Below are 72,089 nucleotides of genomic sequence, written 5' to 3'. Positions count from 1 at the left end.
AGTTTCTTTTTTGTGAAGAAGAAGGATGGAGGCTTACGCCCGTGCATTGATTATCGAGACCTTAATAAAATCACGGTAAAATATAGTTACCCGCTACCTTTGATCAATACAGTAATGGAGTCAATGCGCGGGGCCCGCTTATTCACAAAATTGGATCTCAGGAGTGCGTACAATCTGGTGCGTATTAGGAGGGGTGATGAGTGGAAGACGGCATTTAGCACCACCTCAGGTCATTATGAGTACCTGGTCATGCCATATGGGTTGATGAATGCTCCATCAGTCTTCCAATCGTTTGTAGATGAGATCTTCAGGGACCTGAACGGGCAGGGTGTAGTGGTGTATATCGATGATATTTTGATATACTCTGCTACACGCGCTGAGCATGTGTCCTTGGTGCGCAGGGTGCTTGGTCGCCTGTTGGAGCATGATTTATATGTCAAGGCTGATAAATGCTTGTTCTTCCAACAATCCATCTCCTTCCTAGGGCATCAGATTTCCACTTCAGGAGTGGAAATGGAGAGCGACCGCATTACAGCCGTGCGTAATTGGCCGACTCCAACCACGGTAAAGGAGGTGCAGCGTTTTTTAGGGTTTGCCAATTACTACCGGAGATTTATCCGGAGTTTTGGTCAGGTTGCAGCTCCCATTACCTCACTGCTAAAGGGGGGACCGGTGCGCTTGCAGTGGTCGGCCGAGGCGAATAGGGCTTTTGGAAAACTGAAGGCTCTGTTTACCTCGGCGCCTGTGTTGGCTCATCCGGATCCCTCTTTGCCATTCATAGTAGAGGTGGACGCATCCGAAGCTGGGATAGGAGCAGTGCTCTCTCAGCGTTCGGGTGTGCCACCGAAGCTTCGCCCCTGTGCTTTCTTTTCGAAGAAGCTCAGCCCGGCGGAGCGTAACTATGATGTGGGGGACCGAGAGCTGTTAGCTGTCGTAAAAGCCCTGAAGGTGTGGAGGCATTGGCTTGAGGGGGCTAATCACCCTTTTCTCATCTGGACTGACCACCGCAATCTGGAGTACATCCGGCAGGCGAAGAGACTAAATCCTCGCCAGGCAAGGTGGGCCATGTTTTTCACTCGTTTTGTGTTTACGCTTACTTACAGACCAGGCTCCCAGAACGTCAAGGCAGACGCATTGTCTCGGCTGTATGACACAGAGGAGCGACCCATGGATCCCACTCCCATACTCCCAGAGTCGTGTTTGGTGGCGCCAGTAGTGTGGGAGCTGGACGCGGACATAGAGCGGGCGTCACGTGCAGAGCCCTCTCCTCCTGAGTGTCCAGCTGGTCGTCTGTACGTTCCGTCTGCTGTCCGCGACCGATTGATTTATTGGGCTCACACATCACCCTCCTCTGGTCATCCTGGGATAGGTCGGACGATGCGCTGTCTTGATGGGAGGTACTGGTGGCCCACTTTAGCTAAGGATGTGAGGATTTATGTTTCCTCCTGTTCGGTGTGCGCCCAGTGCAAGGCTCCTAGACACCTGCCTAGAGGTAAGCTTCTACCTTTACCCGTTCCTCAACGGCCGTGGTCGCACCTGTCAGTGGATTTTTTGACTGATCTTCCACCTTCACAGGGTTACACCACGATCCTGGTCGTTGTGGATCGGTTCTCTAAGTCCTGTCGTCTTCTCCCTTTGCCCGGTCTCCCTACGGCCTTACAAACTGCGGAGGCTCTGTTTACACATGTTTTCCGGCATTATGGGGTGCCTGAGGATATAGTGTCTGATCGGGGTCCCCAGTTCACGTCAAGGGTCTGGAAGGCGATCATGGAACGTCTGGGGATCTCGGTTAGTCTTACCTCAGGTTTTCACCCCGAGAGTAATGGGCAGGTGGAGAGAGTTAACCAGGATGTGGGCAGGTTTCTGCGGTCCTATTGCCAGGACCGGCCGGGGGAGTGGGCGAAGTTCGTGCCCTGGGCAGAGATGGCCCAGAACTCGCTACGTCACTCCTCCACTAACCTTACCCCTTTTCAATGTGTATTAGGTTATCAGCCGGTTCTGGCTCCTTGGCATCAGAGTCAGACCGAAGCTCCTGCGGTGGACAATTGGTTTCGGCACGCTGAGGAAACTTGGGAGGCAGCCCACGTCCACCTTCAGCGTGCCATAAGGCGCCAGAAAATTGTCGCAGACCGTCGCCGCAGTGAGGCCCCGGTGTTCGTACCAGGGGACAGGGTCTGGCTCTCGACCCGAAACCTGCCCCTCCGCCTGCTCTGCCGGAAGCTGTGTCCGCGGTTTGTGGGGCCGTTTAAAGTCCTGAGGAGAGTGAACGAGGTATGTTATAGATTACAACTGCCCACTAATTACCGTATTAACCCCTCGTTCCATGTGTCTCTCCTCAGGCCGGTGGTGGCTGGCCCGCTCCAGGAGGCTGAAGTGCGTGAAGTTCCTCCGCCTCCTCTAGACATAGAGGGGGTCCCGGCGTACGCTATTCGATCCATTTTGGATTCGAGACGTCGGGCGAGGGGCCTTCAGTACCTCGTGGACTGGGAGGGGTACGGGCCGGAGGAGAGATGCTGGGTTCCGGTGGAGGACGTTTTAGATCCTTCCATGTTAAAAGAATTCCACCGCCTCCATCCGGATCGCCCTGCACCTCGCCCTCCGGGTCGTCCCCGAGGCCGGTGTCGACGCGCTGCTGGAGCCGCGCGTCAGGGGGGGGGGGGGTAATACCACGACTTCTGCCGAAGTCGTTGCCTCTCCTTATCCGGGCGGTGTTCGGCGGTCGACTTCACCGGTCTTCTAGCCATCATCGATCCATTTTTCATTTTCCATTGGTTTTGTCTTGTCTTCCCACACACCTGTTGTCAATCCCATTCATTACCTGTTGTGTATTTAACCCTCTGTTTCCCTTCATGTGTTTGTCAGAGATTGTTGTATGTCAAGTGTTGTTTTATTAGTGTATAGGTGTGCGACGGGTCCTCGTACCCATTTTATTTGATGTATGTATATTTTCTCGTGTTTGGAGCATGTCATGGACATTTATTAAAAGTCTCCATATACACTTCGTTTACTCTCCTGCGCCTGACTTCCCTGCCACCTATACACACGACGTTGACAGTTCCATAGGGTTGCTCACAATTTGCCCAGCGTCGTCCGGGTTGGGCCGGTGTAGGCCGTCATTGTAAATAAGAATTTGTTCTTAACTGAATTGCCTGGTTATAATAATTAACTTATCCGCTGCAGCAGAGGTAACCCCGGGTCTTCCTTTCCTGTGTGACGGTCCTCATGAGAGCCAGTTTCATCATAGCACTAGATGTTTTTTACCTCTGCACTTGAAGAAACTTTAAAAGTTATTGAAATTTTCCAGGTTGTCTGACCCTCATGTCTTAAAGTAATGATGGACTGTCATTTCTCTTTGCTTATTCGAGCTGTTCTTGTCATAATATGGACTTGGTCTTTTACCAAATGGGGCTGTCTTCTGTATACCACCCCTATCTTGTCACAACACAACTGATTGGCTCAAACGTATTAAGAAGGAAAGAAATTCCACGAATTAACTTTTAACAAGGCACACCTGTTAATTGAAATGCATTCCAGATGACTACCTCATGACGCTGATTGAGAGAATGTCAATAGTGTGCAAATCTGTAATCAAGGCAAATGGTGGCTACTGTGAAGAATCTCAAATATATAATATATTTTGATTTGTTTACACTTTTTTGGTTACTACATGATTCCATATGTGTTATTTCATAGTTTTGATGTAGTCACTATTATTCTACAATGTAGAATATAGTAAAATAAAGAAAGATTTTGGAATGTGTACAGTGGGTGTGTCCAAACCTTTACAGTGTGGAAAATAGTACAAATAAAGAAAAACCCTTGAAGGAGTAGGTGTGTCCAAACTTTTGACAGGTACTGTGTATCTTCAAGAAATCTATGCAAACTGGTATTGTTCCTAAAGATTTGAACAGTTCCAAAATTATCCAACTTCATAAATCTGGGAATCCAAGATCTTTTACAAATTATCGCCCAATTTCTTAAAATTCATGGAAAAGTTGGTTTATAAGAGAATGTTGAAATATATAAATAAACGCTGTATTCCATATGAGCAGAGCCAGTCTTGACCTCCCTGGGGCCCTAAGCATAATTCTGCTAAGGGGCCCTCCAACCTGATCCGTGAGCCATGTAAACCATTTGCCATTGCCACACAGTCACACCTGACACCCCAGGGCTCCCACTACAATCCTCCCTCCTTTAGAACAGTTTGCTTCATCTGTCGGTCTAAGAATAAGCTGACCTATACAGAACGAGGTATAAACAAACAATATTTATTAAATATAGTATTTTTTTATAGAATCGTTAGAATCATTCACTTAAAACTTCTTATGGCTGCAACGGGATCGATATGACAACAGCCAGTGAAAGTGCAGGGCGCCAAATTCAAACAACAGAAATCTCATAATTCAAATTCCTCAAACATACAAGTATTGTAAAGGTAATCTTGTTGTTAATCCCACCACAGTGTCCGATTTCAAAAAGGCTTTCCAGCGAAAGCACCACAAACGATTATGTTAGGTCACCGCCAAATCACAGAAAAACACAGCCATTTTTCCAGCCAAAGACAGGAGTCACAAAAAGCAGAAATAGAGATAGAATTAATCACTAACCTTTGATGATCTTCATCAGATGACACTCATAGGACTTCATGTTACACAATACATGTATGTTTTGTTCGGTAAAGTTCATATTTATATAAAAAAATCTCAGTATACACTGGCGCGTTATGTTCAGTAGTTCCAAAAACATCCGGTGATTTTGCAGAGCCACATCAATTTCCAGAAATACTCATAATAAACGTTGATCAAAGATACAAGTGTTATAGTTGGAATTTTAGATCCACTTCTCCTTAATACAACCGCTGTGTCAGATTTCAAAAAAGCTTTACGGAAAAAGCAAACCATGCAATAATCTGAGGTCGGCGCTCAGAGCCCAATCAAGACAAAAAGATATCCGCCATATTGTGCAGTCAACAGAAGTCAGAAATAACATTATAAATATTCACTCACCTTTGATGATCTTCATCAGAATGTACTCCCAGGAGTCCCAGTTCCACAATAAATGTCTGATTTGTTCGATAATGTCCATCATTTATGCCCAAATAGCTACTTTTGTTAGCGCGTTTGGTAAACAAATCAAAACTCACGAAGCGCGTTCACTAGTTGCAGACGAAATGTCAAAAAGTTCCGTTACAGTCCGTAGAAACATGTCAAACACATGTGAATGCGCGTGACCAGCTCGTGGCTGCTGGCAGACCTCTTACTCATTACCCTCTCATTCAGTCCCCCTTTAGAAGCCTCAAACAAGTTTCTAAAGACGGTTGACATCTAGTGGAAGCCTTAGGAAGTGCAACATGACCAATATCCCACTGTATCTTCAATAGGGGCTGAGTTGAAAATCGACCAACCTCAGATTTCTCACTTCCTGGTTGGATTTTTTCTCAGGTTTTTGTCTGCCATATGAGTTATGTTATACTCACAGACATCATTCAAACAGTTTTAGAAACTTCACAGTGTTTTCTATCCAAATATACTAATACTATGCATATATTAGCAACTGGGACTGAGGAGCAGGCAGCTTACTATGGGAACCTCTGGGCACCTTATTCATCCAAGCTACTCAATGCTGGCCCCAGCCATAAGAAGTTAACATTAACAAAAAAAAAATGAAAATCTAAAATGTAGAAAATAATAAAATAAAACACTGAGCTTTGGCTCTTCTGCCTGGTAATTAGTCCAGTCCTTACAATATTATACAATTAGCTTTGTCTATACTATTTAAACCTAAGCCTATAGACTATGGCTGCAGCTATATGTCTCAAAATAGTCAAATAAAACCTATACAGCTGTATGATTAACTTTGGTTCCCTCTACAGCCTGGGCATTGTCAGCATCAGCATGGACACCAGTCTGTCTGGACTGTCTGGAAGAAATTGAGAACGTATGTCACATAGTTAAGCAGTCATTTACACAAATGCACTTCTGCCTTACAATCTTAAATGTTACTAAGTGTGTAAACATTTGAATGTTTAAATTAAAATCTTACCATCAAAATATCCCTATTCTGCACTTTCTTGAGGCAAAATCATCAATGATGTCATCATACGACATGTGTATCCCCACGTCATGATTTATACTCATGATGGCCAGACCATTCAAACGTTCCTGTGACATGGAAGACCTCACGTAGCTTTTGATGAGCGTTCACTTTGAAAAGCTCCTCTCTGCCGATGCTACTCTTACTGGTTGGGTGACTGCAATTCTTAGGGCTATCCAAAGATTAGGATAGAGTTCCTCCAGGTTTTTCTCACAGAGAATGGAAAGCAGCTCAAAGGCAGTCATCTTATCTGATGGCAGATCAGGTAAATTCTGATTCTCGTGTACCAGATCCATTCCACTGATGTCACAGTCATCTCTGAAGGTCAGAGTGTTTAACTTCCATGCAGTGAGCCTTTAAAGATTCACTGGACATCTGAGAGGCAGTGCTGAAGTTCAGCAGCACTCCATATTTGGTTTTCACCTGGTTGAGTGTTTCAAATCTCTCATCCATGGATGTCACAGCAGAGTCGACCACAATGTTGAAGTAGTTGACTTCAAGGTTTTTCAGTGCGTCAGTCACGGGTTCATCAGGAACTTCATAGCTAAAATGCCTCTTGCTGTTTCTCAGTCTCTTCTCTTTCAGAACAGCCTCCACATACATTTTTTCTTCCGGACCAACAGATGGTATGTAGTGAGGGAGTGCTTGTGCCTCCACTTTGGCTACAGGATCGTTGATCGTCTGTCTGACTTCCAGTAATGCCTCCCGAACCTCAAGAGCTTGATACCTGATTGCATGAACACTTTGGAGCCTACTCTCCCATCTTGTGTCACTCCATGACTTCACGGTTATGTTCACGTGTTTCTTCAAAACACTCCATCTTTGTGTGCCAGCTGAAAAGAAGGTGAAGAGCTTTTGCACATGCCCAAAAAACCCAACTGCATCTTTTGAAGATTTGGCAGCATCTGCAATGACAAGGTTTGGACTATGTGCTCCATATGGGACGAACACGGCTCTGGGATTTCTTTTAGCAGTCTGGCTTGTACTCCTTGGTGCTTGCCCTTCATGTTGGCCCCATTATAAGCTTGCCTTCTGCAATCTTCAAATGGAATCTTCAGCTCGTTCAGCTTATCTAAGATGACAGTGGACAGATTCAGTTCTGTTATAATCTCCACCCGGCACAGCCAGAAGAGAACTGGCCACCCCTCATAGCCTGGTTCCTCTCTAGGTTTCTTCCTAGGTTTTGGCCTTTCTAGGGAGTTTTTCCAAGCCACGTGCTTCTTCACCTGCATTGCTTGCTGTTTGGGGTTTTAGGCTGGGTTTCTGTACAGCACTTTGAGATATCAGCTGATGTACCAAGGGCTACATAAATACATTTGATTTGATTCGGGCATGTTGTAACCTCAACATTCACAAAGCTGAGGAAGTGCTCCTTGATCTCTGGCTTTCCCTTTAAAGCCACGCTTCTCAGAATAATGGACATTTTCTCCTGGTGACTAATGTCAGGTGTACAGTCCAAGATAATGGAGAAGTACTTTGAGTCTCTTACTTGAGTCACTATTGCTTCCAGAATCTTGTCACTCACAATCTGTATCAGCTCATTCTGTGTGCGCTTCCCAAGGTAATGAGCATGTGTCTCTCCATCTTTAATTTTGCTGAGATGATTTTCCGTAACAGGGTCAAATTTTGCCAATAATTCAACCTCTTTTAGGAAGTTTCCATTATCTGGTTGCAAGAGTTTGTCTGATGAACACCTGCATGCTAGGGTTTATTTCAGCCAGAGACTGGGTGATACTTATTAAACGTCTTTAGGGTAAGAAAAATCCAGTCGTGGTTTGAATGGACCTCTGCGCACTAACTCAGTCGTCATAAAGTCTGTTAAGACTCGGGGCCAATCTGCTGGGTCATTTGGTGGAGCAGCAACTGTTCTACTAGGGTCTGAGCTGCTTGTATCTGATGCTGGTTGTACACCTCTGGTTGAGCTAGTACTGGCTGAGGCTGCCTGTACATCACCCGGGTCTGTATTAGTACTTGCTGAAGATGGCTGTACTGTGTCTGTGTTAGTATTTGCTGAAGCCAGCTGTACTGAGTCTGTGTTAGTATTGGCTCAGGATGGATGTGGATCAACTGAGTCTGTGCTTGTACTGACTGATGATCCAGCATCTCCTCTACTGACAACTTAAGCATAGCACCTGTAAATTATAGATAATAATAGTATTGTTCATTTGATCAGCTGCATCAGGCCGATTCAAACTGTCTCCCCCAGATTTAATTTCATACATTTTCAAATATAAAATACTATTTATACTATGGTGCATGATGTGATGATACAGATGTGATACTGATGTGCATCCATATTGCCCAGTATGCCCAGCTAAGCACCATTTTAAATTCAATATAAACATCAATAGTCAATTTCAATCCATTGCTTTCCATCCTGCATTAGTCCAGAGTTGTAACTAAACCTTGACTGACAGACTAGATGATCATTGTCTTGTTTTAAAATTATGTGCGCCTATGAGGAGTGCCATCACGCCCATATATTGTCTGGACTGGTCCCCACAGAGGTTGCTGCTGGAAAGTTTCATTTCGCGCACATGCATTTTGACGCATGGGCACAGGGTGAAACCCAGATGCAGACATGGGAGGCAGATGGTTCGAGTGTCTGATATTTATTATGATCCAAGGGGCAGACAAGAGACTGGTCGTGGACAGGCAAAGATCATAAACTAGGTCAGAGTCCAGGAGGTACAGAGTGGCAAGCAGGCTCGAGGTCAGGGCAGGCAGCGTTTGACACAGGTGATCATGAAATAAAACTTTCTAAATTGCATTATAGGGGGCAGTATTCGGAAGTTTGGATGACTGAGGTGCCCAAAGTAAACTGTCTCTTACTCAGGCCCAGAAGCTAGGATATGAATATAATTGGTAGATTTGGATAGAAAACACTCTGGAGTTTACAAAACTGTTCAAATAATGTCAGTGAATATAACAGAACTGATATGGCAGGAGAAAATCTGAGGGAAATCCATCAAGGAAGTGGGATATTTTTGATGTGTGTAGTTTTCAACTGCCTATACAGTATGTTATGGGTTAGGACCCAGATTGCAGTTCCTATGGCTTCCACTAGATGTCAACAGTCTTTAAACATTAGAATGTAGAATGAACCAGAGCTGGTTTGCGCCCATGACCGATTGTGCGTCGTTCGTTGTTTTTCCTTTCGATTGTCCAGTTGAAATATTATCGATTATTTAGAAAATAGACAACCTGAGGATTAATTATAAACATTGTTTGACATGTTTCAACGAACTTTACCGGTACTATTAGGATGTATTCGTCTGCCTGTTGTGACCGCCTTTGAGCCAGTGGATTACTGAACAAAACGCACCAACAAAACTGAGTTTTTGGGACATAAAGAGGAATTTATCGAACAAAACTAACATTTACCGTGTAACAGGGACTCTTGTGAGTGCAACCAGATGAAGATCATCAAAGGTAAGTGATTAATTTTATTGCTATTTCTGACTTTTGTGACTCTACTTGGCTTATATGTTTGTATACTTTTGTAAGCGGAGCGCTGTCCTCAGATAATCGCATGGTATGCTTTCGCCGTAAAGCCTTTTTGAAATCTAACACAGCGGCTGGATTAACAAGAAGTTAAGCTTTATGTTGATGTATGACACTTTGTATTTTCATGAATGTTAAATATGACTATTTCTGTAATTTTAATTTGGCTCTCTGCAATTTCACCGGATGTTGTCGAGGTGTGCCGCCAGTGGGACGCCTATTAACTTGGGGTCAAACGTTTTGGGCAGCCTTCCACAAGTTTCCTACAATAAGTTGGGTGAATTTTGACCCATTCCTCCTGACAGAGCTGGTGTAACTGAGTCAGGTTTGTAGTAGAGGTCGACCGATTAATCGGAATGGCCGATTAACCTGTTGGGGATGGGGGCGCTGTTTAGACTATTTATGCTAATTGGGTAATTTTTGAAACGGCTTCCCACAAAATCCTTGATCGTACAATATGCATATTATTATTATTATTGGATAGAAAACAGTCTATAGTTTCTATAGGAGTTGAAATTTTGTCTCTAAGTGGAACAGAGCCCATTCTACAGCAATTTCCCTGACATGGATTCAGATTTCAGAAATGTTGGCCACTGTTCTGAAGTCAGTTAAAAAGGCACTGATATTGCTATGACTGTACGGACACTTCTTACGTCTTCCCCTGGATGCCTTTACGTGATGACGATTCCAATGGGGTCGATTGCGCGTTCACAGGCCCTATAAATCAAAAAACCCTGTAGCTAGCAAGTCTTTTCTTGGTGCGTCACGCGCGTGGAGGACACCGACCCTCTCCTGTTCCAAGCGTTAGTTTAGCCTGTTATATTTCTCCGGTCATCTTTTCACTCGTTATAGGAGTTAAAAACATCATAAGGTAGTTAATTTAAAGCGTTTTATAGCAATTTATATCCGTTTAGTGCGATTTTAGTGCGCCATGTTTTTTGACGTAGCTTCGCTTGGCGCAAACTGTATTGAAAAGTAAGGATAAATTAAAAAATGTAATACCGCAATTGTATTAAGAATTAAATTGTCTATCAATCCCTGTCCACCCTATATTTTTTAGTCACGTTTATGAGTATTTATGTATAAGAGTAGATCACTGTCTAAGTGGCGCAAGGACATTTTCTGACCAGCTTGTCTACATTTCACATTGTCTAACCATGATTTTGGTGGCTAAATATAAACATTTTCGATCAAACTGTATATGCATGTTGTAATGTGATGTTACAGGAGTGTCATCGGAAGAATTCTGAGAAGGTTAGTGAAAAAATTAATATCTTTTGGCGATGTTGACTTTTATCGCTCACTTTGGCTAGAATCAATGCTGGGCTGCTATGTGCTATGTGCTATGCTAATATAACGATTTATTGTGTTTTCGCTGTAAGACACTTAGAAAATCTGAAATATTGTCTGTATTCACAGGATCTGTGTCTTTCGATTCGTGTATGCTGTGTATTTTTACGAAATGTTTGATGATTAGTAAGTAGGTAAACACGTTGCTCTAAGTAGTTTTTCTATTCCATTTGTGACGGTGGGTGCAATTGTAACCTATGCCATCTACCTGAAATATGCACTTTTTTCTAACAAAACCTATCCCATACCATAAATATGTTATCAGACTGTCATCTAATGAGTTTTTTTGTTGGTTAGGGGCTATAAATATCTTAGTTTAGCCGAATTGGTGATGGCTACTGGTGTTGGTGGACAAATAAAAGATGGTGGATTATGCTAATGTGTTTTTAGGTAATAGATGTACATCTTTACATATTGTGTCTTCCCTGTAAAACATTTTAAAAATCGGACATGTTGACTGGATTCACAAGATCTGTGTCTTTCATTAGCTGTATTGGACTTTAATGTGTGAAAGTTAAATATTAAAAAAAATATTTTTTTTGAATTTCGCGGCACTGGTTTTTCAGTGGGGGGGGGGGGGGGGGGGGGGGGGGGGGGGGCCGCTAGCGCCACGCTGATCCTAGACAGGTTAATTAGGGCCGATTTCAAGTTTTCATAACAATCGGTAATCGGTATTATTTTGTGTTTTTTTTGTGAAGTGCACCAGTCCCTCCTGCAGCAAAGCACCCCCACAACATGATGCTGCCACCCCCATGCTTCACGGTTGCGATGGTGTTCTTCGGCTTGCAAGCCTCCCCCTTTATCCTCCAAACATAACGATGGTCATTATGGCCAAACAGTTATATTTTTGTTTCATCAGGCCAGAGGACATTTCTCCAAAAAGTACGATCTTTGTCCCCATTTGCAGTTACAAACCGTAGTCCAGCTTTTTTATGGCGGTTTTGGAGCAGTGGCTTCTTCCTTGCTGAGCGGCCTTTCAGGTTATGTCGATATAGGACTCGATATAGATGTTGTTGTACCTGTTTCCTCCAGCATCTTCACAAGGTCCTTTGCTGTTGGTCTGGGATTGATTTGCACTTTTCGCAGCAAAGTACATTGATCTCTAGGAGGCAGAACGCATCTCCTTCCTGAGCCGTATGACAGCTGCGTGGTCCCATGGTGTTTATACTTGCATACTATTGTTTGTACAGATGAACGTGGTACCTTCAGGCGTTTGGAAATTGCTCCCAAGGATGAACCAGACTTGTGGAGGTCTACAATTTATTTTTTGAGGTCTTGGCTGATTTATTTTGATTTTCCCATGATGTCAAGCAAAGAGGCACTGAGTTTGAAGATAGACCTTAAAATACCTCCACAGGTACACCTCCAATTGACTCAAATTATGTCAATTAGCCTATCAGAAGCTTCTTAAGCCATGACATAATTTTCTTGAATTTTCCAAGCTGTTTAAAGGCACAGTCAACTTTGTGTATGTAAACTCCTGACCCACTGGAATTGTGATACAATGAATTATTAGTGAAAAAATCTGTAAACAATTGTTGTAAAAATTACTTGTGTCATGCACAAAGTAGATGTCCTAACCAACTTGCCAAAACTATAGTTTGTTAACAAGAAATTTGTGGTGTGGTTGAAAAACGAGTTTTAATGACTCCAACCTAAGTGTATGCAAACTTCCGACTTCAACTGTATATATACAGTGTGGAGAACAAGTATTTGATACACTGCCGATTTTGCAGGTTTTCCTACTTACAAAGCATGTAGTGGTCTGTAATTTTTATCATAGGTACACTTCAACTGTGAGAGACGGAATCTAAAACAAAAATCCAGAAAATCACATTGTATGATTTTTAAGTAATTAATTTGCATTTTATTGCATGACATAAGTATTTGATAACCTACCAACCAGTAAGAATTCCGGCTTTCACAGACCTGTTAGTTTTTCTTTAAGATCCCTCCTGTTCTCCACTCATTACCTGTATTAACTGCACCTGTTTGAACTCATTACCTGTATAAAAGACACCTGTCCACACACTCAATCAAACAGACTCCAACCTCTCCACAATGGCCAAGACCAGAGAGCTGTGTAAGGACATCAGGGATAAAATTGTAGACCTGCACAAGGCTGGGATGGGCTACAGGACAATAGGCAAGCAGCTTGGTGAGAAGGCAACAACTGTAGCTTGGTGAGAAGGCAACAAAAACTAACACGTCTGTGAGAGCCGGAATTCTTACTGGTTGGTAGGTGATCAAATACTTATCATACAATGTGATTTTCTGGATTTTTGTTTTAGATTCCGTCTAAAACGCTACTGTTGGAGCATGACCTGTACGTCAAGGCTGAGAAATGCCTGTTCTTTCAACAGTCCGTCTCCTTCCTAGGGTATCGCATTTCCACATCAGGGGTGGAGATGGAGAGTGACCGCATAGCAGCCGTGCATAATTGGTCGATTCCCACCACGGTAAAGGAGGTGCAGCGATTTTTAGGGTTTGCCAATTGCTACCGGAGATTTATCCGTGGTTTAGGCCAAGTGGCTGCTCCCATTACCTCACTGCTGAAGGGGGATCCTGTATGTCTGCAGTGGTCGGTTGAGGCGGATAGGGCTTTTGAGCAGCTGAGAGCTCTGTTTACCTCGGCTCCCGTGCAGGCCCATCCGGATCCCTCTTTGGCATTCATAGTGGAGGTGGACGCATCAGAGGCTGGGATCGGAGCCGTGTTCTCTCAGCGCTCGGGTATGCCACCGAAGCTCCGCCCCTGTGCTTTATTCTCGAAGAAGCTCAGCCCGGCGGAGCGGAACTATGATGTGGGGGACCGGGAGCTGTTTGGCTGTGGTTAAGGCTTTGAAGGCATGGAGACATTGGCTTGAGGGGGCTGAAGTCACCCTTTCCTCATCTGGACTGACCACCGCAACCTGAGGTACATCCGGGCAGCTAGGAGACTGAATCCTCGTCAGGCAAGGTGGGTCATGTTCTTTACCTGTTTTGTGTTTACCCTGTCCTACAGACCAGGTTTCCAGAATGTTAAGGCAGACGCACTGTCCCGGCTGTATGACACAGAGGAGCGGCCCATGGATCAGACTCCCATTCTCCCGGCCTCCTGCCTGGTAGCGCCGGTCGTGTGGGAGCTGGATGCGGACATTGAGTGGGCGTTGCGTACTGAACCCGCTCCACTCCAGTGTCCCGTCGGACTTCAGTACGTTCCGTCTGCTGTCCGTGACCAGTTGATCTATTGGGCCCACACATCACCCTCCTCTGGTCATCCGGGGATCAGTTGGACGGTGCGCTGTCTGTCTGGGATGTACTGGTGGCCCACCTTGACTCGGGACGTGAGGGTTTATGTTTCCTCCTGCTCGGTGTGCGCCCAGTGCAAGGCTCCTAGACACCTGCCCAGAGGTAAGCTACATCCCTTACCCGTTCCACAACGGCCTTGGTCACACCTGTCAGTTGATTTTCTAATGGATCTTCCTCCCTCACAGGGGAACACCACGATCTTGGTCTTTGTGTTCTGTCGTCTCCTCCCTCTGCCCGGTCTCCCTACGGCCCTACAAAATGCGGAGTTCCTGTTTACACACGTCTTCCGGCACTACGGGGTGCCTGAGGATATAGTGTCTGATCAGGGTTCACTTCGAGAGTCTGGAGGGCGTTCATGGAATGTTTGGGGTCTCGATCAGGGTTTCCACCCCGAGAGTAATGGGCAGGTGGAGAGAGTGAACCACCACTCCTCCACTAACCTCTCCCCCTTTCAGTGTGTATTGGGGTACCAGCCGGTCCTGGCACCGTGGCATCGGAGTCAGACCGAGGCTCCTGCGGTAGACGAGTGGTTCAGACGCGCGGAGGAGACCTGGGAAACCGCCATGGTCACCTCCAGCAGACCACGCTGCGCCAATAGACCAGCGCGGACCGTCACCGCAGTGAGGCCCCGGTGTTCGCACCAGGGGACAGGGTCTGGCTCTCGACCCAAAACCTGCCCCTCCACCTGCCCTGCCGGAAGCTGGGACCGTGGTTTGTGGGTCCATTCAAAGTCCTGAGGAGAGTGAACGAGATGTTACAGGTTACAGCTTCCCCCTGATTACCATATTAACCCCTCGTTCCATGTGTCTCTCCTCAGGTCGGTGGTGGCTGGTTCGCTCCAGGAGTCTGAGGTACGGGAGGTTTCTTCCTCCCCCTCTGGACATAGAGGAGGCCCCGGCGTACTCCGTCCGTTCCATCCTGGATTCAAGGCGGGGGGCCTTCATTATCTCTTGGAGTGGGAGGGGTACAGTCCGGAGGAGAGGTGCTGGGTTCCGGTGGCTGATGTATTAGACCCGGCCAGATCGCCCTGCGCCTCGCCCTCCGGGTTGTCCCTTTTTCATATTTCCATCGACTACACTAATCGACACTAATAGTGTAGTCGATGGAAATATGAAAAACCATTAAAAGAAAAACAGACCGGGTATTACGATCGTTGATGGAAGGATCGGACCAAGGTGCAGCGTGGTAGGCGTACATCTTTCTTTTATTGATGACACCCTAAAAAACAAATACAAAATGAAACGCACAGTTCTGTAGGGCTGGAAAGCAACAGTACAAAAACAAGATCCCACAAACTAAGGTGGAAAAAAGGCTGCCTAAGTATGATCCCCAATCAGAGACAACGATAGACAGCTGCCTCTGATTGGGAACCATACCAGGCCAACATAGAAATACAACATAGATTGCCCACCCTAGTCACACCCTGACCAAACCAAATAGAGAATTAAAAGGCTCTCTAAGGTCAGGGCGTGACACTGGGTACAATTGTAACACTTTTTAGATTTAATTTACTCTTGTTTAAAAACTCTAAGCACATTTTCAATTGACTGAGTGCGACAAACAAATTCACAAAGTCACTTGTTTACTGCACCAAATCACTCTTTCAATTTGGATACGTATTCAATCTAAGTATTTGCTTTTCAAAATGCAATATTCACTTTTGATTTTGATATGATTTTCTTGTCATTTGTCAACAATACAATTAACTATCACTAAAACAAACTGCTCAAAACTGATAACTACTGAATCAAAATTATGTAGTGCCTCGTTAACATATACAATTTTTTTGTATTGCTTTGGTGCAATTTTCTCAAGTATGTGGTAAAACAAAATTCAAAACAGGTCATCAAAAAGACAGTTGTTTCAAAACTCTAAGCACATTTTCAATTGACTAAGTACAACACACAATCATAGTCACTTTTTCACCAAAAATCAACGTTTCATTTAGATATACATGTTTCATTTTGCAGTTCATTTTCATATAAAGTAATGAAATGCTCACATTACTTTATATGATTCTTTTGTTAAAATAAATACATTGATTTTACTATTACTTAATCCGACTGCTCTTAATTGATGATCACTTAAACGTTAGGTAAACCTATTTTGAGAACTACAGTCCTTTCATACCTCTTGACTTATTCCACATTTTGTTGTGTTACAGCCTGAATTAAAAATGAATTAAATCTATTTGCTTCTCTCACATCTACCAAGACGACACACAATACTCCATAATGACAAAGTGAGAACATGTTTAAGACATTTTTGCACATTAATTGAAAATTAAATACAGACATAAGTATTCACACCCCTGAGTCAATACTTTGTAGAAGCAGCTTTGGCACCGATTACAGCTGTGAGTATTTTGGGGGTATCTCTAAGAGCTTTGCACCACCTGGATTGTACAATATTTGCCCATTTATTCTTTAAACATTTTTCAAGCTATGTCAAGTTGATCATTGCTCGACAGCCATTACTATAGATGTTCAAGATGATTTAAATCAAAACTGTAACGAGGCCACTCAGGAACATTCAATGTCGTCTTGGTAAGCAATTCCAGTGTAGAATTGGCCTTGTGTTTTAGGTTATTGTCCTGCTGAAAGGGGAATGTTGGAAAGCAGACTGAACCAGGTTTTCCTCTAGGATTTTGCCTGTGCATCTCCCACAGCTGTATTCCTTTTATTTTTATCTTAACGCCCCAGTCCTTGCCGACGACAAGCATACCCATAATGTGATGCAGCAACCATCTTGCTTGAAAATATGAAGAGTGTGTTACGATTGTCGTCTTCCTCCTCTTCGGACGAGGAGAGGAGAGAAGGATCGGTGGACCAATACGCAGCGAGGTATGTTGACATAATGAATTTATTGAAAAGACGAAGACTGACACGAACTATACTTGACTTATACAAAATAACAAACAAACAACGCAGACAGACCTGATCATGGAACTTACATAAACCACGCAGAACTCACGAACAGGCACCGACTACAATAAACGAACCGAACAACCAAAACAGTGCCGTGTGGTGCACAGACATGGAAAACACAGGAGACAATCACCCACCAACAAACAGTGAGAACAACCTACCTTAATATGACTCTCAATCAGAGGAAATGCCAAACACCTGCCTCTAATTGAGAGCCATACCAGGCAACCCTTTAACCCAACATAGAAACACAACACATATAAATGCCCACCCAGGTCACGCCCTGACCAATAAACACATACAAAACAAGAGGAAACAGGTCAGGAACGTGACATAACCCCCCACCCCTTAAGGTGCGAACGCCGGGCGCACCAGCACAAAGTCTAGGGGAGGGTCTGGGTGGGCATCTGACCACGGTGGTGGCTCAGGCTCCGGACGCTGTCCCCACACCACCATAGTCACTCCCCGCTTCTGTATCCCCCTCCCAATGACCACCCTCCAACTAAACCCACCTAAATGAAGGGGCAGCACCGGGATAAGGGCCAGCACCGGGATAAGGGATAAGGGATAAGCCAGGACCTGCCAGAGTCCCTCACCGGGATAAGGGGCGGCTCCGGGATAAGGGGCGGCTCCGGGATAAGGGGCGGCAGCTCCGGGCTGAGGGACTCTGGCAGGTCCTGGCTGAGGGACTCTGGCAGGTCCTGGCTGAGGGACTCTGGCAGGTCCTGGCTGGACGGACTCTGGCAGGTCCTGGCTGGACGGACTCTGGCAGGTCCTGGCTGGACGGACTCTGGCAGGTCCTGGCTGGACGGACTCTGGCAGGTCCTGGCTGAGGGACTCTGGCAGGTCCTGGCTGGACGGCTCTGGCAGGTCCTGGCTGGACGGCTCTGGCAGGTCCTGGCTGGACGGCTCTGGCAGGTCCTGGCTGAGGGGCTCTGGCAGGTCCTGGCTGAGGGGCTCTGGCAGGTCCTGGCTGAGGGGCGCTGGCAGGTCCTGGCTGGGGGACTCTGGCAGGTCCTGGCTGGGGGACTCTGGCAGGTCCTGGCTGGGGGACTCTGGCAGGTCCTGGCTGGGGGACTCTGGCAGGTCCTGGCTGGGGGACTCTGGCAGGTCCTGGCTGGGGGACTCTGGCAGGTCCTGGCTGGACGGCTCTGGCAGGTCCTGGCTGGACGGCTCTGGCAGGTCCTGGCTGGACGGCTCTGGCAGGTCCTGGCTTGACGGCTCTGGCTGGTCCTGGCTGGACGGCTCTGGCAGGTCCTGGCTGGACGGCTCTGGCAGGTCCTGGCTGGACGGCTCTGGCAGGTCCTGGCTGGACGGCTCTGGCCAGACGGGCAGCTCTGTAGGGAGGAGACGGAGAGACAGCCTGGTGCGTGGTATAGGCACTGGCTGCGCTGGAGAGGAGGAAAGCTCTGACAGCGCTGGACAGGTGGGAGCAGCTGGAGAGAGAACCCGGAGAGACAGCCTGGTACGGGGGGCTGCCACCGGAGGACTGGTACATGGAGGTGGCACCGGGTATACCGGACCGTGAAGGAGGACACGTGCTCTTGAGCACCGAGCCTGCCCAACCTTACCAGGTTGAATGGTGCCTGTAGCCCTGCCAGTGCGGCGAGGTGGAATAGCCCGCACTGGGCTATGCTGGCGAACCGGGGACACCATTCGTAAGGCTGGTGCCATGTATGCCGGCCCGAGGAGACGCACTGGTGGCCAGATGCGTTGGGCCGGCTTCATGACATCCGGCTCGATGCCCAACTTAGCCCTACCAGTGCGGCGAGGTGGAATAGCCCGCACTGGGCTAAGCACTCGTACTGGGGACACCGTGCGCTTTACCGCATAACACGGTGTCTGACCAGTACTACGCCCTCTCACTCCACGGTAAGCACGGGGAGTTGGCTCAGGTATCCTACCCGGCTTTGCCACACTCCTCGTGTGCTCCCCCCCCCAAGAAATTTTTGGGTCTGACTCTCGGGCTCCCAACCGCGTCGCCGCACTGCCTCCTCATACCAGCGCCTCTCTGCCTTCGCTGCTTCCAACTCCGCCTTGGGACGGCGATATTCCCCTGGCTGAACCCAGGGTCCTTTACCGTCCAGGATCTCCTCCCAAGTCCAGGAGTCCTGGGTTTTCTCCCACTGCTGTCGTTGCCCTTTTCCCTGCTGCTTGATCCTAGTTTGGTGGGTGATTCTGTTACGGCTGTCGTCTTCCTCCTCTTCGGACGAGGAGAGGAGAGAAGGATCGGTGGACCAATACGCAGCGAGGTATGTTGACATAATGAATTTATTGAAAAGACGAAGACTGACACGAACTATACTTGACTTATACAAAATAACAAACAAACAACGTAGACAGACCTGATCATGGAACTTACATAAACCACGCAGAACTCACGAACAGGCACCGACTACAATAAACGAACCGAACAACCAAAACAGTGCCGTGTGGTGCACAGACATGGAAAACACAGGAGACAATCACCCACCAACAAACAGTGAGAACAACCTACCTTAATATGACTCTCAATCAGAGGAAATGCCAAACACCTGCCTCTAATTGAGAGCCATACCAGGCAACCCTTTAACCCAACATAGAAACACAACACATAGAAATGCCCACCCAGCTCACGCCCTGACCAATAAACACATACAAAACAAGAGAAAACAGGTCAGGAACGTGACAGAGTGGTACTCAGTGGTGTGTTGAATTTGCCCCAAACATAATACTTTGTATTCAGGACAAAAGGTTAATTTCTTTGCCACATTTTTTGCATTTTTACTTAAGGGCCTTTATTATATTCTTATTCTGTACAAGCTCCCATCTTTTCACCTAGTTAATCATTGCTGTTTGAACTGTCTAATTGCTCAGTACTTGTGACTATCGTTGTGGACTTGGATTAGTTTCAGGCCAATTTGTGTAATAGCCCTTGGCAATTGTTGGGTGTTTTAAGAGGGAGTGGCCTGTCTTCCCTGACTGTATAAGGAGCCTTACTTGGCCCCAGTCTTAGTGCGTCATCTATAGTTAGGAAGGGGATCAACTCTTACAAGATCAGAAAGTATATTTTTTGATTCAATAAGTATCTGTTATTGTCTTGCGAGGGAAATTTAATTTAGGTGCATTATTATACCTAGTAGCCTAGTTAATCATTGCTGTTTGAATGTCTGATTGCTCAGCACGTGACTGTCGTTGTGGACTTGGATTCATTTCAGGCCATTTTGTGTAACAGTCTTACTACATTGTGGGTGTGTTGTATTGTAGGGAGCGTTGCCTTCACCTCTGCCAGGCAATCAACAATCAGTGCTGGGAGGTGTGTCTTTCACCTCTGCTAGGCATTTAGTGCTAGTACTTCAGTCTCCTCTATTTTTTTCAGTGGCAGTATTGTCACCAAAACGAAGACTGTCGCTGAAACAAAGACGTTCTGCAGAGTTGTTTGAGAACGGAAAGAGGAAGGCTCCTCTACTCTCTTACTTGCGTATCTTACTTAGTTATTTTCTGATCTCATTTAGCTCTTTTGAAGCTTTGGCAAGGAGGTGTGTTTCCCATCCCAGTTCGCTCCTCTCCCTGTACATTGTACAGACGCTCCCGAACCCGTGGCTGCAACCCTTCTAATTTAGTGTACCCTGCACGCACACACCCATGTTGAATTCCTATTCTTAGGCAGTGTTTGGAACTGCCGATCTTCAGTGAATAAGGCTGAGCTTATCTCAGCCTATGTTGCACTTCAGGCCATACACTTGTTGGCTCTGACTGAGACATGGATTTCCCCAAAGAACATTGCTACTCCAGCTGCTCTCTAGTCATCTGACTATATATGTTCTTAATTGTCCGAGAGCATCTGGTTGTCGCGGTGTTGGCACAGGGCTACTAATTTCTTCTAAATGGAGATTTTCTCTTCTCTTCCCTCACCTGTCTATCTCCTCATTTGAATTCCATGTGGTCACTGTAGTGGTCACTAGAGGCGTCCACTCAAGCTTAACGTTGTTGTCATCTATCGCCCACCATGTGTCCTTGGAGAGTTCCTCAATGAGATTGACACCTCGATAAGCTAATTTCTCAATGATGGCTCATCACGACTTTAACCTCCCGACGCCGGATTAATTTCTTTCCACCTCTTTCTTTCCACTCCCTTCCTCTTGTGACCTCATCCTTTCCCAGTCACCTCCCACTCACAAGGCAGGAAATACGCTTCACCTCAACTTTATTAGAGGCTGGTCGCCTACTAATCTCACTGCAACCCCCCTCCATGTCTTCGATCACTACTTTGTGTCCCTTTCCTCCAATCCTAGCCACTCAGCCCCTACCCAGATGGTCATTCACCGAGGAAATCTTCGCTTTGACACCATTGATCACCACATTCTTTTAGAGAGATAGGAAAACCTAATTGATCTACACAAACAAGTTCTTGCCTGGTTTAGATCTTATCTGTCAGAAAGATATAACTTTGACTCTGTGTGTGGTTTGTACTCTGACAAATCAATAGTAAGTTTCGGTGTTTCTCAAAGATCTGTTTTAGGACCACTATTGTTCTCACTATATATTCTACCTCTTGGTGATATTATAAGGAAACATAATGTCAACGTTCACTGGTATGTGGACGACACACAGCTGTACACTTTGATGAAACATGGTGAAGCCCCAAAATTGCCTATCCTGGAAGCCTCTGCTTCAGACATAAGGAAATGGATGGCGGCAAATGTTTTCCTTTAAAACTTAGAAAAAACAGAGATGCTAGTTCTAGGTCCCAAGAAAAAAAATGAGATCTGCGGTTTGACCTGACAATTAGTCTTGATGGTTGTACAGTCGTCTCAAATAAAACTGTGAAGGACCTCGGTGTTAATCTGGACCCTTATCTCTCTTTTGACTAACATATCAAAAATATTTCAAGGGCAGAGCTTTTCCATCTTCTTAACATTGCAAAAATCAGACACTTTTTGTCCAAAAATGATGCCGAAAAGCTAAGCCTTAATTTTGTCACTTCTAAATTAGACTGCTGCAATGCTATACTTTCCCGCTACCCGGATAAAGCACTAAATTAACTTCAGTTAGTGCTGAATACAATCTTGACTAGAACCTCCCAAAAAATATAATATTACTCCAGTGCTAGCCTCTCTGGCTTCCTGTTAAGGCTAGGGCTGATTTCAAGGTTTTACTGCTAACCTACAAAGCAATACATGGACTTGCTCCTACTTATTTCTCCGATTTGGTCCTGCTGTACATACCTACACGTGCGCTATGGTCACAAGACGCAGGCCTCCTTATTGTCCCTAGAATGTCTAATCAAACAGCTGGAGGCAGGGCTTTCTCCTATAGAGCTCAATTTTTATTGAATGGTCTGCCTATCCATGTGAGAGACGCAGCCACGGTCTTGACCTTTAAGTTTTTGCTGAAGACTCATCTCTTCAGTAGGTTCGATAATTGAGTGTAATCTGGCCGAGGGGTGAGAAGGTGAACGGCAAGGCAATGGAGTGACGAACGGCCCTTGCTTTCTCTGTCTGGCCGGCTCCCCTTTCTCCACTGCGATTCTTTGCCTCTGACCCTTTTATGGGGCCTAAGTCACTGGCTTACTAGCGCTCTACCATGCCGTCCCTAGGAGGGGTGTGTCACGTTGTGCCAGGCTTTTTTCGCTGTACTATGGGTTTAGTCACTGACATGATCTTCTGCCCCCCCCCCCCCCAGTCTGTCTGGCTGTCCCTGTACCTAGTCCACCTGGGTGTGCTGCTGATCCAGTTTCTGCTGTTTTGCCCTTGGCTATGGAAGCCTCACCTGTTCACCGGACGTGCTAATTTGTCCTGGACCTGCTGTTTTCGACCCTCCCGCTCTCTCCCTTTCTACCCCACCTGCTGTCTCAGCCTGGTCTCATAGACTAGACACAACACAGTGAACTTAAATCTGGGATACACAAATTTGTATTAAATGTTACGTTTGGTGTGTTTACATAAGACAGATGGTTACTTTAGGCAAAAAACTAAAGTAGGGTGGTTCCCATGGCCAAGCAGCGCACACACAAGCCTAAGATCTCCATGCGCAATGCCAAACATCGGCTGGAGTGGTGTAAAGCTCGCCGCCATTGGACTCTGGCGCAGTGGAAATGCATTCTCTGGAGTGATGAATCATGCTGCACCACCTGGCATTCAGATGGACGAATCTGGGTTTGGCGGATGACAGGAGAACGCTACCTGCACCAATGCATGGTGCTAACTGTAAAGTTTGGTGGAGGAGGAATAATTGTCTGGGGCTGTTTTTCATGGTTGGTGCTAGGCCCCTTAGTTCCAGTGAACGGAAATCTTAACGCTACAGCATACAACGACATTCTAGACAATTCTGTGCTTCCAACTTTGTGGCAACAGTTTGGGTAAGGCCCTTTCCTGTTTCAGCATGACAATTCCCCCATTGACAAAACGAGGTCCATACAGAAATAGTTTGTTGTGATCGGTTTGCAAGAACCTTGACTGGCCTGCACAGAGCCAGTCGAACACCATCGAACAACTTTGGGATGATTTGGAACGGCAACTGTGAGCCAGGCCTAACTGCTCAACATCAGTGCCCGACCTCACTAATGCTCTTGTGGCTGAATGGTCCCCCAGCAATGTTCCAACATCTAGTGGAAAGCCTTCCCAGAAGAATGGAGGCGGTTATAGCCGCAAAGGGGGGACCAACTCCATATTAATGCCCATTATTTTGGAATGAGATGTTCAACAAGCAGGTGTCCACATACTTTTGGTAATATAGTGTATCTTATCTTTACTTTTCACAATTAACACAAGAGCATGTACAGTTTGGTTGATACATTAAACACTATGACTTATATTCTCCATTGTACCAGTGAAGCTGTATCATGCATGATTGAGTGTTTTTTTATATTTTTTATTCAAGCTTTATTTTATCAGGGAGTCATACTGTGACCAAGGTCTATTTTACAAATAAGCCCTAAATTACAGAAAGACAAAACACGGTAGAAACAAAACACGGTCATAAAAGTAAAATAAATAAAGGTGAAATTAAAAACATTAATAAAAACAAACACATTCATCAGTAATAAGGTCCTCACTCAGGTTTCTCAGCTATCACAATTTCGACCAAATAAAGATATAAATAGCCACTAACCAAGAAACAACTTAACTGTACACTTACCATCCTTAGAACCAAAGCATTACTTTAGATGACTGATTCAGAAAATGTATTACAAATATTTTGCAGTTCCGACTTAACAGTTGTTTTGTGCGCGGTACAAATCATGCTTCATTGACAGCATGGCCAATGTTGAATATTTATCATTTTAAACTAGGAGAAGAGACCATTAATAGACTTGGGACCACACAGCCACTCCACTGAATATCAGGCTAATGATTGCTTTGCAATGCTTGCAGTTAGCCACTGATTCCTTCCAAACCACTCATTGTTGAATTAGCGATTTCCAACTTGTTGTGTAATGTTTATGTCCAATGGCAGATGAGCACCGATACATTTTATCTATAATTTCTCTTGATTATTTATCTTCAAATGATAAGGATTAAATAGGATTTGCCTGTAGATTGTTGATTTGAACAATGATGATGACTGTTAGCTAAGATTTTGGAAGTATGATGTTCAGTCCAATCAAAGCTACTGTAGGTATAATGTGATTTGTGTCATTTTATCTGTGGCCAATGACCTTGAGCCTTCTTGGATTGGCACTTCTCTATGGGGGCACCCAAGGGGCTTGAATTTTCGAGCTCTACCCTTAGACTTGGCGGTGAACTAGTGTCCCCATGAGTGACAGAACACTGAGCCAATCATGGCGCAACGCTCCGCATTTTCTGTTGGCATACCCCACCACAACAGAAAGCAAAACAGGCAACCCCCCCCCCCCCCCCCCAAAAAAGTAAATATATATTACTTTTGGTTGCTCCACCTGCCTTGAATGATGGGTCACACGTTTTCATATCCAATCAGTTTAACATTGAATCAATGTCATAACATTACATTTTTTTGTTGAAATGATGTGGAAAAAACGTTGATTCAAACAGTTTTTGCCCAGTGGGTTGTCCCTCTGGTTGTATCTGACAGGAATGCTGTCAGGCCAGTCTGGCTAAGTCATTCTGCACATGTCAATGTTGGTCATGGTGTTTGTAACTTAAAGGTCCAATGCAGCTTTTTTTATCCGAATATCAAATAATTTCTGGGTAAAAATTAAGTACCGCAGTGTGATTGTTTTTGATTACATTTGTAAAACATTCTGTGAAAAAATGTGTTCTTAGCAAAGAGCAATTTCTCGTGCAATAATTTAGCTAGGACTGTCTGGGAGTTTAGTTTATTAGGATCCCCATTAGCTACTGCAGATGCAGCAGCTACTCTTTCTGGGGTCCACATAAAATGTACAAATACATGACAAAGTACAGAACAGTAATAGACAAGAACAACATAAGATATTACATTAAATAAAAAAATAGAATATGAGTTATATATAGGAAAGACACCAAGACACAGCAAAAATACTATTTATACTCAGAGTGGTCTGAGTGGGGAGGGGAAAACTGAAAACAAACTGTTATTGGCTGAAAAATTACTGAAAACGACCTGTTATTGGCAGAGAGGTTTGGAACTCTCTTTTTTATTGGTCTATAAACTAATTTACTGCCTGGTCACCAGGCAGGCCAAAACTCCAAAACAGGCAGCAATTTCAGGCAGTCTTTTCAAACAGCTCTTACATTAAAAGGGCATTACCATAATTTTCACAATTTCACAGTATTATTCCAACCTCATAGTGTGAAAATATATATAAGTCATGTTTTTGACTGTACTGGGCATTTAAACGGTTCAAGAGCAGTGGTGAACCTAAAATGTACCATTATTGCCTATGGAGCATTTATGCAAATGCAAAATGGTTATAATTCAAAAAGTAATAATGAACTAGTAAAGAGCAACAAGAATCCAAACATTTATTTGTGACAAAGACTTGAAGCAGTATTTTTTTATTCAATAGAATTTTCACATTTCTAAAAAGTATGCTTTTCTGTGTTTGCTACTTTGTAGTTAGGTCTGCTTTACTGTTCTAAAATGCAACAAAATAACATTCCAATGCACCATATAATGCAGCAGAGCATTACTTTTTTTTGCGGCATTTGAGAACAAAAACACTGACTGAACTTGTTAGTAGAAAACAGCCTTGACTTTATATATAAGCCAAAGTACAGGTCATCTTCAACTGTACAAATCACATTGTAATTCATAAACATTTTAGGCCACAGGAAACTATTTTTAGGAATGTGATATACAATTACATATCAAATATCATGCGATGTGCAGGTTCCTTTTTTATTTAGAGTGTAATTCAATCCTGAAATCGAGTGATATTCAACAACATTTTTAAATACATTCTCTCTCCAGGTATGCAATTAGTATATGACATAGGCTGTAGGGGGTGGTTGGGAGTATGGCGGTATGATAGATGATTGCATGTACTGTATGTAATGGTGCGAGTAGCTATATGATATGGCAACATCAATAAATCCCACCTTCCTATCAATGCTGATGAGCTATACATGAGGGTACAGATATGTAAAAAAACTTTTACATTTCTAAGCTGTTGTGTGCACAGGAGACTGCAGATGGGAGGATGGCTCATAATAATGGCTGGAATGGAATTAATGGAATGGTAACAAAACACGTGTTTGATGTGCTCGATTCATTTCCATCTATTCCATTCCACCCATTACTATGAGCCCCCTACAGCACACACACAAACAAATACAACAATATTTGTTTCAGGCTACTCAATAACAAGATTACCAAAAGCAGCAGCTACTCTTCCTGGAGTCCAGCAAAATTTTATACAAATTTAAAAACATTACAATACATTCACAGATTTCACAACACACTGTGTGCTCTCAGGCCCCTACTCCACCAGTACCTCATATCTACTGTACTAAATCCAAGTGTATGTATAGTGCGCATGTTATTGTGTATGTGTGTTTGTATATGTCTGTGCCAATGTTTGTGTTGCTTCACAGTCCCTGCTGTTCCATAAGGTGTTTTTTAATCTGTTTTTTAAATCTAATTTTACTGCTTGTGTCAGTTACTTGATGTGGAATAGAGTCAAATGTAGTCATGGTAGTACTGTGTGCCTCCCATAGTCTGTTCTGCGCTTGGGGACCGTGAAGAGACCTCTTGTGGCATGTCTTGTGGGGTGCATGGGTGTCCGAGCTGTGTGCCAGTAGTATAGACAGACAGCTCGGTGCGTTCAACATGTCAAAACCTCTCATAAATAAAAGTAGTGATGAAGTCAATCTCTCCTCCACTTTCAGCCATGAGAGATTTGCATGCATATTACTAATATTAGCTCTCTGTGTACATCCAAGGGCCAGCCGTGCATGCCCTGTTCTGAGCCAATTGCAATTTTTCTAAGTCCTATTTTGTGGTCCTACCTGACCACACGACTGAACAGTAGTCAAGGTGCGACAAAATTAGGGCCTGTAGGACCTGCCTTGTTGATAGTGTTTACAATCTAGGGTTACTCCAAGCAGTTTAGTCATCTCATCTTGCTCAATTTCCACATTTATTTATTACAAGATTTAGTTGAGGTTTAGGGTCAAGTGAGTGTTTTGCTCCAAATACAATGCTTTTAGTTTTAGAAATATTTAGGGCTAACCTATTCCTTGCCACCCGCTCTGAAACTAACTGCAGCTCTTTGTTAAGTGTTGCAATCATTTCAGTCGCTGTAGTAGCTGACCTGTATAGTGTTGAGTCCACATACATAAACACTCTGGCTTTACTCAAAGTCAGTGGCATGTCGTTAGTAAACATTGGAGAGAAAAAAAGGTAAGGAAAGTAGAACTATCAGCAGGACCATTTTTAGGGATTGTTTTCCCATACATAGTGGAGTCAAACGTTTAGAGTCACATTTCCCTATGCCACATGCTAAATGTTTACTGTCCTCATTTTGATGTGTGTAAATAATCTTCTATTATCCAACGGTGAGGGGTAAAGTGCGGAGGGGCTTGTAGGTTCTGCTATTGGAATCAATTAAAGGTCATCTTGACATATATCTGTGTTCTCTATCCATTCCTAGACCTAGATGACATTCTCAAAGAGCTTTATGGAGGCCATGATATCTTCATCCTGGTGAGAGAAATTAAGAGTTAAGGAATTTGTTGTTTTGGACACAATGTCAATTGAATACTACTTATGGCAGTACTGTTCTTAGCTTTTCATATGTTTTGTGCTCCTCTGACATGTTGTACAGGTTCTGTAAGACAAAGCTGACAGAACTTGCTGTCTACCAACTACAGGAATACCTGAAATGTTAGCCAGGCAGGTTAAAACGATGCAATAGCCAGTGGCTTGTCCTGGCATTTTTAATATAAGGTACATATTTTCGCCAGTAAAGATTGTGGAGAATGTGTTTACCTTCTGACAGGTCTCTATGAACTCATCAATGGTCACCACCCCGTCTCTGTTCCGATCCATTTTCTGAAAAAGGTGGCCATAAAAAATCGTGGATGATTACATACCATACAGTCGTGGCCAAAAGTTTTGAGAATGACACAAATATACATTTTTAAAAAGTCTGCTGCCTCAGTTTGTATGATGGCAATTTGCATATACTCCAGAATGTTATGAAGAGTGATCAGATGAATGGCAATTAATTGCAAAGTCCCTATTTGCCATGCAAATTAACTGAATCCCCCCCAAAAAACATTTCCACTTTATTTCAGCCCTGCCACAAAAGGACCAGCTGACATCATGTCGGGGATTCTCTCGTTAACACAGGTGTGAGTGTTGACGAGGACAAGGCTGGAGATCACTCTGTCATGCTGATTGAGTTCGAATAACAAACTGGAAGCTTCAAAAGGAGGGTGGTGCTTGGAATCATTGTTCTTCCTTTGTCAACCATGGTTACCTGCAAGGAAACATGTGCCGTCATCATTGCTTCGCACAAAAAGGGCTTCACAGGCAAGGATATTGCTGCCAGTAAGATTGCACCTAAATCAACCATTTATCGGATCATCAAAAACTTCAAGGAGAGCAGTTCAATTGTTGTGAAGAAGGCTTCAGGGCGCCCAAGAAAGTCCAAAAAGAGCCAGGACCGTCTCCTAAAGTTGATTCAGCTGCGGGATCGGGGCACCACCAGTACAGAGCTTGCTCAGGAATGGCAACAGGCAGGTGTGAGTGCATCTGCATGCACAGTGAGGCGAAGACTTTTGGAGGATGGCCTGGTGTCAAGAAGGGCAGCAAAGAAGCCACTTCTCTCCAGGAAAAACATCAGGGACAGACCGATATTCTGCAAAAGGTACAGGGATTGGACTGCTGAGGACAGGGGTAAAGTCATTTTCTCTGATGAATCCCCTTTACAATTGTTTGGGGCATCCGGAAAAAAGCTTGTCCGGAGAAGACAAGGTGAGTGCTACCATCAGTCCTGTGTCATGCCAACAGTAAAGCATCCTGAGACCATTCATGTGTGGGGTTGCTTCTCAGCCAAGGGAGTGGGTTCACTCACAATTTTGCCTAAGAACACAGCCATGAATAAAGAATGGTACCAACACATCCTCCGAGAGCAACTTCTCCCAACCATCCAGGAACAGTTTTGTGACGAACAATGCCTTTTCCAGCATGATGGAGCACCTTGCCATAAGGTAAAAGTGATAACTAAGTGGCTCGAGGAACAAAACATCGATATTTTGGGTCCATGGCCAGGAAACTCCCCAGACCTTAATCCCATTGAGAACTTGTGGTCAATCCTCAAGAGGCCAGTGGACAAACAAAACCCCACAAATTCTGACAAACTCCAAGCCTTGATTATGCAAGAATGGGCTGCCATCAGTCAGGGTGTGGCCCAGAAGTTAATTGACAGCATGCCAGGGTGGATTGCAGAGGTCTTGAAAAAGAAGGGTCAACACTGCAAATATTGACTCTTTGCATCAACTTCATGTAATTGTCAATTAAAGCCTTTGACACTTATGAAATCCTTGTAACTATACTTCAGTATTCCATAGTAACATCTGACAAAAATATTTAAAGACACTGAAGCAGCAAACTTTGTGGAAATTAATATTTGTGTCATTCTCAACTTTTGGCCACGACTCTACTACTGACCTCCACAGTGACACAATGTGAAGCTTTAAGGTTGTGAAAATTAAATCCGACTAGAGTTCTCATCAAACAATAACCAACAATAAAGCCTTAGGACAGAAACAATACAAACAGAAGGACAGAAGGTGTTAAACAACATGTAAAATGTCAGACATGGGAGGGGGTTACACACTGGGGGGGTTTATGTACCTGAAAGAACTTGTCCACATGCTCAGATGGGTCATCATCTCGTACACTGGGAGAGGTATACCTGCCCATCATGTCATAGATGGACGTCATTATGGCCAACATCTCCTGTACACAGGTGCACACAATACACACACACACACATAACACACACATGCACACTTGCACGCACACACACACGCACACACACACACACACAAAAACACATGGACGCACAGTTGCACGCACACACACACAGTCATGAGTCAGTGCTATAACTTGCAGTGTTACGTCTAGCAGTAGAACTCTCACTATGCAACAGACAGCACCTCCTTGGTGATGCAGCCATCCTTGTTGATATCATACAGATTGAAGGCCCACAGGAGTTTCTCTGTTTCTGAACCTCTGAGCAGTACAGATAGTCCAATCACAAAGTCCTGGAGGGGAGGGGGAGGGGCGGGGGGTTGAGCAGGTTATTGGGATGGCTAAGATTGATTGTTCAGGAAGGTTTTATGCGAGAGAAGAAATTACCTTACTTTAAAGGAGCTTTGCTTACCTCAAAACGGATAGAGCCATTTCTGTCCATGTCAAAAGCGTTGAACAGGAAATGTGCATATGTGGTGGCATCTGAGAAGTGATACCAATAATGTAGTTAACATCAGGCAGGCGTACAGTGGATGACAGTTGGTTATTTATTCTCTTTTCACTTTCATCCATTTTGACGGTTGCTCAGAGTGAAATGGGTCAGTCTTTAAAGCATCTACAGTGCATTCGGAAAGAATTCAGAACCCTTGACTTTTTCCACATTTTGTTACGTTACAGCCTAATTCTAAAATTGATTTAATATTTTTTCTCATTAATCTACACACAATACCCCATAATGACAAAGCAAAAACTATTTTTTTTATTTTTTTCCTAAATTATTAAAAATAAAAAACAGAAATGCCTGGTGTACATACAGTAAGCATTCAGATTCCTTTGCTATGAGACTCAAAATTGAGCTCAGGTGCATCCTGTTTCCATTGATCATCCTTGAGATGTTTCTACAACTTGACCACAGTCCACCTGTGGTAAATTCAATTGATTGGACATGATTTGGAAAGGCACACCTGACTATATAAGGTCCCACAATTGACAGTGTATGTCAGAGTAAAAACCAAGCCATGAGGTCGAAGGAATTGTCCGTAGAGCTCGGAGACAGGAATGTGTCGAGGCACAGATCTGGGGAAGGGGACCAAAAAATGTCTGCAGCATTGAAGGTCCCCAAGACCACAGTGGCCTCCATCAGTCTTAAATGGAAGAATTTTGGGACCATCAAGACTCTTCCTAGAGCTGGCCGTCCGGCCAGACTGAGCAATCGGTGGACAAGGGCCTTGGTCAGGAAGGTAACTAAGAACCCGAACTCATCATTCTGACAGAGCTCCAGAGTTCCTTTGTGGAGATGGAAGAACTTTCCAGAAGGACAGCCATCTCTGCAGCACTCCACCAGGCCTTTATGGTAGAGTGGCCAAATGGAAACCACTCCTCAGTAAAAGGCACGACAGCCTGCTTGGAGTTTGCTAAAAGGCACCTAAAGGACTTTCAGACCATGAGAAACAAGATTCACTGGTCTAATGTAACCAAGATTGAACTCTTTAGCCTGAATGCCAAGCATCACGCCTGGAGGAAACCTGGGACCATCCTTACAGTGAAGCATGGTGGTGGTAGCATCATGCTGTGGGGATGTTTTTCAGCGGCACTGATTGAGAGACTAGTCAGGATTGAGGGGAAGATGAATGGAGCAAAGTATATAGAGATCCTTGATGAAAACCTGCTCCAGAGCGCTCAGGACCTGAGACTGGGGCGAATGTTTACCTTCCAACAGGACAATGACTCTAAGCACACAGCCAAAACAACGCAAGATTGGCTTTGGGACAAGTCTCTGAATGTCCTTGAGTGGCCTAGCTGGAGTCCGGACTTGAACCCGATCAAACATCTCTGGAGAGACCTGAAAATAGCGACGCTCCCCATCCAACCTGACAGAGCTTGAGAGGATCTGCAGAGAAGAGTGGGAAAAATTCCCCAAATACAGGTGTAACAAGCTACAAGCTTTTTACTAGAAGACTCGAGGCTGCAATCGCTGCCAAAGGTGCTTCAACAAAGTACTGAGTCAATGGCCTTTATGCTTATGTAAATGTGATATCTGTGTCTTTTAATTTGATACGTTTCCCCAAATTTCTACAACCCTGCTTTTACTTCATCATTATGGGTTATTGTTTGTAGATTGATGAGGGGAAAACATATTTAATACATTTTAGAATAAGGCTGTAAAGTAATAAAATGTGGAAAAAGTCAAGGGGTCTGAATACTTTCCAAATGCACTGTATATATCAATCGATGAGGTTCTGAGTTGTCAGAATCTTGCATCTACTGATCAAATTTTCATTCAAAAACAGTAAGACAAAGCTCTATCAAATAACAGTCCATTGAAATAGCCAGCCTGTCCTCAAGGACATTATATAGTAAATGGAAATCTGTAACACTCAAATTAGTATGATATGTTACATTGTGTATTGTTACTTAAGCTAAAAATGAGGTTGGTCGGGGAGGATTGGTGGGCACACACAAAAGTCTAGCAACCCAAAGGCGTCATGGGCAATTTTAGCTAATAAGCAACTTTGCAACTACTTACTTCTTCTTAGCTACTTTGCAACTACTTAGCATGTTAGCTAACATAACTATTAACCTTAACTCTAACCTTAACCTCTAACCCTAACACCTAGCCTAGCTAAGTTGCTCTATCTAGCCACCTTGCTAACATTAGCCACAACATGTCACATACATACGTATTGCAAATTTGTAACATATTGCACAAATTGCAATTCATAACATATCATATGAATTGTAATTCGTAACATTTCATAGGAAATGTATGATGGACATCCACAAATGAATAACATACAAAACATATCATACTCATTTGAGTGTCACAGATATATATTTACTATGTGAGGTCTACCCCTGAGTCCAGGTTGAAATTGCTGATAACAGCAGGGGCAGTTAAAAGGGCGTCTCCCACCCATCTGCTATCAACCATGGTGCCCCCCTTGCATCTCTTGAGGGGAGAGAATCCTACCTCCCTGGGGGAAGAACTGTGAATAGATGGTCTTGAACGTCTCCTCATCCACCAGCCCACTAGGACATTCCTGTTCAGAGAGAAAATAAAATATCTTGAATAAGTTTGTCTTACTTAACTTGTATGTACTGTACGCATGTTAAAATGTAGTTAAATATCTGTGAAAATAGGTGTGTCTAACGGCTTGTAAACGGCTAATATGCAGTTAACTGCCAAAATAAAGGAAACACCAACATAAAGTGTTTTAATATGGCGTTAGTCCACCATGAACCAGAAAAGCTTCAATGCACCTTAGCATAGATTCTTATTAGTGTCTGGAACGCTATTGGATGGATGTGACACCATTCTTCTGTGAGAAATTCCATAATTTGGTGTTTTGTTGATGGTGGTGGAAGACTCTGTCTCAGGCACCGCTCCAGAATCTCAAATAAGTGTTCAATGGGGTTTAAAACTGGTGACTGAGACGGCCATGGCATATGGTTTACATAATTTTCATGCTCATCAAATCATGCAGTAACCACTCGTGCACTATGGATGGGGGCATTGTTATCCTATGGAGGCATAGCCATGGCTGCCAGAATAATGGCCAAAATAATGGCCTGCCCATCATTTTTATACAGGACCCTAAGCATGATTGGATGTTAACTGCTCAATTAACTCAGGAACCACACCTGTGTGGAAGCACCTGCTTTCAATATACGTTGTATCCCTCCTTTACTCAAGTGTTTCCATTATTTTGGCAGTTACCTGTATGTCTAAATGGCTTGTAGTGTATGTAAATATCTGTGTAAATGTATGTAGCTATGTAAGTATGTAAAACATATTGTGAGATGATATCTTTGCAGTCCTTCAAGTCCCTGACAATGTTTATTTAACCACCCCACTCCCACTCGGTGCTCTAAGCCCAGCCAAGTCCCAGTCGCACATTTTTGAAGCCTCTGTAGAGTGACTGCAGCTCTTTCCTGGTAAACTGGGTCTGGGCCTGGAGCTGTTCTAAGCCTTCGGGCTGGTGACGAACAGTAGAAAGCTCCAATTCAGAGTCACTACTCTCTGTTTGAGAGAGGAGAGGGAGAGAGAGAGAGAGGAGGACAACCCAGGGAAAGGAAGGAAAGTCGGGAGAAGGGGAGAGGTGAAAGGGAGAGGAGTATGAGGATTCAGGGAGAGGCAAAAACAGGACAGAAATGGACGAGAAAGGTTGAAATCGGGAGAGGAAGATGTGGGGATAATCAGAAGAAATTGGGAGGGAGAGACATTTGTGTGGTGGGTAACATAAATGGGATTGGATGACAATGGTGTACAATAACATTTTTAAAAGCAAAAATATGGTGGATAATAAAGTAAGAGAGGATGATGAGTGGAAGACAAGCAACCCTCAGAGAGACAAATATATACATATATATATATATATATATATATATATATATATATATATATATATATATATATATATATATATATATATATATATATATATATATATAATGAGAGAGTGGGGCACAGATTAAAACATACATAATCAAGACAAAGGAAATGAAGAATACATGGAGTTACTACTGTGTGTGTGCTCACCATCTATGATGTACAAACAACCAGAGAGAGGAGTAGAGAGGGGAAGAGATTGAAGTATAGGGAAGTGAGGAGGTGAGAAAGGGAGAAACACACAATCAGGTTAAGTCAGGTGGCCACAGTGTTGTCTTTTCTATTTCTATCTATCTTTAATAAGACATGAGACCTTCGTGTTTTGAGGCATTTTGTCTTGATATGCAGTGGAAGCCAGCTGTCTCTCATAAATTGACAACAGTGAAATCATGTAGCGTTAACTATCAACAACACAGTACGAATAGCGTATGTCTATTTGTGAGGAATATGATGGCCTTGATCAGAAAAGAGACTGGGGAGTCTGTCCCTGTTACTTACCATCTAATGACAAGGGCTCCCAGACACCAAACTGCTTGAACATTACAAAAAAAAGGCCAATGACTACAGTAATTGCAATCAGTTCCATGCCATCCAGCACCATGGCTGATTGATTTGAGTAAGAACCTTTATATGCTTTCTATTGGCCAGCCCTGGACATATAGGATGTGTATTCCATAACTTTACAAATGTTTGCTGCTGTAAGTGTGTGTCTAAAAAACATCCTAATAAAGAATTGAAGAAGATGCCTGAAAAATAGCTGCAAACACTGAAATCTATTGGTCACTCTTTACTCCCCCCATCCTCCCACCCACACACACTGTTAAAGCAGGTGAAATCTGCAAGTGACGATGCTCTTCATGGGTGAACAAGGTAAAGATCCAGTAACAGTCACTCTGTTTCAGCTGCCATTCATTTAACCCCTTGATCTCCAGCGAAGGCAAAAAGGTGAGTTTGTTGGTAATATTTTGTCTTCCAAAAGTCCCTCTAAATCCAGGTCCAGTGCATGGTTTTGAGTAAAAAAACAACAAAGGTATACTACTTAATTCCTCATCTCCCAAATCTCCACATCCTTTGTGAAGTATCCTCTGTAGTAAACATTCTGTCCCAGGCTGAACCCCCTGTGTCTCCCTTTTTGGGTAAGTCCGTCCCACAGGTCCATCAAGACAGGAATTCTCCCTCTAGTGCAGTCTCCGGTTTGAGTGAGCGAGAAAGATGAGTGAGAGAGGGGGGAGGAGGGCAGCGAGTCCGGAGGGATGATGTGTGTTTTTTACTAATAGTTTCTGATTGACCGTCTGAGCGTTTCCTTGTTTGCCCAGGCATTTTAAGGATGATGTAAAGCTGTAAACCAGGCATTGATCCACATCCGCTGATGGCTGGAATATGACCAGTAGCACTTAGAGTGAAGGAGTCTGCCCTGCCCTGTGTGGCGCTGCCTGTGTCTACCTCCCATTGACACATATAGCACAAAAAGGCAGACTCACATCAAACATAACACTGGATGGATTCCCAAATTGGGGGAAGAGGGGAGGTAGACAGAGTGCCCTAAGGTTTTTCCATCCTATTTCTCTTTAAGTCTGTCAAGTTTTAGCAACAATGCTCTCCATTAATTTACAATCCACCAACACTTTCATGATATCAGTTGTGGTAGTGTGCATGACTGTGAGGGCGTAAACAAGACAAAGAGAAGAGACAAAGATGGGTAGAGTTCATAACTGATGAGTGTGCACATCTTAATGGAGTGAGTTTAAGCTGGAGCTGAGAGAGGGGGCAGGGGGGATAAATCAATCATCAATCATTGAGATGCAAAATGCTGGTCTTAGGACTGGAATGGGAACAGGCCAGAAATGCATTTTACCAGAGAGAGAGAGAGATTTAGATGGAGTTAGTCACTTGACTCTCTCTTCTAAGTGCCCAGAGATGCTGCACATAAAGGTGCTGGATACTATAGGGAAAACACTTAAGCAGCACTGACCACTGCACTGGGAAGACAGTCTGAGGCCCCTCCCACAACTGAGCCTGTGTTCATAATTTCAAATCAAATCAAATTTTATTAGTCACATCCCCCGAATACAACTTACAGTGAAATGCTTACTTACGAGCCCCTAACCGACAGTGCAGTTTAAAAAGATACAGATAAGAATAAGAGATAAAAGTAACAAGTAATTAAAGAGGAGCAGTAAAAAACAACAATATATACAGTGGGGGGGGGTGCCAGTACAGAGTCAATGTGCGGGGGCACCGGTTGGTTGAGGTAGTATGTATATGGAGGTAGAGTTAATTAAAGTGACTATGGATAGATGACAACAGAGAGTGGCAGTGGTGTGGAGAGGGGAGGGGGGGCAATGTAAATAGTCTGGGTAGCCATTTGACTAGATGTTCAGGAGTCTTATGGCTTGGGGGTAGAAGCTGATTAGAAGCCTATTGAACTTAGACTTGGCGCTCCGGTACCGCTTGCCGTTTGGTATGAGAGAGAACAGTCTATGACTAGTGTGGCTGGAGTCTTTGAGAATTGTCAGGGCCTTCCTCTGACACCGCCTGGTATAGAGGTCCTGGATGGCAGGAAGCTTGGCCCCAGTGATGTACTGGGCCGTTCACACTCTGTAGTACCAGGCAGTGATGCAACCAGTCAGGATGCTCTCGATGGTGTATCTGTAGAACCTTTTGTGGATCTGAGGACCCATGCCAAATCTTTTCAATTTCCTGAGGGGGAATAGGTTTTGTCGTGCCCGCTTCACGACTATTATGTTGTGCTTGGACCATGTTAGTTTGTTGGTGATGTGGACACCGAGGAAATTGGAGCTCTCAACCTGCTACACTGCAGCCCCGTCGATGAGAATGGGGCCGTGCTATGTCCTCTTTTTCCTGTAGTCCACAATCATCTCCTTTGTCTTGATCACGTTGAGGGAGAGGTTGTTGTCCTCGCACCACATGGCCAGGTCCCCTCCCTATAGGCTGTCTCGTTGTTGTCGGTGATCAGGCCTACTACGGTTGTGTCATCGGCAAATTTAATGATGGTGTTGGAGTCATGCCTGGCCGTGCAGTCATGAGTGAACAGGGAGTGCAGGAGGGGGCTGAGCACGCACCCCTGAGGGGCCCCTGTGTTGAGTATCAGCGTGGCGGATGTGTTGTTACCTACCCTTACCACCTGGGGGTGGCCCGTCAGGAAGTCCAGGATCCAGTTGCAGAGGGAGGTGTTTAGTCCCAGGGTCCTTAGCTTATTGATGAGCTTTGAGGGCACTATGGTGTTGAACGCTGAGCTGTAGTCAATGAATAGCATTCTCACATAGGTGTTCCTTCTGTCCAGGTGGGAAAGGGCAGTGTGGATTGCAATAGAGACTGCATCATCTGTGGATCTGTTGGGGCGGTATGCAAATTGGAGTGGGTCTAGGGTTTCTGGGATGATGGTATTGATGTGAGCCATGACCAGCCTTTCAAAGCACTTCATGGCTATAGACGTGAGTGCTACGGGTCAGTAGTCATTTAGGCAGGTTTCCTTAGTGTTCTTGTGCACAGGCACTATGGTGGTCTGCTTAAAACATGTTGGTATTACAGACTCGGACAGGGAGAGGTTGAAAATGTCAGTGAAAACACTTGATAGTTGGTCAGCGCATGCTCGCAGTACACGTCCTGGTAATCCGTCTGGCCCTGCGGCTTTGTGAATGTTGACCTGTCAAAAGGTCTTACTCACATCAGCTGTGGAGAGCGTGATCACAGTCTTCCGGTACAGCTGGTGCTCGCATACATGTTTCAGTGTTATTTGCCTCGAAGCAAGCATAGAAGTAGTTTAGCTTGTCCGGCAAGCTCGTGTCACTGGGCAGCTCTCGGCTGTGCTTCCCTTTGTAGTCTGTAATGGTGTCCAGGCGCTGCCACATCCGACGAGCGTCAGAGCCGATGTAATACGACTCGATCTTAGTCCTGTATTGACGCTTTGTTTGATGGTTCGTCGGAGGGCATAGCGGGATTTCTTAGAAGTTTCCGGTTAGAGTCCCGCCTCTTGAAGGTGGCAGCTCTAGCCTTTAGCTCAGTGCAGATGCTGGCTGTAATCCATGGTTTCTGGTTGGGTTATGTACGTACGGTCACTGTGGGGACGACGTCATCGATGCAATTATTGATGAAGCCAATGACAGATGTGATGTACTCCTCAATGCCATTGGAGGAATCCCGGAGCATATTCCAGTCTGTACTAGCAAAACAGTCCTGTAGCTTAGCATCAGCATCTTTTTTATTGATCTTGTCACTGGTGCTTCCTGCGTACATTTTTTGCTTGTAATGGAGGGTGAGTGCTTCTTTACAAACACATACAAGTTGAAATACTAAGAGTCAAAAATGCCTTTTAGGAGAAGTTTCCTCACTGTCAACTATTTCCACAGGGAGCAAACACAGGTGACCAAACCACTACTATCAGAATGATCACAGAACATATTTACTCCACTGATGTCTCCATAAACATGTGAACTGCCAGAACAGTACCAGGCAGACCCTTCTATCCATGCATACGGTATAAGGTTAGCTCATGTAATAGACCATTTAAAACAACTGAGTGGCTGTGGTTCTGGATTTTCTGAAATCCGACTTGCCTTGGCTGTTCATATGGAGATTTCTTCGTAAGTGCAGGATTTTTCTTGTACGTAGCTTCTGCTCAGTCTCCCACTGCCGCTTCTCCCTCATTGACATGGAGGGGGGAACTTTATGTTGTAGGGGAGAGCAGGGATTAAAGCAACACGGTGTGAAAGTAATGCCCATTTTCTCATGTAACACAGAAGCTATAATGATGCACAGTCAGGTCAGTGCATTCCTAATGTGGAGGATGAGCTCCCTGCAAAACAGCAGCCCATTCCGACCATGTTTCACCGAGTTATCAACAAAAAGTGGTTTTGAGCTAAAACAGACCTGAAGTGTTTTTCGGTTGTAGAGTTGTGTTTAGTTGTTTAAGGTTCCAAACATGTCATTTTCTTATCCTATCTAGTTACTAAATGACAGCATAGGTTTCAAGTATCATGCTAGCTAGTCTTGGGTGTTAGCCTGGGTGAAATTACAGCAAAGCAATGTAAACTGATGACCAGGAATAAAATAAAATAAACATTTATGCACAGGCCATTGTCTCCGCTAGTTCATATTGCTTTTATAATGTTAGCAATGTATCAACAAGTGACTGAATGTTTGAAAATTATATATGACATTAGAATTATGCCTTAATCAATTGACTTGATGGATCAGCTTCTCACATAAGCTTTTACATGCAGGTTAGTGGTTAAAAATACATTTATGATTCTGGAGGTCAAATACCTTACGTAAAGCCATGGAAATGTGATAAGCATGATGAGTTTGCTGTTTGTGAAGAGAATAAAGCCGTTTATTTTATCAAGACACGAGGAGCACGCATGACAAGGACAGCTAGAGCGCACATAATTGGTCCAGCTAAGCATGAATAATCATTGAAAATGGTGAAAAACATCTCCTACTACATTCCAATTAAAGTGAGATAAGAAAATGATGGTTAATGTAGCTATTATGTGATCCATTTTAGTCTGATTCATATTGTAAGGCAAAATATTGTGTTTGCGTAACATTACAATGTTGATGCATGGTTCATTTTCATACATTCCGAACCTATAGGATTGATTATTCAAATCGACACAAACATGAAATGATGGCTTATAGTACATTTGTTGAAAGTAACGAGCATTACAAACCAGAAACATGGCGATGAGACAAATATTGTGCACTTCTCGCCAGCTGTTTCTTCCATCCCAAGGCTGTGTTATTCTCGCCCCACCGGTTGCGGTAGTTCTGTTCTCTGTCTATTTCATTTCAACTTATTTACCCTAGAAATGAAATTACAATTCCTAATGGTAGAGGCAAATATATAAGTTGTTTATCATAAAATATGGTGTATCTAGCTCTATCGATCTCTGAGTAATTAGGACCAAAACTAAAAGTGTTACTTTGGTCCTGCTTCTCTACACTAAAGATATGGTCGACATATTCAAACTATAAATTCTATGCCTCAAGCACGATTTCATGTTATTTTTTCAGGAGGGGTGTTAGGCTACATGCAGCTATCATGTTGTACACAAAAGACATGATCAACATGTCCGTACCAACTTTGTTGTGTGTTGTAACAGTATTGCAAACATAAGCACAAAACAAAGGTAGTCTACTTCAAGCAAGACAGAGACAGGCAGTCTCTCATAATCATTGCTAACATTGGCTAGGTCTTTTTTCATCAACTCTCGCTAAGATATGGCAGCATAACTATGAAGATGATCATCACAAATAGTAGGCAGTCTAAAGCAGTAGTTGACAAACGACATAAGGGTGCCAGGTGATGCAAAATGAACTTGACCATTGTCAGACTTTGGTTACCTGTCCTGATACACATGCTCAGCTGCCTATAACATTCGGCTGCACAGAGGTGGAACAGCTTGCTAGCCTACTCGTTGGTACTTGCATGATCATTGAGAAGCGAAAAAGCAGTTAGTAGAGATGGGATGGTGTTGGTTAACATATGAGGAGACATAGGCTACATCATCATGGTTCAGAAGAGGGGGAGTAAAGACAGAAAGTAAAGGAAGTGGCAGTTTGAGCAGCAGTTACGTAGTGTGCGTAAAATAACACGGCCTTGAAACAAAGACAGCAGTACAAAGTGCTGATCGATCTTACAATAAAGACAGACGTTGATGGCATATCGGCATTAACATACTCTTCGGATCAAACATTAACAACTGTAATGAGAGCAGCATTAAGGCCAATGGTCACAAACAATTACAGTACATCTCTCTGTCTCAATTCAATTTCAATTTTAGGGGCTTTATTGGCATAGGAAACATATGTTTACATTGATAAAGCAAGTAAAATAGATAAACAAAAGTGAAATAAACATATTTTTTTAAACATTACACACAGTTCCAAAAGAATAAAGACATTTCAAATGTGATAATATGTCTATACAGTGCCTTGCAAAAGTATTCATCCCCCTTGGCGCTTTTCCTATTTTGTTGCATTACAACCTGTAATTAAATTACAACCGGTAATTTAAATAGATTTTTATTTGGATTTCATGTAATGTGTCATGTTTTGTCTTTGATCTTCATGTCTTGTCCCTGTGCTTCCCTCTGCTGGTCTTATTAGGTTCTTTCCCTCTTTCTATTCCTCTCTCTCCTCCTCCCTCTCTCCCTCCCCCGCTCTCTCTCTCTATCGTTCCGTTCCTGCTCCCAGCTGTTTCTCTTTCTCCTAACGACCTCATTTACTCTTTCACACCTGTCCCCTATTTTGCCCTCTGATTTGAGTCCCTATTTCTCCCTCTGTTTTCTGCTTCTGTCTTTGTCGGATTCTTGTTTGATGTTTGCTGTTCTGTGTCCTTGTTCCGCCCTATCGTGTTTTTGCCTTCATCAGATGCTGCGTGTGAGCAGGTGTCTAGTGGTCGCGTCTCCAGTCGTTCATCTCTACTGACGAGAGGATTTCAGTTTTCCTGTTTTGTTTTTACCTTAGATATATCAGGAGTATCGTTTTTGTCTAAGACTGGAATAAAGACTCTGTTTCTATTTCGTCGCTTTTGGGTCCTCCTTCATCAGCATAACAGAAGAATCCGACCAAGAATGGACCCAGCGACTACGGATTCTCTCTACACTACCGTCAAGTTCCAGGGAGCAATGCTCGGCAGACACGAGCAGGAATTGTCTGCTGCTCGTCAGGCCGTTGAGACCCTGGCCGCTCAGGTTTCCGATCTCTCAGGACAGTTTCAGAGTCTTCGTCTCGTACCACAAGCTACTTCCTGGTCTTCCGAGTCTCCGGAACCCAGGGTTAATAATCCACCATGTTACTCTGGACAGCCCACTGAGTGTCGCTCCTTTCTCACCCAGTGTGATATTGTGTTCTCTCTCCAGCCCAACACATACTCTGGAGAGAGAGCTCGGATCGCTTACGTCATATCACTCCTTACTGGGCGGGCTCGGGAGTGGGGCACAGCTATCTGGGAGGCAAGGGCTGAGTGTTCTGACGTTTATCAGAACTTTAAGGAGGAGATGATACGGGTCTTTGATCGTTCAGTTTTTGGGAAGGAGGCTTCCAGGGGTCTGGCTTCCCTATGTCAAGGTGATCGATCCATAACGGATTACTCTATAGAGTTTCGTACTCTTGCTGCATCCAGTGACTGGAACGAGCCGGCGTTGCTCGCTCGTTTTCTGGAGGGACTCCACGCTGAGGTTAAGGATGAGATTCTCTCCCGGGAGGTTCCTTCCAGCGTGGACTCGTTGATTGCACTCGCCATCCGCATAGAACGACGGGTAGATCTTCGTCACCGAGCTCGGGGAAGAGAGCTCGCGTCAGCGGGGCTTCCCTTCTCCGCATCTCGACCATCTCCTTCCATCGGCTCAGAGACTGAGCCCATGCAGCTGGGAGGTGTTCACATCTCGACTAAGGAGAGGGAACGGAGAATCACCAACCGCCTTTGCTTCTATTGCGGTTCTGCTGGACATTTTGTCATGTCATGTCCAGTTAAAGGTCAGAGATCATCAGTAAGCGGAGGGCTACTGGTGAGCGCTACTACTCAGGTCTCTCCATCAAGTTCCTGTACTACCTTGTCGGTCCATCTACGCTGGACCGGGTCGGCTGCTTCCTGCAGTGCCTTGATAGACTCTGGGGCTGAGGGTTGTTTTATGGACGAAGCATGGGCTCGGAAACATGACATTCCTCTCAGAGAGTTAGGGAGGATCACACCCATGTTCGCCTTAGATGGTAGTTCTCTCCCCAGTATCAGATATGAGACACTACCTTTAACCCTCACAGTATCTGGTAACCACAGTGAGACCATTTCTTTTTTGATTTTTTGTTCACCTGTTACACCTGTTGTTTTGGGTCATCCCTGGCTAGTATGTCATAATCCTTCTATTAATTGGTCTAGTAATTCTATCCTATCCTGGAACGTTTCTTGTCATGTGAAGTGTTTAATGTCTGCTATTCCTCCTGTTTCTTCTGTCCCCTCTACTCAGGAGGAGCCTGGTGATGTGACAGGAGTGCCGGAGGAACATCATGATCTGCGCACGGTCTTCAGTCGGTCCAGAGCCAACTCTCTTCCTCCTCACCGGTCGTATGATTGTTGTATTGATCTCCATCCGGGGACCACTTCTCCTCGGGGTAGATTATTCTCTCTGTCGGCTTCCGAACGTAAGGCTCTCGATGATTATCTGTCTGCTGAAGGCATTCAGATGGATCCCGCTAAGGTCCAGGATGTCAGCGATTGGCCTGTTCCTAAGTCACGTGTCGAGTTACAGCGCTTTCTCGGTTTCGCTAATTTCTATCGGCGTTTCATTCGTAATTTCGGTCAAGTGGCTGCTCCTCTCACAGCTCTGACTTCTGTCAAGTCTTGCTTTAAGTGGTCTGGTTCCGCCCAGGGAGCTTTTGATCTCCTCAAGAAGCGTGTTACATCCGCCCCTATCCTTGTTACTCCTGACGTCACTAAACAATTCATTGTCGAGGTTGACGCTTCAGAGGTGGGCGTGGGAGCCATTCTGTCCCAGCGCTTCCAGTCTGACGATAAGGTCCATCCCTGCGCTTACTTTTCTCATCGATTGTCGCCATCGGAACCCGAGGGGATTCTCCCTGAAGGGCGTGTTGTCGGGTTGACTGTCTGGGGAATTGAGAGACAGGTAAAGCAAGCACTCACTCACACTGCGTCGCCGCGCGCTTGTCCTAGTAACCTTCTGTTCGTTCCTGTCTCTATTCGTCTGGCTGTTCTTCAGTGGGCTCATTCTGCCAAGTTAGCTGGTCACCCCGGCGTTCGGGGTACGCTTGCTTCTATTCGCCAGCGGTTTTGGTGGCCTACTCAGGAGCGGGACACGCGCCGTTTCGTGGCTGCTTGTCCGGACTGCGCGCAGACTAAGTCAGGTAACTCTCCTCATGCCGGTCGTCTTAGACCGCTTCCCATTCCTTCTCGACCATGGTCTCAGATCGCCTTAGACTTTAGTACCGGTCTGCCTTCGTCTGCGGGGAGGACTGTGAGAGCCGCCAATAAACGTAGGATTAAGAGTCCTAGGTATTGTCGCGGTCAGAGAGTGTGGCTTTCCACTCGTAACCTTTCCCTTACGACAGCTTCTCGCAAGTTGACTCCGCGGTTCATTGGTCCGTTTCGTGTCTCTCAGGTCGTTAATCCAGTCGCTGTGCGACTGCTTCTTCCGCGACATCTTCGTCGCGTCCACCCTGTCTTCCATGTCTCTTGTGTCAAGCCTTTTCTTCGCGCCCCCGTTCGTCTTCCCTCCCCCCCTCCCGTCCTTGTCGAGGGCGCACCTATTTACAAGGAACGGAGGATCATGGACATGCGTTCTCAGGGACGTGGTCAACAGTACTTAGTGGATGGGGAGGGTTTCGGTCCTGAGGAGAGGAGTTGGGTTCCATCTCGGGACGTGCTGGACCGTTCGTTGATTGATGATTTCCTTCGTCGCCGCCAGGGTTCCTCCTCGAGTGCGCCAGGAGGCGCTTGGTGAGTGGGGGGGTACTGTCATGTTTTGTCTTTGATCTTCATGTCTTGTCCCTGTGCTTCCCTCTGCTGGTCTTATTAGGTTCTTTCCCTCTTTCTATTCCTCTCTCTCCTCCTCCCTCTCTCCCTCCCCCGCTCTCTCTCTCTATCGTTCCGTTCCTGCTCCCAGCTGTTTCTCTTTCTCCTAACGACCTCATTTACTCTTTCACACCTGTCCCCTATTTTGCCCTCTGATTTGAGTCCCTATTTCTCCCTCTGTTTTCTGCTTCTGTCTTTGTCGGATTCTTGTTTGATGTTTGCTGTTCTGTGTCCTTGTTCCGCCCTATCGTGTTTTTGCCTTCATCAGATGCTGCGTGTGAGCAGGTGTCTAGTGGTCGCGTCTCCAGTCGTTCATCTCTACTGACGAGAGGATTTCAGTTTTCCTGTTTTGTTTTTACCTTAGATATATCAGGAGTATCGTTTTTGTCTAAGACTGGAATAAAGACTCTGTTTCTATTTCGTCGCTTTTGGGTCCTCCTTCATCAGCATAACATAATGGACATACACAAAATAGTCAAAATTGGTGAAGTGATATGAAAAAAAAATAACTTGTGCGTGCATATGTATTCACCCCCTTTGCTAAGAAGCCCCTAAATAAGATCTGGTGCAACCAATTACCTTCAGAAGTCACATAATTAGTTACATAAAGTCCACATGTGTGCAATCTAAGTGTCACATGATCTGTCACATGATCTCAGTATATATACACCTGTTCTGAAAGGCCCCAGAGTCTGCAACACCCCTAAGCAAGGGGCACCACCAAGAAAGTGGCATCATGAAGACCAAGGAGCTCTCCAAACAGGTCAGGGACAAAGTTGTGGAGAAGTACAGATCAGGGTTGGGTTATAAAAAAATATAAGAAACTTTGAACATCCCACGGAGCACCATTAAATCCATTATTAAAACATTCAACCACAACAAACCTGCCAAGAGAGGGCCGCCCACCAAAACTCACGGACCAGGCAAGGAGGGCATTAATCAGAGAGGAAACAAAGAGACCAAAGATAACCCTGAAGGAGCTGCAAAGCTCAGTGGAGATTGGAGTATCTGTCCATTGGACCACTTTAAGCCGTACACTCCACAGAGCTGGACTTTACGGAAGAGTGGCCAGAAAAAAGCCATTGCTTAAAGAAAGGAATAAGCAAACACGTTTGGAGTTTGCCAAAAGGCATGTGGGAGAGTCCCCAAACATATGGAAAAAGGTACTCTGGTCAGATGAGAACACCCCAAGAACACCATCCCCACAGTGAATCATGGTGGTGGCTGCATCATGCTGTGGGAATGTTTTTCATCGGCAGGGACTGGGAAACTGGTCAAATTGAAGGAATGATGGATGGCTTTAAATACAGGGAAATTCTTGATGGAAAACTGTTTGTCTTCGTGAGATTTGAGACGGGGATGGAGGTGCACCTTCCAGCAGGACAATGGCCCTAAGCATACTGCTAAATAAACACTTGAGTGGTTTAAGGGGAAACATTTAAATGTCTTGTAATGGCCTAGTCAAAGCCCAGACCTCAATCCAATTGAGAATCTGTGGTATGACTTAAAGATTGCTGTACACCAGCAGAACCCATCCAACTTGAAGGAGCTGGAGCAGTTTTGCCTTGAAGAATGGGCAAAAAATCCCAGTGGCTAGATGTGCCAAGCTTATTGAGACATACCCTAAGAGACTTGCAGCTGTAATTGCTGCAAAAGGTGGGTCTACAAACTATTGACTTTGGGGGGGGGGGGGGGGGGGGGGGGGTGAATAGTTATGCACGCTCAAGTTTTCTGTTTTTTGTTTGTTTTCAATAACAAATATTTTGCATTAAAGTGTCACACGTGTTTTTTTGCCAATTTTAACCACACACTTTCTGTTTGTGTACATGTATTTTATAATGTTGTATGTTTTTCCCCCATCACCACTTTCCATCAATTTGTATAGCAGGCCCTCATGCCAAATCGAGTCGAACGCTTTTTTTTAAAAATCAACAAAGCATGAAAAGATTTTGCCTTTTGTTTTGGTTTGTTTGTTTGTCAATTAGGGTGTGTAGGGTGAATACGTGGTCTGTCGTACAGTAATTTGGTAAAAAGCCAATTTGACATTTGCTCAGTACACTGTTTTTGCTAAGGAAATGTACCAGTCTGCTGTTAATGATCATGCAGAGGATTTTTCCAAGGTTGCTGTTGACGCAATTATGTAATTACCAGAACCCACTGGATTCTCCAGTCTTTAATAGCTGATTCTAAGTATTGTATTTGATCATGTATATGTTTTTGCTGTTTGTTCTTTGTTATAGAGCCAAAAAGATTGGAGAAGTGGTTTATCCATACATCTCCGTTTGGATAGATAACTCTTCGTGTTGTTTGTTTGGAGTTTTCTAATTTTGCCAGAAGTGGTTAGATTTTATGGATTCTTCAATTACATTGATCTGATTTCTAACGTGCTGTTCCTTCGTTTTCCGTAGTGTATTTCTGTAATGTTTTAGTGATTCACTATATTGAAGGCATAGGCTCAAGTTTTCTGGGTCTCTATGTTTTTGGTTGGATACGTTTCTCAATTTCTTTCTTGGATTTTTTCATTCTTCGTCAAACCATTTGTCAATTTTGCAAATTTTCTTAGGTTGTCTGCTTGAAATTTCTAGATTTGCTAGGGAAGCTGAGAGGTCAAATTATACTTTTTAGGATTTCTACTGCCAAGTTTACACCTTCACTATTACAGTGAAACCTTTTGTCCAGGAAATTGTCTTGAAGGGATTGAATTTGTTTTTGAGTAATTGTTTTTTGGTAGATTTCCACACTATGTTCCTTCAATCTATAGCATTTCTTAATACTATTCAGTTCCTTTGGCTTTGATGCCTCATGATTGAGCATAGCTCTGTTCAAGTAGAGTGTGATTTTGTTGTGATCTGATAGGGGTGTCAGTGGACTGAGTGTGAATGCTCTAAGAGACTCTGAGTTGAGGTCAGTGATAAAGTAGCCTACAGTATTACTGCCAAGAGATGAGCTATAGGTGTACCTACCATAGGGGGCCCCTCAAAGCCTACCATTGACTATGTACAGTGTCAAGAAAAAGTATGTGAACCCTTTGGAATTACCTGGATTTCTGCATCAATTGGTCATCAAATTTGATCTGATCTTCATTTAAGTCACAACAATAGACAAACATAATGTGCTTAAACTAATAACTCACACAATATTGTATTTTTCTTGTCTATATTGAACACATATTTAAAAACGTCACAGTATAGGTTGGAAAAGGTATGTGAACCCCTAGGCTAATGACTTCTCCAAAAGCTAATTGGAGTTAAGAGTCAGCTAAGCTGGAGTACAATCAATGAGACGAGATTGGAGATGTTGGTTAGAGCTGCATTGCCTATAAAAACACTCACAAAATTTGAGAAGCATTGCCTGATGTGAACCATGCCTCGAACAAAAGAGATCTCAGAAGACCTAAGATTAAGATTTGTTGACTTGCATAAAGCTGGAAAGGGTTACAAAAGTGTCTCTAAAAGCCTTGATGTTCATCAGTCCACGGTAAGACAAATTGTCTATAAATGGAGAAAATTCAGCACTGTTGCTACTCTCCCTAGGAGTGGCTGTCCTGCAAAGATGACTGCAAGAGCACAGCGCAGAATGCTTAATGAGTATAAGAAGAATCTTAAAGTGTCAGCTAAAGTCTTACAGAAATATCTGGAACATGCTAACATCTCTGTTGACAAGTCTACGATACGTAAAAGACTAAACAAGAGTTGTGTTCATGGGAGGATACCACGGAAGAAGCCACTGTTGTCCAAAGAAACAAACATTTCTGCACGTCTGAAGTTTGTAAAAGTGCACCTGGAAGTTCCATAGCACTACTGGCAAAACATTCTGTGGACAGAGGAAACTAAAGTTGAGTTGTTTGGAAGGAATGAACACACAACACTATGTGTGGAGAAAAAAGGCACATCACATCACACCAACATCAAAACCTCATCCCAACTGTAAAGTATGGTGGAGGGAGCATCATGGTTTGGGGCTGCTTTGCTGCCTCAGGGCCTGGACAGCTTGCTATCATCAACGGAAAAATGAATTCCCAAGTTCATCAAGACATTTTGCAGGAGAATGTTAGGCTTAAATGTCTGCCAATTGAAGCTCAACAGAAGTTGGGTGATGCAACAGGACAATAACCCAAAACACTGAAGCAAATCAAAAACAGATGGCTTCAACAGAAGTAAATACAGCTTCCTGAGTGGCCCAGTCAGAGTCCTGACCTCAACCCAATTGAGATGCTGTGGCATAACCTCAAGAGAGCAGTTCACACCAGACATCCCAAGAATATTGCTGACCTGAAACAGTTTTGTAAAGAGGAATGGTCCAAAATTCCTCCTGACCGTTGTGCAGGTCTGATCCGCAACTACAGAAAACGTTTACTTGAGGTTATTGCTGCCAAAGGAGGGCCAACCAGTTATTCAATTCAAGGGTTCACATATTTTTCCCACCCTGCAGTGTGAATGTTTACACTGTGTGTTCAATAAAGACATGAAAACGTATTGTTTGTGTTATTAGTTTAAGCAGACTGTGTTTGTCTGTTGTTGTAACCTAGATGAAGATCAGATCAAATTTTATGACCAATTTATGCAGAAATCCAGGTATTTCCAAAGAGTTCACATACTTTTTCTTGCCACTGTACATACCCGCCTCTGACAGAGCTGCAGGACTTGTGACCCATTTTTGTTGGTTATGTAGTTGTGTCTCGGGGGGCATATGTGGGAGGGAATGCTGTCACCTTCCAGGTAGGTGTTTGTCCCCCTGTGTGCTGAGGGTGTCAGGTTCTTGTCCAGTTCTGGCATTTAGGTTGCCACAGACTAGTACATGTCCCTGGGCCTGGAAATTGTTGATCTCCCCCTCTAAGATGGAGAAGCTGTCATTGTTAAAGTATGGGAATTCTATTGGGCGGATATAGGTAGCACACATGAGGACATTTTTCTCTGTGATCATTTCTAGCCAGATATAAAATGTTCCTGTTTTGACTAATTTAACAGAGTCGGTTAGGTCTGCTTTCTACCAAATTATCATACCTCCTGAGTCTCTTCCCTGATTCACACCTGGTAGTTTGGTAGATGGGCCACCAGCTCTCTGTAACCTAGAGGGCAACCAGTGGGTCCGTCTCCTTTATACCATGTTTCTTGTAGGATGACAATGTCTGTATTTCCAATTTATTTGATGAAGTCTGGCTCTCTCTCTCTCCCCACTCCACTCTCTCTCCCCTCTCTCTCTCCCCTCTCACTCTCTCTTTCCATCACTTAAACAATTCTGAATAGCTCTGAGACTACCAGAGAGAGTGAGAGTACCATCTGGTGTGCATAGAGAGTACTTCTACTATGTCATGTAATGAGTGATACTATCCAGCAGATGGAAATCCCTAGACATGGTTGTATTTGGGGTTCCATTCTGGAGTAGAATGAGTTGAGGCAGGGCAGAAGGGCAATGAAGGGGTTCATTTGGGGGCGGGACGAGGGTTTGGGGGTAGAGAAGGGTAAGGGTCTCTTAGCTCTGGTGAGTGCACGTGCAGATGTTAACCCCAGTCTGCACGCACAGAAGGGCAATGTCAATAATTTAGATAGGTAGAGAAAATGAGGGCTAACGGGGTATAAGCAGCAACAGGCACTCTACTATTCCCTCCATACTCAGCTCATGCTTCAACCCATGAAAAAGGAAAAATATGCACATCCAACTAGTTCAGGTGCTGGATAGAAAAGTGAAAAACATATTCTTTCTTTAACAGCCCCTATTTATTTAACAATATTTTACATAGTCTCTCTATTTGCATGTGTTGTACTTGGTAAGGGTATGGAAATGATCTAAAACTAAATAATCCACAAAGGCTTTGAATCAGAAATCATCGATAATTGAACAAGATCAATTGACAAAATGACTGGCTATAGTCTCTATCGGGAGGCAGCTCTTCTCTATCTGTTGAGAGATGACAGGTATATTACTGTTAACACTGGCATTTTTATTTCAATAATATTTTTAAGCTTTCTACACTGAACAAAAATATAAACGCAACATGCTATAATTTCAAAGATTTTACTGAGTTACAGTTCATAAGGAAATCACTCAACTGAAATAAATACATTAGGTCACAAAGGTAGGGGCGTGGATCAGAAAACCAGTCAGTATCTGGTGTGACCCCCATTTGTTCTCATGCAGCGCAACACATCTCCTTTGCATAGAGTTGATCAGGCTGTTGATTGTGGCCTGTGGAATGTTGTCCAACTCCTCTTCAATGCCTCTGCAATGTTGTTGGGTGTTGGCCCGTACTGGAACACGCTGCCGTACAGGTCGATCCAGAGCTCAATTGGTGACATGTCTGGTGAGTATGCAGGCCATGGAAGAACTGGGACATTTTCAGCTACCAGGAATTGTGTACAGATCCTTGTGACATGGGGCTGTGCATTATCATTCTGAAATACGAGGTGGGGGTGGCAGATGAATGGCATGACAATGGGCCTCAGGTTCTCATCACGGTATCTCTGTGCATTCAAACTGCCATTGATAAAATGCATTTGGGTTCGTTGTTCGTAGCTTATACCTGCCCATACCATAACCCCACAGCCACCATGGGGCACTCTGTTCACACTGTTGACATCAGCAAACAACTCGCCCACATAACGCCATCTGCCCAATATAGTTGAAACCGGATTTCATCCGTGAAGAGCACACTTCTCCAGCATGCCAGTGGTGAGCATTTGCCCACTGGATTCGGTTACGATGCCGAACTGCAGTCAGGTCAAGACCCTGGTGTGGACGACGAGCACGCAGATGAGCTTCCCTGAGACGGTTTCTAACAGTTTGGGCAGAAATGATTTGGTTGTGAAAACCTACAGTTTCATCAGCTGTCCGGGTGGCTGGTCTAAGACGATCCTGCAGGTTAAGAAGCCGGATGTGGAGGCCCTGGGATGGCGTGGTTACACGTGGTTAAAGGTTGTGAAGCCTGTTGGACGAACTGCCAAATCGCTAAAATGACATTTATGGTAAAGAAATTAACATTCAATTCTTTGGCAACAGCTCCGGTGGACATTCCTGCAGTCAGAATGCCAATTGTACGCTCCCTCAAAACTTGAGACATCTGTGGCATTATGTTGTGTGACAAAACTGCACATTTTAGAGAGGCCTTTTATTGTCCCCAGCACAAGGTGCACCTGTGTAATGATCATCCTGTTTAATCAGCTGATATGCCACACCTGTCAGGTGGATAGATTATCTTGGCAAAGGAGAAATACTCACTAACAGGGATGTAAAGAAATTTGTGCCAAAATGTTTTGAGAAATAAGCTTATTGTGCATCTGGAACATTTCTGGGATCTTTTATTTAAGCTCATGAAACATAGGATCAACACTTTACATGTTGTGTTTATATTTCTGTTAAGTATAAATGCCTCCTAAAACTATTTGTAAGAATTGAGAGAAAAATAAATAGTCAACAATAAAACATTTAATAAAGACCATTCAAAAGAATTATGACAGGAGAGATTGGAAGAGTTTACAGGAACAAACTCAGCAGTAACCCTACAGCAATCAGTTTACTGGGACTGTGGAGGGAGCTAGAATGAATAGAGATTTATTGATAGATTGATTGGCTGGTATACTGAAGTGACACAAAGAGAGGAGAGGCTAGCACAGCAGAAGTCAACTGAGAGACAGTGAGAGACAGAGCGAGAAGATAGAGTTTTAAATATAGTCTTATAAGATAGGGTAGATGCATCAGAAATAATGTAATCAGTAGTATAGGCCAGGGGGTTGAAAGACTGCATCCCCTCCCCCTCTACTCCGCCTTCATCTTCACTCCACCCCAGCTATCCCAAACAGGGTAGGACACATACAACACTGTGGCTGGGATGACTGAGCCTCATATTAGTTACAGTAGTTAGTTGGGTAGTTAGTTCTGCTCTGTCCGATACCTACCTGGCCCCTGTGCATGTGTTGTGCTGTCAATGATCCATTTGACGAGACAGCACTTCATCAGAGATTTACGACTGATCCGCGGCTTCTGCCATTTCCCTCTGTCCTCCCTCTGTCCTCCCGGGCTGGGCTTCGTTCCATTGGCATCTTGCAGGAGACCATTGTCCATCCCCTTCCCATCAGCCTGGGGGACATAGAACTGGGGTAACAGATGACAGAGAAAGGGGGAAGGACACTACAGAAAGGACTGTTAGTACAGATGTAACGGATGTGAAATAGCTAGCTAGTTAGCGGTGATGCGCGCGAGCAGCCTTTCAGTCGGTTACCTCACTTGCTCTGAAACCTAGAAGTAGTAGTTCCCCTTGCCCTGCAAGGGCCGCGGCTTTTGAGGAGCGATGGGTAACGACGATTCGTGGGTGACTGTTGTTGATGTGTGCAGAGGGTCCCTGGTTCGCGCCCGTGTCGGGGCGAGGGGACGGTTTAAAGTTATACTGTTACATTGATGCTGTTGACCCGGATCACTGGTTGCTGCGGAAAAGGAGGAGGTCGAATGGGGGGTGAGTGTAACGGATGTGAAATAGCTAGCTAGTTAGCGGTGGTGCGCACTAGCAGCCTTTCAGTCGGTTACGTCACTTGCTCTGAAACCTAGAAGTAGTGGTTCCCCTTGCTCTGCAAGGGCCGCGGCTTTTGTGGAGCGATGGGTAACGATGCTTCGTGGGTGACTGTTGTTGATGTGTACAGAGGGTCCCTGGCTTGCGCCCGGGTCGGGGCGAGGGCATGGTCTAAAATTATACTGTTACACAGACACAAAAGAGGTGTTAGTATACTTCAGAGAGGGTAGTTGGTACAGAAGGGTTAGTGAATAGACAGAGGAGAAATCATGGGCTGGACAGAGAGGGAGGAAGAGAACATAATTTCAAAATAGAAACACAATTGTGCAAAGAACCCCACAAGGCTTAAAATGAGCCATTCCTAAGCAGACTTAAGTTGTCAATTCCTTCAACTTGCCACCTATGCATTACCTAGCAACAATGTCTCATTAGAAGTTAGAAGAAAGAGTGATAAAACAAGGGAGGCAGGAGGCTGGTAATACAGGATGTTGTGACTGAAGATAAGAGGAGGATGGGTTGTAGGATGAAGAAAATAATAGAGAAGGAAAGAGGTAGCCTCAACCCCGACTGAGTGGAAGAAAACCTACCATTCAGTAGTACATTTGGTTCCCTGGAAGTTGTAGGAACGTGTGTTTTTGGTTTCACATTGGTTGTGGGAACGAAGCCATACATTTCCTGACCGGTAAAAGTGAACGTGTGTTTTTGGTTTCACATTGGTTGTAGTAACGAAGCCATACATTTCCTGACCGGTAAAAGTGAACGTGTGTTTTTGGTTTCACATTGGTTGTAGTAACGAAGCCATACATTTCCTGACCGGTAAAAGTGAACGTGTGTTTTTGGTTTCACATTGGTTGTAGTAACGAAGCCATACATTTCCTGACTGGTAAAAGTGAACGTTATTTTTAATATGTTTTGAATTTCTCCTGTTCTGTTTATTTTTAGGTTTCAGGGAGGTTCTGAGAACATTTTTATTTTTTTAAATTTAATTTAATTTAATTTTCATTTTTTTATCCCATTTTCTCCCCAATTTTCGTGGTATCCAATCGCTAGTAATTACTATCTTGTCTCATCGCTACAACTCCCGTATGGGCTCGGGAGAGACAATGGTCGAAAGTCATGCGTCCTCCAAAGCACAACCCAACCAAGCCGCACTGCTTCTTAACACAGCGCGCCTCCAACCCGGAAGCCAGCCGCACCATTTCGGAGGAAACACCGTGTACCTGGCCCCCTTGGTTGGCACGCACTGCCCCCGGCCCGCCACAGGAGTCGCTGGAGCGCGATGAGACAAGGATATCCCTACCGACCAAACCCTCCCTAACCCGGACAACGCTATGCCAATTGTGCGTCGCCCCACGGACCTCCCGGTCGCGGCCGGCTGCGACAGAGCCTGGGCGCGAACCCAGAGACTCTGGTGGCGCAGCTAGCACTGCGATGCAGTGCCCTAGACCACTGCGCCACCCGGGAGGCCCGTTCTGAGAACATTTAACTTTGTTTCCTTGAAAGTTTTCCTGGGAGGTTTTATTAGCGCTCTGAGAACGGAAATTCTCTAACACCTCACGGCACAACGACTCTCCCCTATTTGACCTAGATAGTTTGTGTGTATGCAGTGATATGTAGGCTACGTGTGCCTTTTACATTTTTTATGTAGTTCTTGAGCTCTTGAGCTGTTGTTGAGTTCTTGAGCTCTTGAGCTGTTCTTGAGCTGTTCTTGTCTATTGATGTTCTGTATTATGTCATGTTTCATGTTTTGTGGGGACCCCAGGAATCGTAGCTGCTGCTTTTGGAACAGCTAATGGGGATCCTAATAAAATACCAAATAGCAATAAGTTATTTGGAGTTTTTTTAATAGCTTCCTTAAAATGTTTACTGAACGTTTCAATAACACTGCTAGCTTATTTTGGGATAACTTTGTTTTAACTCCAAGGACAGATAGGACACATGGAAATTCATTTCCTTAGGCATTAATCATGCAAACACATTTGATTTTTTATTGTGACGAGCCATCAGTGAGTTTCAAACCTATAATCTTCTGTTCTCTATCCATGGAACTAGTCCACTGTGCCACAAGGATGGAGCTATCATGTTTTTTTACGCATACAAAGCTGTTCATTTTAGTCTATTCCAGGGGCCATGTGTGTGTTTGTGTGTGTGTGTGTGTATATGTATGCGTGTGGCCGCGTGGTGTGGATTCTTGTTTTGTTACAGTGTTTGAAGAGAGAATGGAGCAAAATATCGAGGGAGATACCCAGCTCCCTCATCATCTCTTCCTCTCCTATTTGAATATGAAAGGGAGTCAAGGCACACAGAGCATTGAGAAACTCAGAAAAACAGCATCAACATAAGATCAGCGTCAGGGTGGGGATGAGTACTGGCCATGTGTTGAACACCAGGACATATAATTAAATGTATTTATAAAGCCCTTTTTACATCAGCAGATGTCACAAAGTGTTTATACAGAAACCCAGCCTAAAACCCCAAAAGAGCAAGCAATGCAGATGTAGAAGCATTGTGGCAAGGAACAACTCCCTACAAAGGCAGGAACCTAGGAAGAAAACTAGAGAGGAACTTGTCAAATCTGCTCCCACTACTCCCTCTGGTGTCCATCCGGTGTTGTCCTAACCTTCAGTTCTCCCCCTGTATACTCTCTCTCTCTCTCTCTCTCTCTCTCAATTCAATTTGCTTTATTGGCATGACGTAACAATGTACATATTGCCAAAGCTTATTTACAATATAAAAATGAGAATCAAAATGGTCAACGGGACAACAGTAACAACAATAACTAAGTGTCAAAATAACCATACATTCAACAATAACAATAAACATACAGTAGAGTACATGTGCAGGTTGATTGGTCTGTCAGACACTGTCCCTCAACTTATGGCAGGCAGCAATGTAGTGCGCTGCCAACCCACAGCTCTCTGCGTCCTCCCCCAACAGGACGGGTAGCCTATCCTCATCAGAGAGGTCTTTGAAACCTTGAATAAGAGTTTCAAATTTGGGGAAATGACACTCTCTAATTGTTTTATATTTTTGACATTTTGTCAGGAAATGCAGCTCCGTCTCAAGTTCTGCTGTTGTGCAGTGGTTGCACAGCCTTTCCTCTACAGGGAGCCAGGTTTTCCTGTGTCTACCCTTCTCAATGGCAAGGCTGTGCTCACTGAGCCTGTACTTTGTCAAGGTTTTTCTAAGGTTTTGATCAGTAACCATAGTCAAATAGTTAGCCATGGTGTACTGTCGATTTAGGGCCAGATAGCACTGCATTTTGCTCTGTGCTTGTGCTTGTGTTTCCCAATAAGCAATGTAGTTTTGTTTTGACTGTGTTGTAATTTGGTTTATTCTGATTGATTGGATGTTCTGGTCCTGAGGCTTCAGTGTGTTAGTAGAACAGGTTTGTGAACTCAGCCCCAGGACCAGCTGGATGAGGGGACTCTTTTCTTTGCTCAGCTCTTGGTATTGCAGGGCTTGGTAGTGATATGAGAGGGGGTCACTGTATTTTAGATGTTTCCAAAACTTAATTGCTCTTTTTTGAGTTTTTATTTTTAGTGGATATTTGCCTAATTCTGCCCTGCATGCATTGTTTGTAGTTTTCCTCTGGACATGTAGGAGAATCTTACAGAACTCTGCATGCAGGGTTTCAATGGGATGTTTGTCCCATTTGATGAAATCTTGTTTTGCAAGTGGACCCCACACCTCACTGCCATAAAGTGCAATTGGTTCAATGACATATTCAATTAGTTTTAGCCAGATTTTAATAGGTATTTCAATTTGAATTTGCTTTTTAATTGCGTAGAATGCCCTGCGTGCTTTCTCTCTCAGTTCATTCACTGCCTCATTAAGGTGTCCAGTTGAGCTTATTTTTAAACCTAAGTAATTGTAGTGTGTGCAGTACTCTATATATTTTGTACCAATTGAGAACTTTGGTCTAATTCCCTGAGATCTGGATCTTCTCTGGAAAATCATTATTTTAGTCTTTTTGGGGTTTACTGCCAGGGCCCAGGTCTGGCAGTACTGCTCTAGCAGATCCAGGCTCTGCTGTAGGCCATGTGCTGTGGGTGACAACAGGCATAGGTCATCTGCGAAGAGTAGGCATTTAACCTCTGAATTATGGAGACTAACACCAGGGGCTGAGGATTTATCTAGAATAGTGGCCAATTCGTTGATGTAAATATTGAAGAGTGCAGGGCTCAGATTACAACCCTGACGAAGGCCCCGCCCCTGGTTAAAGAATTCTGTTCTTTTCTTGCCAATTTTAATGCTGCACGTATTGCCAGTATACATTGATTTAATTATGTCATATGTTTTACCCCCTACACCACTTTGAATAACTTTGTAGAACAGTCCTGTGTGCCAAATAGAATCAAATGCTTTTTGGAAGTCGATAAAGCAAGCGTATATTTTGGTATTATTTTGGTGGACATGTTTACCTATCAGGGTGTGTAGGGTGTAAATATGATCGGTCGTGCGATGTTTTGGTATAAATCCAATTTGGCTTTTACTCAAGACATTGTGCTTATTAAGGAAGTTTAGAACTCTTACATTTATAATACTACAGAAAACCTTCCCCAGGTTACTGTTCACACAAATGCCTCTGTAATTGTTAGGGTCAAATTTGTCTCCGTTTTTAAAGATTGGGGTTATGAGTCCTTGATTCCAGATGTCAGGGAAATAACCTACACTCAGGATCAAATTAAACAGTTTTAATATGGCCAATTGAAATTTTGCACTAGTGAGTTTGAGCATCTCATTTAGGATGCCATCAGGTCCGCATGCCTTTTTAAATTTGAGAGCCTGAAGTTTCTTATAGAGCTCCTGGTCAGTAATTGGGGAGTCCAGTGGATTTTGGTTGTCCTTTATAGCTTTTTCTAATCCATTCAACTTCTCATGAATTTGGCGTTGTTCTGCGTTTGTGTCAATTTGAACGGTGTTGTAGAGTGTTTTAAAATGGGTTGTCCATATGTCACCATTTTGTATCGCTAATTCCTCTTGTTTAGATTTCTTGAATTTTTTCCAATTTTGCCAGAAGTTGTTTGTGTTTATGGACTCCTCAATTAGCATCAGCTGCTTTCTGTTGTACTGGGCTTTTTTGGTTCTGAGTGTACGTTTATAGAGTTTTAAAGTCTCACAGTAATGAAGGCGTAATTCACCATTATTTGGGTCTCTGTGCTTTTGGTTGGATAGTGTTCTAATTTTTTTTCTTATAATTTTACAATCTGCATCAAACCAGTTGTCATCTGTGATCTTTTTTGTTTTGTTTTTTATCAATTTCAATTGTGCTTCTTTTGCCGTTTGCCTGAATATATAGTTGATGTTTTGTACTGCTAGATTGATGCCTTCTTTACTGTGAGTGAATGTGGTATCCAGAAAGTTATCTAAGAGTGTTTGGATATTTTGGTTCCAGGTTGCTTTCTGGTATTCTTCTGTGCTGTTTTGAGCCCATCTGTATGAATTTCTGATGTTGTACAGCTTACTGGGCTGTGAATGTGTGGTTGTTTCCATGTCTGTTCTTTTGAGGAACAATGTAATTTGGCTGTGATCAGACAGAGGTGTTAGTGGCTTGACAGTGAATGAGCTGAGAGAGAAAGGGTCAATGTCTGTGATCATATAGTCTACTGTACTGTGGCCAAGAGGTGAGCAGTAGGTGAATCTCCCCAAAGAGTCCCCCCGTAACCTACCATTGACAAAGTACAGACCCAGGCTTCTACAGAGCTGCAAAAGATCCCTTCCGTTTTTGTTGACGGTGCTGTCACTGTTGTTTCTATGGGGGAGATTAAGGCAGTTAGAAACAGTATGGCCTGTAATAAAGCTGTCCCCTCGTGTGCTCGTTAGATCAGGTAGTGTTCCTGTGCGCGCATTTGTGTCCCCACAGGACTCTCTCTCTCTCTCTCTCTCTCTCTCTCTCTCTCTCTCTCTCTCTCTCTCTCTCTCTCTCTCTCTCTCTCTCTCTCTCTCTCTCTCTCTCTCTCTCTCTCTCTCTCTCTCTCTCTCTCTCTCTCTCTCTCTCTCTCTCTCTCTCTCTCTCTCTCTCTCTCTCTCTCTCTCTCTCTCTCTCTCTCTCTCTCTCTCTCTCTCTCTCTCTCTCCTCCCCCCTCCCCCCCTTGGTGTGGTTGGAGACAGATGTGCTGGAGTCAGAGCTAATCCCTACCAGCTGCATATTGTCCCATAAATCAAGACCTCTACATATACTTATTTCTCACATCTCCACGCTGCCAGATCGTAATATATTATCTGTTAGTTATGATTCTAGCCTTTTGTCTTTGCTCTAGATCCTGTTTGCTCCGCTGTGCATGTTTCCCTGCCTTACATCATTTTTGTCCTCTCTTTGCAGTACCGCTCTGTCTCTGGCTCCTGTCTCCTGTTCCACATCTCACCAGCAACCACCTTGCTCTGGATATTACTCACCACCATTACCTTGGATTCCACCCAGGACCTGTTCCCCTATTCCACGCTGCCAACTCCAACCTCACTCTACACTCCTGGTTATTGCAACTCATCTGAGCTGCCCGGTTCTGCACTTTGCTGTGTTCAATAAACATTTTGTGCATTCATTCCGGTTTCCTCTGCTGAGTCCGCTCTTGGGTTCCCCCCCTTCGCTCATCATAACAGAACTAGGCTCTGAGGGGTGGGCAGTCCTCTTCTGGGAGAGAGAGAGAGAGGGTGAGGAGAGGGAGATAGAGGGTCGAAAACAACAGGTCTGGGACAAGAGAGAACTGGCGTACTGGACACCCCCGCAGCCCCTGCAAACTCTGGGGGCCCATGCGCTGTCATCGATGTCTATTTTGTTTTACATTTAATAAATCATTTTGACAGTAACCCTCCGAAAAGTCATTCATAAACCTTTTTAATCTCCATATGTACTAGGAAGGTAAGTGCTTCAGGAATGTGACTGAAAAAGTGAATATTTTTTTTTTACTGATTGAAAGTATAAGGGGATTTGAGTGTACAAATGCTGTGGTCAAGGCTACGACGGTGCCAGTGCAATGACTTACAGGTGGTCAGGTGTTCAAAAGCACATATCAGACCGGGAGCCTAATGATTCTTAGGTAGTTCTTTATGAGTTTTAGTTGAGAAAACACTCTCTCTGTAGAAGCAAGTTACAGGGATGGTAAAAACAGCTTGATTACCGTAGCAACATCAGGGAAACTGGGCAGAAGGGAGTTGTACTTCAAATGCACCAGTTCTGCAACATCTTTAATTGAGCCTCTCATTCTCCTTAATTGCCAGTCGCAACATATTACGGAAAGAGATTAACTGAGAGTGAAATCAACAGTCCCTTATCTCTGGTATATTTTGGAATGCATCATTCAAGACTAGTTTAAATTGTGTGCAGCGCAATGGACATATATTGTACAATGTCTCAGGAAGGTCTGGGTTGGCAATTCAGTATTGAAAACAGTCGGGTCCGCATCCCGGACCTACAAAAAAGGAAGACTTAAAGACACCAGGGCATCTCTCAAGTTAGATTTTTTATTTTTTTATTTACAGTAATTTACCTTGAATATTGCAGCCCATTTGTGTAGGCTATTAGCCAGACAAAACTGCTGAGTACAACAATAAATAGTGGCTGAATTTATCCTCAAGCCGAATACTTATTCCTCAGTGTTAGGCTATTTGATGTCATTTTGTAAAAAGTTTCTAAATAGCAGCTAAATAGGTTTATAGTTATAGATGGTACACTGCGTAATGAAACAATTCCTAGTAAGCTAGTGTTTTGAGGGTGGACTGACTGTATTATTTGGCATTAATGGACTGGTTTTAAGCACAACATTTTTCTATCCAAGCTGGGAAAGAGCACGAGGACAGTTCATGTCATACAGGTTCAGGTAGCCTATACAGGACAGTTGTATATTCAACAAAATCAATTGGTAGCTGATTAGTATGCTGTTGCATCGAACATTTATTTTACAATCTGCAATGTTTGCATTTCATTGCATACATTATTGTCACCAGCCAGCAGTCTAAAAATGGCAGCATTGTGACACTGTGTATAGCTTCGTGAAATTATTGTTAGGCTTAACATGAGAAAATTATGACCAAATAGGACTATAAATAAACATTTATCCATTAGCTAAAGCAAGCTATACATGCCCTGGCACCACAGAAAGCCTATCATCGATTCGATAGGCATGCAGTCGCATAGACATGTCGCAATTGCAGCACCATGGGCAGCGATCAGCAGTCAATACTTTTTTCCCCCCCATATTGATCATGTTAAAAACTTCTTTGGGCTAGGCGTCCCGCCACCTGTCGACAACTTCTGGTGAAACTGGAAGGCGCGCAATTCAAGTAACAAATCGTAAAAATTATGGATAATAAACATCTATGTACATACAAATGTCTTATATCGGTTAAAAGCTTAAATTATTGTTAATCTAACTGCATTGTCCGATTTACAATAGGCTTTACAGCGAAAGCATGCCATGCGATTGTTTGAGGACGGCGCCCCACATCAAAATATTTTTCAACCAGCACAGGCTTCGTAAAATCACAAATAGCGATTAAATACTCACTTACTTTTTGAAAATCTTCCTCTGATTTGCAATCCCAAGGGTCCCAGCTACAACATGCGATTTGATAACATTCAGCCACAAGAGCATTATTGAGGTCGGTCACTGATGTTGGGCGATTAGGCCTGGCTCGCAGTCGGCGTTCCAATTAATCCCAAAGGTGTTTGATGGGATTGAGGTGATGGTCTGTGCAGGCCAGTCAAGTTCTTAAACACCGATCTCGACAAACCATTTCTGTATGGACCTCGCTTTGTGCACGGGGCATTATCATGCTTAAACAGGAAAGGGCCTTCCCCAAACTGTTGCAAGAAATTTGGAAGCACAGAATCGTGTGGAATGTCATTGTACTGTAGGCTGTAGCCTTAAGATTTTCCTTCACTGGAACAAAAGGGCCTAGCCCGAACCGTGAAAAACAGCCCCAGACCATTATTCCTCCTCCACCCAACTTTACAGTTGAAATGATGCATTGGGGCAGGTAGCATTATCCTTGCATCCTCCAAACCCAGATGGTGAAGTGTGATTCATCACTCCAGAGAACATGTTTCCAGTACTTCCACTGAGTCAAATGGCAGCAAGCTTTATACCACTCCAGCCGATGCTTGGCATAGCGCATGGTGAAGTTCGCAACAAACAGTTCTTGTGCTGACGTTGCTTCCAGAGCCAGTTTGGAACTCGGTAGTGAGCGATAACAATAACAGAACCGAGGACAGACAATTTTTTACGTGTTATGTGCTTCAGCACTCGGCGGTCAGGTTCTGTGAACCTGCGTACCCTACCACTTCGCGGCTGAGCCGTTGTTGTCCTAGGCGTTTCCACTTCACAATAACAGAACTTATAGTTGACCGGGGCAGCTCTAGCAGGGCAGAAATTTGATGAACTTACTTGTTGGAAAGGTGGCATCCTATGACGATGCCACATTGGAAGTCACTGAGGTCTCGAGTAAGGCCATTCTACTGCCAATATTTGTCTATGGAGATTGCATGGCTGTGTGCTCGATTTTATACACTTCTCAGCAACGGGTGTGGGTGAAATAGCCAACACTACTAATTTGAAGGGGTGTCCACATACTTTGTATATATAGTGTACTTGAACAAGCAAATACACTCTCTTATAGAAATACTTCAAACTGCCTCCATAGTCCCTATACACCCCTACAAGTTGTCTCCTCTCTCTTCTCCCATTGGCATGCTCATTAAGTAGCCGCGCGTGTACTTCCTCAGATAAAACAGATTCCACGACAGGGGAGAAAGGGGTGGGGGGTGACCTCTCTTTTATTTGCCTGGATGAATTGTTCAATGAACAATTCAATTTAAGTTACAGTGTGGTTACATTTGAATCTTATCAAATTGCCCTCTGCGTCTGCAATCACAAAATATGAAAGTCTCTGCTTGGATCTATAGACCCCAGGGTTTCCTCAACTACTGTACTGTGTGGACTTTGGGGAAATAGTTTTTACATTACAAAAGCCCATATTTCCTAACTTAAGCAATTGTAGCTATCCATTCTGGTATTGTGTTATTTCCTGAGAAAGGGACTGGCAGTTGAGAAGTTTTAGGGTACAGTGCTGTTGGGTGGTAAATCACAGAGCCTCTAGGGTTCAATCATGCCTGTAATGCCTTCCTGCATGGAACAGCTGGGACTTAGCTGATTATTGTCACAGAGGGATGCACTGTATCACAGAACACTATTGGTATATTGTATCTCTGTGCACTGTATCGCACATGCACTGTGTCTCTCAGAGTCTAAATACATACATTGAGACAAATACATTGAAAATGGTTAGATGATAATGCTCCCTCATTGGTTTTGTTGGGCGGACGGTCCCAAGACATGAGTGTATGCCAAAAAATAATTTACCATCGCTGTGTGTGTGTTGTATAAGGGGGTGGGGGATGGGGAGGACTACTACCTCACTTGTTTTTCTTTCAAACCAAGAAAACATTTCAGCTCCATACTTGTACACATTTTCCAGACCAACAAGTGACACATTGAGCTTTTCCAACGTGTCGTCTTAACCAACATAATTTCATGCCAAGTCTCAATGTACGACTCCAAACAGTGAGCCAACTGCAGAACACATGGTCAATTTCCAGCTGGAGCTGCAGCAGCAATGAGTGACCTCTACATACTGTATCTGACAGAATGCTCAGCACTTCACTCAACACACTCAACTATTGCACTCATAAAAAGCTTTTTGCAGCTTCTAGACTTCTGTCTAGCACAATCTCTACAATGGGTTGAACAGTCAGTCACTCTATATATCAATATGGACACCATTAGTTGATTAAATACATTACATTATATCTGAATGCTTGCCTTTGGACAATGGCTTAACTTTAAAACATTTATAGTAATTGCCTGTCTGAAATTGATACACATAATTTAGTAGTACATGGTTACAACACAGTTAAAGGGGCAGTCTGCAGTTACATAAATTGTGATATGTATCTGTTGATTCTTGAAGAATGTAACTTATACATTTCTCATGATCTTAGTTCAACTGTTGTACCCCATCAGAACCCAAAATATAGTAAATGTAAACAAACGCCATATAGTCTCAAAACACAGTTAAAATTATATTTTTGACATCATGGATGGTCAGTCCTTGCATCCAGAGACCTGTCTGTGAGAGTGGTTAAGTTTCTCCAGCCCCATCCCTCAGTTTGTTATCGAAACAAAATTAATTAAACTGCTGATTACCGCTTTAAACTAAGACCTTGGCCATGACCCTATTGTCCAAGGGTGTTTCAGGGGGAGTTGGGATATGCAAAAAAAACATTTCCAATTCACACATACATATAATACACAGTTGTACATGTGTGAAATAGGACAAATATAAGCACCCACCTAATTATTATTGTTATTATTGTTGTTGTTGCTAAGAGAGTGACATACAATACTGCAGATGGTAAGAATTACTATCATTAAGTTGAGCCTAGCCATTGTCACAAAAAGGCATAGAATAGAGCCAGCGTCAGAGCAGGTACAATATCAGTGACACCAAGTAGCTGACATTACATATTTTTCATGGCAGTTGGTTACTGTTTCATTTGATTGATTCAGCAACACTCACATTAAAATAATAAAAAATATAATAACAATTGATTGGATGTATTTATTTGTCCACTGTATGACATGTTTTGCAATAACTCAATGATTATTTTCTGCCATAACTGTTATTTCACGAATGACGTGAACATGGATTCAGCAGGTCTGCCTCGTACTGAACTCAAAACTCGGCAGCAGTTTATTTAGGCTATTCCAACAATTAAAACAAACACAACAAACATAACAAAATATACATGTTATCTTTTCAATTTACCTGCATGGTGTTATTGTGTTGATATCTTGCTCTATACAGTAAACCACTCTGAGGCGTTCCTTTAGTCGCGCGCACTTTTCGTTCTGAGGATCTTGATGTAAGTGGAAACTCGCGCATTTCAAAGAGAGAGAGAGAGAGAGAGAGAGAGAGAGAGAGAGAGGGAGAGAGAGAGAGACTGGCCCCCTCGGTAAGCCTTCTTTAAGTCGCTGTCCGTGGTCCTGAAGTCGCTGTAGGGTTTCTCTGGTCTAGATTCTGACCGCGTGCGCAAGATGTCTTTCCCTATCTAATATAAGACAGTCACAAACGGAACCTGGCCAACAATCTGCTCTCCATTGAAGTTGGTCACATAAAGGGAGCTGGATTTGTAGGACTCAAGATAAAAGCCATACTGAGCTCATTGGGGATATCTTACTTTGACGTTTTTTTCTGTAGACTTTTGGACATTTTGCTGATCATGATGATAAGCAACGAGGATAGTTACATGTAGATTGTAGATTGTTATGTGGGCTAAACAACTAAATACATAGCCTATAACAGATAAAACAATGATTTAATTGAATAAAATACTTTTTAGCTTGAGTTCCCTAAATATGTAAATGACTGTAGTTAGGCTATGTGCTATTGAGCACATGTACATTTCACACATCACCAGGGTTTAAGACTTGACAGCAGTACTGCGCTGATAACAGTGGCTTTGCTGAATTGTATTCAGAGGCTACTCAGGCTAGGTCTTAGCAGCACAATACATTTTTCTATCAGTAATGATAGAATGAACACAAGATCAATGTGTGGTAAGGTCAAGGTAAAAATGTCCCTTGGGAATCTGTGATTGTATGTTTTACTGTATATTTATAGATTTTAAAAAAGCATATGAAGTACCAATTGGAAATGAATTAAAATGCAGATGGCGTTGCAAGATATTTTATGGGAATTGTCATGGCACTATTGTTTACACAGTTCTGTCTCTAAAATGTGCCTTCACTATTGTATTTTCACTAATTCAGCAGTGATCTGAGATCCTTTCCCATTCCTTTTCTATAGACAGCTGAATAACTAGAGATTGGCCCTCTTTGACCTCTCATGCAGTTTCAATTAAGAGGTCAATTCCCTCATGAACTCAATCAAGATAACAGAACAACAATAATCATAGAGGTCTCTCTTGAAGAGTGCTTTATTACTGCTAGTGGCAAACAATTTTTCCAAGATTCTATTTGAATCTGAGGCAAACCTGTGGCAACCATATTTAATGCCACTATTGGCAAACAGTTTACCAGAAATAATTTATGTTGAACACATGAGTTCCAAGACCAGTAACAGTTGACAACTAATCGGGGGATTCGAAAAATCTGTTGTAAAATGGTAACCAAGCTATTTAGCTAGCTACCTACCAAAGTTGTCCTGTGAGCGTCTAACTTTTTAATTAAAATGTAAAATTGCTAGCTAATTGATGCCTAGTTAGCAATGTCATGTTTTATGGCATAGAGTGAAACACATGTTGTTGATACCAGTTTCAATCTGTCAGTGTCACTGACTGGCTAGCGCTGAGCTAGCAGACTAGTGTATAGCTAGCTAGCTAATGTTAGCTATCCTATTTTTGCACAATATGTGATACTTGGCTAGCTAACTAATGATTTGCCTAAATATTTTTAGGTTAATATTAATATGCATGTCGATATGCAGTGACACTGTTCTGTAGCATGTTAGCTAGCTAGCACAACAGCTAAGGTAGCAACAATATGAGCTGACTTGACATCAAAGCAAGACACTTTTACAGATGGATACCCTTCCCCTACCCAAGGTGTTGGAAGAGGCTGTTTTGGGAGGAGGATGCATCTACACCCTGAGAAGATGTTTGTGGCGCACTCACTCATAACACTTTTTTGAGTGATGAATTTGTGTATTGTCTTCAAGCTTGATAAAGTAAGCAAATTAATGTATTATTCTCATAAATGTAGCCCATACATTCATTATCTGTAACAGTTAGATATTTGATTGCTTTAAACTTGTAGGAAGTGCATCTTGATCATGTGTTGTTCCTTCTCTCTTTCTAGAAGCAATCAGTTACAAGGTAAATAATTATGATTGAGGCCTTCAATCAAACTGAGGACAGAGAAATATGTGTGCACCAGGTCAAGGCATGGCTATAATTCATTTTGGGAAAATAATATGAATAATATGAATATCCATAACTCAATTTTATGTTGTTTTTCTTCCACCCAAACCTTATACACCTGAGCCAGGAAGAAGAGACAGCTAGTAGACAACTGTCTCAAGTCCCCAGCGTAGATTGAATATCATAATTATATGATTTGTTTTAATCAATTGTGTTGAAGCTTGGCTGGAGAAAAATATTGTAAATTGTGGCTCTCCAGGAACAGTTGGCCACACATTTAAAGTTAGATTCAGTAGGCCTACAGTAAGTCCCAGTTAATGCTAGCTACACCGCTTGTTTATATAGCATTTATACAAGGCAGAAACATTGTTTCCTTGCTGAAAAATATATACAGTAGAATGCCATTTTCAGGGAGAAGTATAGCAACATCGAGGCAACTTTGTTACATCTGACCATTAGCTGCTGAGTCTAACAATTCAGTTATGGTTTTCAGTATCCTAATTTTGTTTTGATATTGTGTTTTCTGAATTCAACCAGCTTTGGATGAAGGACCGCCATCTCCAATGTTCACTCAAAAAGGCAATAGTTCTGAACTGGGTGTGATACATTTTTTGTTGTTTTAATTATTTAAATGTTGTTCATTATCTTTTAAACTTCCATTGGTTGAAAGCTATTACTCAGTTATCAGTTGGCTCATATAAATTCTGTAGTTGCCCCTTTAAACATCCTAAGGTCAACATTCCCATAGTGTTCACATTTCTCTGTAAATGTTGTAGCTACATAAAAAGGTATGGAAATATCCAGTCTTTTCTATTTCGTTCATTAGCGTACTGATGATTTCAGGTTGTATTGGATTTATTTGTATCTGTTAAGACATTGAATACATGCTGTTTATTATATTTAGTACATTTAGTATGTTTAGTATAGTTATATCTGTGATAAGCAAGTTCATTTAAAGTTGTATGTGATTTTGTTTATATAGATACAACATTTCAATGTTGTTAACACACAGTAACCAAAAAACAGATCTAATTTGCATATTCATACTGAGTTTGTGTAACGGCAGTCTACTTCGTCCTCCTCCTCAGACGAGGAGAGGCGAGAAGGATCAGAGAACCAATGTGCAGCGTGGTAATTTGACATAATGGATTTAATGGACAAAACAAAAACACTATACAAAATAACAAAAGAACATACCGTCACAGTCCTAGCTGGTGCAGAACACAAACACAGAGACAGGAAACAACCACCCACAATCCCCAACACAAAACAAGCCACCTATATATGATTCTCAATCAGGGACAACGATTGACAGCTGTCTCTGATTCAGAACCATATCAGGCTGAACAGAGAAACAGACGAACTAGACACACAACATAGAATTCCCACCCAGCGCACGTCCTGACCAACACTAAACAAGCAAAACACATAAGAACTCTGGTCAGGACGTTACAGTTTGCAGCAAATTTGCAGCAAAGAGTACAATGTTCGCCACAAGTTTCCCAGAATTGTTTGCCAGAAGTTCACAAGTCACTGCAAATTTGCTGCAAGTTTGCCACAAAACTAATTTTCATGTGAAAATATGAGCTATTGTGGCAAATTGACCAAAGGTTTCCCACAACAGTTTGCCAGAAGCCATTTTTGGGGGGTAAGGGTATTACAGTAAAAAATTGTCAACTTTATAATGAACAAGAATCCAAGTCAGGGAGGGAAGAGAGAGATATAGTTTTTTTTAGGAGTTTGTTGCTGTGGAAACTGTTGCTAAGCAGTGTTTTAGACCATAAGGAGAGCGAAAGGTTAATCAGACATAAGGGCGAGGTGTAAAAAGGGAAGAGGAGAAAGATTTGAATAAAGAAAAAGAAATAGAGAGCATGCAGATAACAGCCTGAGTGAAGACTCCAACTCAATGATGTCAAGGATTGAAATGGATTTAGATAGAAATTCTACTTACCAATACAAACATATTCTCTCAGCCATCTCAGCTATCCAAAAACGCATGTTCTCTAAGGGCAAAGGAAGTTATAAGCAGGTGTGGATTTCTGTGTCTTTTTCACTCAACCAGGGTAAAGTCTTCTGTAATTCATTCAATAATAATACAGTAATAAGTCATTCTGTTCTAAGAGCCAATAAATTAATGTCACATAGAGATCTACCAATTAAATAGGCTTATACTCTTTCATGTGAGTAATTTTGTTACACTACATGTATTAAATTCCACTGTAATTTATATTACAGGGGAAAAGCTTAAAAGGTTAAATATTTCCATGAGTCTGTTGCTGTGTGCCTCTGGGTGCTTTTCTGCCTACAGGTCTATCACATTCCTGTCGACACTAAGTCTATTCTTAGCCTAGCGACTAGCTCCAGCGAGCGCTTGGTGTCCTTGGTGGATTACATTCCAATGTTGAGTCTAATTGAGGATGCGTGTGAGTGTGTGTGTTTGCTTTTTCACCATATCTTCTCCAACAAAGGTTGCTGTGCATGCACTCATACACACAATAACCCATCTCTGTCTATGCCACGCTATTTCATCCACTATATCCAACCCTTTCTCCTCTCTGTACTTATATTCCTCAGCCTGTTTAACATTCACACTTCTTGCACTCCTTCTCTGTCATCTTTCTTATTCCCTCTCTTTAATCTCACTCCTATTCTCTGTCATATTTTCTTTGCTTTCTTTACTTGCCACACACCTCCTCTCCGTCATCCTTTTCCTATCAACTGCCAGCCTGCAGATTCAATTCAGTCTCTCCTTTGACCCCCTTTTTTTTGCACCGACTCTCTTGCACTCGCTCACACATACTACACTGACACTCCAACACGCACGAACGCACGAACGCACGCACGCACACACACACACACACACACACACACACACACACACACACACACACACACACACACACACACACACACACACACACACACTCTCTTCAGATACGCTCCTACTCTGTTTATTATCTATCCTGATTGTCTAGTCACTCCTACCTACATGTACCACACTCGGTACCTGTACTCCCTGTATATAACCTCGTTATTGTTATTTTATTGTGTTACTATTTCCTTTTTTTATTTAGCAAATGTTTCATACTTTTTAACTCTGCATTGTTGGGAAAGGAATCGTAAGTAAACATTTGACAGTAAAGCGTACACCTGTTGAATTCGGTGCATGTGAATTTAAAAAAAATGTATTTGATAACTAAACTGAAAAGGAAAAGGGAATGTGAAATATACTATAGGTACAATAGGTACAGTTTGGCCCAGAATTTATGACACCCTTATTAAATAATTATAATCTTTATATAATTTTATACTAATACAATTGCTCAGAGAAATATATTTTGTTTAAGCCCCCTCTAGAGTCCAATTAGCATAATAAAAAAATCCCCATAAAAGTCTGTCAGTTTAAGCTACAGATATCTGCTTTTTGCATTGGGTGCATCTCAATCCACCACATCCGCTGATGTCGCACTTCTGCATCTGCGGTGAAAGGTGACAGAGCTAGAACGGTGTTTGTCAGACCATGAGACATCCCCAAAATCGGTCTTCTCACAAAATCGTCTGTAGCGTCCGAACGGTTTGGCAAACAAACTATTATGACCCCCTTATGGAAAGATAAGACTCTCCCGAACACAAACACATGTTCTACGTTTTGCTCTACCACAAGTGTTTTGGGACCCGTCTGAAGTCGGTACAAACGATCTGGCAACTTCTGTCTGTAGTATCCGAAACAGTTTGGTCTACATGCTAATATGAGCCCACTGTGGAAAGGTGAGATTTGATTTGATTTATTAGGACCGTGTTTACCCAAAAACATGACACAATCAATGAGTCTTTTCAATATTTCCCTTCACCTTTTCATTGTGCAGCTCCGTTGCCCTGCGCGCTTGTTCGTTGAGCTGTAGATCCACTCCGGTGTCCCCAAAAGTTTTCAAAAGCACCATTGCTTGTAAGTGCCCAGCCGTACTTTGGTGTCTCGTTGCTGCCTTGGTTAGACAACTCAAGTTTGCAAAGCCAGTGTGGCTCCAAACACCAAATCGATCACTTGCAAATAATAGGCATTCCCAGCAGTACAGTTTGCAGTGCTTCTCGGAGCCTGTGAGCCATTGATAGCGCTCGTAGTTGGAACCCCTTTCCCGCCTGTGACAGGCTTTGTAGCGTCGGCGTCGGGCGACCTCTCCTTA

General features: G+C 43.4%; 1 protein-coding gene across 2 annotated transcripts; it reads right to left on the bottom strand.

Moving 5' to 3' along the window:
- Positions 1 to 27,245: 27,245 nt before the first annotated feature.
- On the bottom strand, positions 27,246 to 65,938 carry LOC129864014 (calsenilin-like). Of its 2 annotated transcripts, XM_055936539.1 has the most exons (10): positions 65,796 to 65,938; positions 53,362 to 53,542; positions 50,746 to 50,748; positions 34,424 to 34,548; positions 33,499 to 33,568; positions 30,940 to 31,010; positions 30,713 to 30,820; positions 30,408 to 30,512; positions 28,536 to 28,598; positions 27,246 to 28,247 (listed from the first exon to the last, which is right to left on the bottom strand). In XM_055936539.1, exons 1-10 carry the CDS (start codon positions 65,910 to 65,912, stop codon positions 28,200 to 28,202), a joined length of 891 nt encoding a protein of 296 aa, XP_055792514.1. In that variant the 5' UTR covers positions 65,913 to 65,938; the 3' UTR covers positions 27,246 to 28,199. The 2 variants fall into 2 exon arrangements, with proteins under 2 accessions (XP_055792514.1, XP_055792515.1); XM_055936540.1 differs by lacking the exons at positions 50,746 to 50,748; positions 53,362 to 53,542; positions 65,796 to 65,938 and adding an exon at positions 35,416 to 38,848.
- Between the last annotated feature and the right edge of the window lie 6,151 nt (positions 65,939 to 72,089).

The sequence above is a fragment of the Salvelinus fontinalis genome, chromosome 10 (assembly GCF_029448725.1).
Source record: "Salvelinus fontinalis isolate EN_2023a chromosome 10, ASM2944872v1, whole genome shotgun sequence".
In the NCBI taxonomy this organism is placed as follows: Eukaryota; Metazoa; Chordata; class Actinopteri; order Salmoniformes; family Salmonidae; genus Salvelinus; species Salvelinus fontinalis.
Note: the sequence above shows the minus strand (reverse complement) of the source record. Positions and strands in the feature narration are given on the sequence as shown.

What these genes read in the sequence shown, in the direction of transcription:
- LOC129864014 (XM_055936539.1), bottom strand. Translation starts at nt 65,912, where the DNA reads ATGCGCGAGTTTCCACTTACATCAAGATCCTCAGAACGAAAAGTGCGC. An exon ending in AACACAATAACACCATGCAG is followed by an intron (nt 53,543 to 65,795) that starts GTAAATTGAAAA and finishes TATGTCCCCCAG; the next exon opens with GCTGATGGGAAGGGGATGGA. An exon ending in ATGGCTGCATCACCAAGGAG is followed by an intron (nt 30,513 to 30,712) that starts GTGCTGTCTGTT and finishes ACCTGTGTACAG; the next exon opens with GAGATGTTGGCCATAATGAC.